This window comes from Thermobia domestica, chromosome 4 (assembly GCF_964235325.1).
Source record: "Thermobia domestica chromosome 4, izTheDome1.hap1.1, whole genome shotgun sequence".
Classification (NCBI taxonomy): Eukaryota; Metazoa; Arthropoda; class Insecta; order Zygentoma; family Lepismatidae; genus Thermobia; species Thermobia domestica.
Window position 1 is genome coordinate 29,971,210 of NC_137457.1, and position 62,663 is coordinate 30,033,872.

Consider the following 62,663-nt stretch of genomic DNA (forward strand, 5'->3'; position numbering starts at 1 on the left):
CAGAAACAAAAGCAAGTCTTTGGTGTAGCAATTCTGGGTCAATATTGACATCTTGACCTACTTTAACATTCTTCGATCCCATGGTAACAGCCTGTAATAGTTCCAAATGTTCTGACCCTCGGTGGATTGGACAATTAGATTTTTTTTTTTTTTTTTTTGCTTTGGCAACGTTGACATTACTATAAGCAACCACTCCTGATGCCAAATTACGCAAAGGTTCATCAGGAATGAATGGGCTTCGATCTAATAGAAATGTCAAGATTTTCTTGGTATCTAAGCAGTCTCTTGTCTGTCTGATGAATGAAGCTTCTCTGTGTTGTTCACTGGTATTATACAAGACAGTAGTGAACTCTTACATGGCATTGTTGACCTTTGTACAAGGAATCATGGATTGAACCCATACTTGTCGCTGTGCTTCTGTCATTCCTCTTCCTCTAATTCCCGCTGCTGTAGATTTGATGCTTCTCATCAGTGCCTGTTCAATGATAAGATCACTAGGAAGATCTGCCGAATACTCGTTACTACGACGAGCAGCATGTAAACTTATTGGAACTTGCCGTACACGTTCGGGTGAGACTTCTTAATTTCTTGCACTTTTTTGAAGGTGTACATACACTGTGCTTGTGTACAAATTTTGCGCCCTACTGCAGCAAAGTATGGTAGCATGTCCTTTAGAGTTAACTAATGTAGAGTCCAGTCGCCGGTACGCTTTGCCCGAAGGAAATTCTTTAAAATGTCGACCATTTTCATGTACTGTACCCATAATCTATCGGTTCTGCTTTCCGCCTTGTACTTGTCCTTGATACTTTCTAGTTCACTATTTATATCTAGTAATAAGGTACGTGACCCATCTTCCGTCACAACCGTCAAGCTCAAACTTTGACTCACGACTGACGTAAAATTAAACTTGATCAAACGGTCACGCATGCACTGTGTGCAAGACTTTTGAAATGACCCTCGTATTCATAAATTTTCTGAAATTTACTTGCAAGATTATAGCCTGATTGTTCTCTTAATTCCATCTAGAAGTAATCATAAGAGAGATCCACGAAGACTGTGATTCAACATTTAAGGCATATATATTATTGGAGTATATTGTGTAGGAACTAGGGATGGGCAAAGCCGATTTTTATAAGAACCGGACACCGGTTTCTAGAAAAACCGAAACCCAAAAAACCGGCATTTCGGTTTCCTCCAAAACCGGTTCGGTTTTTCACCGAAACTGGTTTCGGTGAAAACCTTTGGAAAACACACAAAACTATTTCTGTGGAAACGGATTCGGTTTCCGGAGAATGAAACACTATTCTGGTCAGAAATAGAACAAATTTTGGGAAAAAACGGAACCGGTTTTGGAGAAAACCGATAACCGGTTTCGATCAAAAACCGAACCGGTTTTGGAGATAACCGAAACCGGTTTCGGTGAAAAACCGAACCGTTTTTTTAGAAAAGCGAACCGTTTTTTGAAAATTTTCAATGGCCGGTTTCGTTTTTTCTAAAAACCGAAAAACCGATTTTTTTGCCCACCACTAGTAAGAACTTAAATGTGTGATGACTTGCGTATCTTTAAATGTTGATAAATGCTCTTCGTTATGTTTGTTCAGTTACTATATTTATTTATAGCTTTTATATTATGAATCATGCAACACTGGAATTGTGCTTTAGATCTAAGATTTGGATGGACTACTGTTCTCCACGAGGCTCGAGAAACTCTTCCTCTCGTCTCTCGTCTCGAAGAATTTTTATGTCTCGTTTCGAGTTTGAAATAAAATTCTCGCTTGATTTTCGATATGACAACCGAGAAATCTCTCGTTTTGTGATGTCCAGTACTATTTTTGAAGCAATTGTATTATATCACATCTTATGTCTGTTGTTCACGACTTTCCGTTAAAGCAGGTAAAATTACGAAGTATTGTAAAACGGGCGAATATGGACATATTTAAGAAGAAAAAAAACTATCATAGCTTTGAAGTTTGTTAGTGGAAGGTAACGAAATAAAAGTGAACAGATACAGTAAACCTTCTACAAATATTTCCTGCTAAAAATGTTCACAATTTTACTTTTGTATATCTGAAAAAAAGAAAGAAAGCATTTCGGCCGTGTTTAGTAAGATTTGTGTTTACTGTGGCAGTATTGCCATCGTGATGGCAATTATACTGGATGCGTGGAAATCAAGAATAGGGAGTTGTGAAGGATGCGACTTTGATAGTAGATGTAGTGAGTAGTCATGCTAGCAAAGCGACTTTTTGGGAAAATAATTAATATGTCTAGCGGCTGTGCTGACTCTATTTTATATTGTTAATGTACAGAATGAGTCAAAAGTCCCTTACCTTACCTAAAGGAGGGGTAGTCGTAAAGTTATAATTATTATAAAGAAAATCAAGCTTGAACCATGAAACTTGGTGATGGTGTTAGTCCTTCAATATGACACATCTCTCCCAACGATAGATGACTTGGCAGGGATCTTAGTTGTAGAAGTTTTCATGTCCAGGAAACGTTTCACATCGAAAATCAACCCGTCGTTATTCCAGAAATGCCTGCCACCATGGGCGGCGATTAGGGGGGGGCAAGAGGGAGCAGTTCCCCCCCACTTTTTTTGAAGTTACCACTTAACTCTTTTAAATTATATCATCTATTTTTCGGTGATAGGCTAGGATCTTCATTATTCGATTTTAAAAAGTGCCAAAAAGCTTTTTACTTTTTTTTTGTCAAGTCTGGAGGCATTGTAGAACACGTTACATATGCTTTCACGCCTTTCAGCGTCGAGACGTAGAGTGTGATGACGTCATAACTAAAAATATTTTTTTGTTATGACTTTTTTATTACTCTTTGCAGGGCTTACTTTTGCACCTAGAAGATTGAAATTTTGCACACACATTCAGTGCACCCATTAATATTTTTCAGATTCTTTTCAGATTTCTGCGACAAAACAGGGGGGTTCAGGTACCGTTTGAAAGGCTGTTCTGTTCTTAAAAGAATGATGTACGAACCATGATCCTAATATAGATAGGAATGTCTCAGGGAATTTTTACCTGAGATCCTTTTTTATACGGGAATCTGGAGTATTGTAGAGACATTATTTTTGGTGGGCTTACTTTTGCACCTAGAAGATTGAAATTTTGCACACACATTTAGTACACCCCTTAGTATTTTTCGGATTTCTTTCAAATCTTTGCGTTAAAACATGGAGGGGCAAAAAAGTACAGAGAAGGAATATTTTTTAAACAAATAATCCATTTTTTCATGATTTTCCCACCTCAGGTACAAGATGGAGACATGTGAGTGGTACCGTTTGAAAGTATGTTCTATTCTGAAGGGAATGATGTATGAACAATGATCCTAGGATAAATAGGGATGTCTCGGGTAAATTTTATATTACATCTGGGTCATTTGGGGCATTGTGGGAATGTTCTTAGCTCATTGGTAAACATTTTCCCGCACTTAGATTTCAAGATAGAAGCTTGAATTTTTTTATACACATTTAGTATATCCCTTCGTATTTTTCAGTTTATTTTGAGATCTGTGCGTTAACATCCAGAGGGGGTCCCAAAGGGGATCAAAGTTTGAAAAAAAATCAGAAAAAATCCAAATTTTCCTCAAAGTTTCCCGCCTTAGGGACATAGTAGGAAAATGTAAATGAGACCGTTTGAAAGGTTGTTCTATTCTGAAGATAATGAGATTCTAACCATGATCCTAGGATAAATAGAGATGATGCTGTAGCTGATTGACTGAAATTCAATAATTTACCTTTAAAAAGCCATAATTTAAAATGGTTAAAGTATATAGTTTCATTTGGAAATGTAAAGTTTTTGCATAGGGGTCTATATTATTGGTTCATAGAAAAAAATGGTACCACATAATATTTGTCGTTGCGTAAGTGGGTATTGACAGCTACAGGAATTGCGTTTTAATTGTAATTCCAAGGAATTAATATTACAATTGCGTCGTAACATATGCTTGTAGTATTTACTGTCTTTCATTTTCTAAGTGTAATAACATACATTAATGGCAAGTGTGGAATTAAAAATGTAAGTTGTTTATTAATATCACAGTTTCAATATAACTTCTACAAAACAAGCCTCATTATTCATTAGTATGATTAATAATATCCTTTCTATTTATTTGTTTTGCAAATATGTTATTAAATAATCTGATCACACAATTTTTCAGACAGAATTTTAAGATGTTCATGAGCAAGTAATCAAGGATTAGTACCTAATGTGCGTTGCTCTTGTCAATTTACTTAATTAAATATGAAACACGATATACGGTATTTTAACTGAAAAAGATAGTATCCTATTAGTTATACAACCTTTCGTCAAACAAAGTGTTAGAAACAACCAGGAAAACTAACATTGATATACAAATATTCAGATTATATCTTGCCCCCCCACTTTTAACGTCCAATCGCCGCCACTCAATGTTTTCTTCATCTACGGAAAGAGGAAAAAGTCGTTGAATGCCATGTCTGGAGAATACGGGGTGAGGCAAAAATTTGATAGCCCAAAGAAGCAGCATGTGTCCTGTGCAGATTGAGCTGGGGCGTTGTCGCAAAGCAAAAAGACCCTTTGGACAGCTTCCCTAGACGCTTCGTCTTGGTAGCTTCCTGTAACCTCCTCAGATTTCGGCAGTATGTTCCTGTGATGGTTTGCCCCTTACGAGCGTAATCTGTTAGCACCACACCATGGCGGTCCCACAAAACACAGCTTCACCTTGCTCAACGATGGTTGCGTCTTTGTCTTTTTCGGAGGTGGTGAATGCACATGTTTCCATTGCTTGCTTTGCTTCTTTGTCCCGTGGTCATAATCGTACACCCACCAGTTGTCCATGGTGTTTTAAGCGTTTATAGAAGTTATCTGGATTGGCCTGATATAGTTGCAACACTCCCACTGTTCCAATCCAGCGTGCTGCTTTCTTTGTTATGTACAAAATGTTGTGTAGGATGTTGCAAGCTGATCCATGACTGATTTTGATTTTTTCCACTATTGCCTCGATGTGATACGCCGTTCTGTAAGCACCAAGGCCTCCACTTCTCTTGTGATTCCAGGTGCTTCACAGAGAGCTGTTCTACCACTTGGTTCTTCGTCATTCAGACTTGTGTCACCACATTGGAAGCGTATGAGTCACCTAACTACTGTGTCACAAGATAATGCATTGTTGCCATACACTTTCAGCAATTTAACATGAATTGTTGCGGTGTTCTTTCCTTTCAAATGCAGAAAACGATTTACGGCATGATACTCTACTTTATACCTCAATGGGCAGCGTCATTTAGTTTTGGTTCCTCTAGTGGCTTGCGACGGTAGTGTGACGCGAGAGTTTCAATGTGTACCGTAACTGCAAAGAAAAAAAAAAAGTTAAGTAACTTTAGTTTTTCGAGGTGATAATTAAAACTTTATGACTACTCCCCTAAATCGAAAGAAGATGAGCTAGTCACCAGTGGTTATGGTTCAAACATCTAAAGTTTGGGAAAGAAACAATTTAATGTAGTTTGGATAGTTCATACGCACTTCACCAATTCATAACTTTTTACTGACTGAAGTTAGGTTAATTGACCGTTCACCATTGCAAGTTTGCTAAGAATACTAGCTTTGTTTTGTATATCGCATGACCCCCTTCTAATTAAAATTTGTATGTTGAATTCAAGGTGGCGGCTACTGACGTAATGGCCGACATCTCCAGCCACATCTAATTGTTTTCCTTTAGTCTCGCATGTTTCTACTAAGAAAAATAACGGCCAGCTTTTTGTCATTTTATACGGAATGATAAAGATCTTTTGACTGACACCCTGTAGAGAGACATATCACCCTTTCACCCTACAGAGAGAATTATCAACTTATCATAGAATTAGGGATGCGCACGAGACGAGTCGAGACAGGATTTTCCTGACAAAATTCGAGTCGAGACACGGCACTTCCAATAGAAAAATATACAGTTTTCGAGTCGAGACATCAATTTACAGCACATTTTCGAGATGAGACAGCCACAAATCTTCTCTGGTGCGCATCCCTACATAGAATACATGATGCAGGATTTGGAAAAGGAATATCTTAGCGAAATACAGCAACGCAAGCCAAGCTCTTGTCCTCTTTTCGCCCTCAAATATTTATTCCAAAGGAAAAACTTCCAGATTTTCCCCCTTTTGTTCGCTATATGAATACAATGTGTTAAATTATTGTTTTTTTTTTAACATTCCTCTTTTGTACAACGTAGGTATTAGAATATTATATGTGCTAAAGCAGGGATGCAAATAAGAAAAAAAATTTACTAGCCCAAGAAAAAACTACTAGCCCACATCCCATAATAGAAATCGTGCGCAATAGTTCACCATGTGTTAATGAGGCTGTACCAATTGATGCTCCATTGTCTTAAATTTTAATTTACGATGGTTGCTAGAAAAGTTTCTGCAACTAACAGTAACGCTAGATCCCGCTATAATAAAATTCGAAAGAATAGACGCTTCCGTTTTAAAATTGTCTTTGATTCTTTGTTTGTCTATTTGTTTATTTTTCACAGCAATTTGTGTGAGAAATGGAGAAGGTTTCTCGTCAGCACTAGTGAACAATTACTTTCTATGATTTCAAATGTAGTTTAATACTGACAAGGTACATTCGCGAAGTGTTCCCTCGGGATTCGTGTAAAACTGATTTAAATACAAAGCTCTCCAAGGTTTAATGTATATTGTACTAATTTTAGCGGCCCATGTGGGTAATTTGCATATTTATGGCCCTTCATATATCCGAAATCCAATCATACACTACAATAACCCTCGGACACAAATTATTTTCAGTTTCTTTACATGCAAATGGACATAAATGTGGGCATATGCAAAACAAATTGGATCAAGTACTTCTTCTCTGACACATGTTACCCACTCCGTCCGCCATTTTGGATCCGTCATATTGGATTCAACTTTCGGTTTTTCAAATGGGAATACATCAAATTCATGTACAATTTTCTCGGCAATTCACTGGTGTAGTTAATTTTATCGTAGCTTGTACCGTTTGGAAGGAATTGTATGTTAAATTCCTCCAGGCACTTCGCAAATAGACATCACAAAGTAATATCAGTTATGCTTACGTTTTTGATGTTGACAAAACAAAACAGTTTCTAACTGGAAAAGTACTGTAGGTATAAACAAACTCTACAACATTGGTGTCATAATCCTATTACATTTCTGTGAGTGATTGTTATTACTTCCATTTTACACTATAACAAGGAAATATTGTATTACGGTCAAAATGCTTAATGTAAATCTAGAAACAACCAAATTTGGGTGAAGACCTGCCATTTCCGTATTTACGTCTGTGTGTCTGTATGTATCTACGTTCAAAGAATGTTTCGTCAACGATAAATCACATAAGAGATTACATATACACACGTGGCCCTGCACAACTTTCTATTTGGTTGAATATTCGTGAAGCGCCTGACATTTAACATGCAATACTTTGCAAACGGTACAAACTACGGTAAAACCCACTACACCAATGAAATTCCGAGAAAGTTTTATATGAATTTGATGTATCACATGCAGTGTTCCTTTCAGAAACAAGGTTCCGGGGGGCAGGGACATACGCAGGAATTTATTTCGGGAGGGGCCTAAAGCGTTTTGGGGGTTCCAAATACAATTTGAGGCTAAATTATATGAAAATTTCTAAAATTGCCCCTAAAAGTAGACTACATTTACAAAAAAGTCGGGGTTTCGGGGGAAGGGTCCGGACCCTCAGGACCCATCCCCTGCGTACGCCCCTGCCGGAGACACTGCTGGTACTATTCCATTTATTATTATATTAAAGACATTATATTTTGGTCTCCTCCGGGAGGTCACTGTCAGAGCTCCGGGGGGCGGGCAGTGCCACCCCAAAAAACATGTCTGAAAGAAACACTGATCACATGCACCTATTCACATTTGAAAAACCGAAAGTTGAATCCAATAGGGCGGATCCAAGATGACGGCCGGTGTGGGTAACACGTGTAGGAGAAGCAGTGCTTGATCCAATTTGTTTTGCATATGCCCACATTTATGTTCAGTTACATCTAAAGAAACTAAAAGTAATTTTGTGACCGAGAGTTATTGCAGTGTATGATTGAATTCCGGATATATGAAGGGTCATAAATATGCACATTACCCGCATGAGCCGCTAAAATTAGTACAATACACATTAAGCCGTGGAGAACTTTGCATTTAAATCAGTTTTACACGAACCCCGAGGGGACACTTCGCGAATGTATATACCTTGTGAGACAATGTATCGAGCAACTTTTAGGAGATGAAGAACTATCCAATAAAACTGTGAAGAAATTAGTTTTCCCAATTCCAGCGTGGCCGCATAGTATTTCTCAGTGATGAATTTCGTGAAGGTCGTCCATTCATGTCTGTCGTTGCCAGCATGTTGATGCTGTGTGTGGAATGATCGAGAGAGACAGGCATGTAATATACCTGAAATTCAAGCATCCTTGAACACTGGCATGAAAGCAATACATTCGATTTTGTATAGTGACCTGAAGGTACGGAAACTTTCAAGTCGTTAGATCCCACTCAACCTTACCACAGTCAAAAACAGACTCGTGTCATATTAGAGTAAAGAAATGCTCAAAAAAAAAAATCAACTGAGATAAGACAAATTTGTTGTACTACATCATTACAGGGAAGGAAACTTGTATCTGTTTATACCAACTCCTAACTAAACACCAATTCACTGTTTGTGTGTTTCAAAGTGAGTCGAAACCAACGAAAGTTGCTTGTTCCAGGAGTGCTGATAAGCAAATGATGGCTTGCTTCTTTGGTTATACCGGACAGGGCAATCATAACTTTTAGAAGATCGAAAGACTGTAAATCCCGAAAGATGTACAACTATCTGTTTACCAGAGGTCATCAATAAATTGTGTGAAGCAAGCCAACATCATTCTTTGACTGTTAATTTTTTGTCCACTCACTGTCTATATTCACTGTTTTATCACCTAATGACTTGTTTTTGTTCCCACACATGAAAAATAAGATGAGTGGTGAAAGATTTGTGTCTCCTAAAGCAGCTGTTGATGCATTACGAACAATGGTTTCATAGATAACAGCCTCAGAATGAAAAAAAAAAAAAAAAAGTTTACAAAATTGGTTTGAGAGTATTGCATAATTGTAGCGATCATAAAGGTAAATACTTTGAAAAATAGTGAAGTCTTTGCCAGAATTTCATGTTTTACAACACAGACAACATTTGGGAGGAGATTTCTGACACCAAGATAAGACAAAAAGTATAGACCAACCTGGGTGCACAAATGCTTCCTTTCGGAGTTATAGGCTGCTGAAAACAGGAAAAAAATGAACTTTAAAGCTCTATAGCCCCAATACTACGGGACCTACCTTAAGTCAGGTCAAGACTTCACTTAGGAACTAATATGTGCTCTATCCAAAAATGCATGTTTCAGAACCCTAAGGTCCTCACGCAACAATTCTTATAAAGTGAGTTTGGCCACGGGCATGTAATTTGAAGTACTCACCAACAACCTCAAAAAAAAAAAAAAAAAAAAAAAAAAAAATGTTGCGAAAGTACCGCAGGATTGTGAAACTTGGATATTTGGATAGAGCACATACTAGTTTCTAAGTGAAGTCTTGACCTGACTACGGTAGGTCGCATAGTATTGGAACTATGGATCCTTAAAGTTCATTTTTTTTTTCATGTTTTCGGCAGCCTATAACTCCGAAAGGAAGCATTTGTGCACCCAGGTTGGTCTATACTTTTTGTCGTATCTTGGTGTCAGGAATCACCTCCCAAACGTTGTCGGTGTTGTTTTGAAACACCCGGTGTTATACTGTATATTGATTGATTGATTGCAGAAACTTTTTCCAACAGTCCTCGTATTAAGGATTTTTTTTTTACCAGAACTTATAATGCATTTACTCTGTTCGTATGTTCAGATGACAAAATATGTTAATAACTACTTGATGGATCAACATCAATTTTATCAATTTTATCAATTTTGGCAAAGAAGCAGAGGGTCATAAGTAGGGATGGCCAGAACCGGTTCCTGGTGGAACCGGTTTTCGGATCTGAGCGGATCCGGTTCTAGAATATCCGGTTCCGGAACCGGTTTTTCGGATCCAAGTCTGGAACCGGTTGCAGAACCGGTTCTGAAAACCAAATCTCCAAGAACCGGTTCTGCTGGAACCGAAACTTTGAGACCATCCCTACGCTAAACCCGAGCTGCTGGCAGGCTGTGAACAGTGTGCTAGATGAAATGGTGGAAGCGACAGGCAGGCGCCCAGACGGCGGCCGCTTCTCTCATTTGGCTAAATAAACTGGGTAACTGGCTAACTCATTGGCTAAACAGGCAAACTAGCCAACTCATTTGGCTAAACACCCACTGGGAACCAATTTTTTTTCTGGGGGCACAAGCGGGTCTGGGCGGGGAGGGCACAAGCGCATGCTCCTCTTTGCACTGTTTTGAAGGTGAACTTTGTGCCTCCTTTACTGGTCTTTGGGGGCTTTCGGGTCCAGGTCTGGAACCGGTTTCTAAGATCCGTTTCTGGAACCGGGTTATCGGATCCATGTCTGGAACCGGTTCCTAAGATCCGATTCTGGAACCGGGTTTTCGGATCCATGTCTGGAACCGGTTCCTAAGATCTGATTCTGGAACCTGTTTTCGGATCCAGGTCTGGAACCGGTTCCTAAGATCCGGTTCTGGAACCGGGTTTTCGGATTTAGGTCTGGAACAGGTTCCTAAGATCCGATTCTGGAACCGGGTTTTCGGATCCAGGTCCGGAATCGGTTCCAGAACCGGTTCTGAAAACCGGATCTCCGAGAACAGGTTCCTCTTGGAACCGGTTCCGCCGGAACCGGAACTTTGTGGCCATCCGTAGTCAAAAGTTAGGAATCGAATTTGTTGAACGAGGTGATCAGCCCACCGGAAATGGTAGGGATTAAACATTTCCGGTTTTAACGTTGATTTCTATAGAGTAGAGACGGTAATAGATATCGAGAGAAGCTGTCTTTCTGCAATCAATTAAGCGTTCCTGAAATATATTCCATCTCCACTCTGATCTCTCTACTAAAACCAGAAGTGGTAGAAATCCACTACAACTTCCGGTTTCAATATTGATCTATATAGTTCAGAAACGACAACAGATAGCGAGAAGCATTTCTTTTTAAGGTTGGTTTAAAGGGACAAGTTTTGCCGATAGATGGCACTACAGTCTTCGTATCTCTGCCATGTATTTTTTATCCTTCACGAAAATTCACGATTTCTCCTATAAATTTGAACCTAGAAACTTAACATTTTTAGAAGAGGAACTTCATAATCTATCGAAGGCAATAATCCGTGCCGATATTTTATTTAGAATTTTCTTCATTGTTGAAATGGATATTCAAACCTTTAATAATCGAACTGTTTCAACAATGAAGAAAATTCTAAATAAAAAATCGACACGGATTGTTCCCTTTAATAGGTTACGAAGTTCCTTCTCTAAAAATTTGAAGTCTCTAGGTTGAAATTTGTAAAAGAAATTGTAAATTTTCGTGAAAGGTAAAAAAAAATACATGGGAGAGATACGAAGACTGTAGTGACATCTATCGGTAAAACTTGTCCCTTTACACTAACCTTAAACCGATGTAGTGTTTTAAGAATATGTACCATCTTTTCCCTTAACCCTGTGTACAATTCGGAAGTCAACTTCCGGTATCAACATTGATTGCTATCGAGTTCAAACTGTAATAGATAGCGAGAACGTATTTTCTGCAATCAATTAAGCGTCCCATCTCCATTCTGGTCTCTCTACTAAAACCGGTAGAGTATAAATTTAATACCATTTTCGCTTTCAATATTAATTGAAAAAAATATATCACCGTACAGACCAAATTCCTTAACGTGGCATTGCTATTTGCTTTAACAAAAGAGACACTGACCAAAGCTTAAAACCCACTTTATTTTAAATTATAATTTGTAACTGTTTCGGATATTTAGCATATCCTTCTTCAGACACTATCGAAAATAAATGAAAATACAGGCATATATATAAATATTGTTATGACAAAGTTTAAATTCTTTAACCGTCATATATATAGTCATTGTTATGAAAAATGTCTCTTTTGTTAAAACAATCAATCCAAAGCCATGAATAGTCGTGCTATTTGCTGTATTAATAATCGATAACTTCGTAAGAAAATCGATCCATATACTTTATGAAGAGTTGAGTTGAGTTGATTTTGAGTTTAACGTCCCGTTCAAGCAGCGAGGCTATTTGAGGCGTGGACCTACTGATTAACGTGGAATCCGAACCACATGAGCTCCCGCCGGGAATCGAACCCGAGTCTCCCACGCCAAAGTCGCGTACAAATTTATGAAGCGTTGGTATAGCTGCGTTAACATAACTGTCGCTTGTATTGGCCCATTGTGTCAATTTACATTTGTTTTATTTGCTGATCAAAACAATACTTTTAGACAAAAAAAATCGTTTAATAGTTTGGCCAAATATCTATCTTGGTTTCATCATATTTTGTGGAATCTATAGACGATGACAGATTAAATATACAAGATTAATCAGGTATTTCACTAAACATATCTTAGTTCATACCGCGGGCTTCAGAAGATTCGCGCTCTACAAGTTAGGAAACCACTGTTAATGTAAGATATCATCTTAAAGCAAATATGTTTTAATAACACTTATCTCTTATAAAAAGTAGATTAGACCAAGTTCTTTGTTTGTTTAGATTTATGGAGAAGATTCTATAATATTTCCTGAATGTTCGTGAATATTTTTTTAAATGTAAGAACTAACTCTTGCAGAGTATATAGTATAAATATTTCAATGCTAACTTTCCAGAATGTTTCCAGTATTTCTTTAACTGCTCTTTTGTGCTCATTCCATAAAGGCTATCATCTGTAACGGAATGACTTTTTAAAATCCTCTGCTTGGCTTGAGCAGTATTCTTATAATTTTTTGTAGATGCTACATTTTTATTCTTTCTTTTGCGAAACAAAGGAAATGAATGAAACTTCCAGTTGTGAAATAAAATATTAATTGAAAAAAAAATGTGTCAAGTCATCTTATTCAGTTAAAGAAAGGAAAGTAAATGTTGGTTTAGGTTTCGGTATATATACACAAAGTGTTTCGTAAATAGCTAAACTAGTTCAAGTAATATGTATTACCTTTCTTGCAACTAACATGCAAATAAACAGTGAGCTACAACATTGAAGTTTTACTGCCCAACTGTCAAGATTGACTACCGGATTTTGCGGTACACATTTCACAGTGTGTTGAATTCAAACTTATTTTACATGAGTTTCTTCTTTCTTACTTAATTTTTCTACCAGAAAAAGTACACGATAGATAAAACCTGTCGCGGACCTAGACCGGGGCCAGGGGACCTAGCTCCCCAGTTTTTTGTGACAAAAATAATTTATTATTTACATATTTTTGGAAGTTTATAGTATATAAACTTCTCGTGATGTAGACTTTTTTTTCCTATACCTATCATAGTCTGGAGTCTGCCTGATCCCTCCCCCCAGTTTTTACCTTCCAGATTCGCCACTGGATAAAACTTATGTGAGTTTGATGAAACTTAGCATTGTAATAGACTTTGACGAGCTTAATATGCATATGAAGTACTATTATGTACACTGTGCAGGCCTTTTGTTCTCTAGTTATGAGCCATCCAATTTCTGGTTTGGATTTTCAGTTTTGCAAAAAAAAAAAAAAAAAAAAAATCTCTGCGCAATCAATGTATCTTATCCGATCTTAACAGAACTTGACCTGATCGTAAATGTTGACGAGGTTAGAACGCAAATGTATAATTAGGATTTGCAAGCCTTTGGTTTGCACCGTCGAAATTGAGATTTGGAATTATTATTATTATTATTATTATTATTATTATTATTATTATTATTATTATTATTATTATTATTATTATTATATTATTATTATTATTATTATTATTATTATTATTATTATTATTATTATTATTGACGTCCCCATTAAACTTAACTAAAAAGATCTTTAAGTTTTACGTCCCACAGTTATGCCGGTTAGGCTAAAGGAGACGGTCATGATGAGAAATGAATGAAATGGTGGAATGAAGAAAGTGAAAGGAAACGGGAGAACCCGAAGAAAACCCAGACACACACGATGTTTGTCTGCAACAAAGGACACTTGAGATCCAAACCAAGGACCCCCCACGCATTACTACTGAGCCACCGCGGCCCATCAGAGAACCAAAATCAGAAACTTAAATAAATTGCCATGATTCATTTTGTTTCTGAAATGAGAAACTGGGATAAAGTTTCATATTTTTTTATTATATAGTGACAAATCACATACCAATTTTATGTTAACTAATACTGTATTTGTATTAAATATCTTCTTGTCGACCTTCAAATGAATTCAGAGCAAATGCTGCAATATTAATGTGAACGAAACGCATACTTTAGCTACACGTATAGTCCTGGAATGTTTGCATAACATCATGACGTGTGTCTCGCCTCCACTAACATATGTTTACTTTCTCCTTTGCTATCACCTGACCTTCTTATTTATATTTTGACATAGTTTGTATTATAGATGTAATAAGTCCATAAACATGCCTTGTTTTTCACGACCATGATCTTCACATACATGTACGGTACTTATTAAAGATTTAGGCGAAACTACACTTTAATATATACGTATATATAGTATATAGTGAAACATATAAAGGAAATTTTAAAGTCTATTATCTCAATTCTCGCATTGAAGATTAGTTTCCCTTTCAGCACCGACGCTATATAAGACGCGGATCTACAACTCAATGTGGGATCCGAACCACATGAGCTGTATTCGGGAAAACTTTTAACATCGTTTAGAAGCTGGGTTAAGAGTCTCCATCCCGGCGAAATTAAAATACCGCTAATTTTACAGTAATTATGTGGTATCTTCAAATAGATAAAAGATAATTGAAATATGGAACAAGAGCGCCCTAGACAATATTATTTTGCGTGAGGTACCGTTATCACAAAGCACCTAGTGGCTTTCCGTTTTCAGCTGTTTAGAAACCCGAAAATAAATGCCGATTTTCAAAATTGCTCGAAATCGAAAGCAGATAAGTGAGTCGTAATAACGGTTTCTCATGTAAAATAATATTGTCTAGGGCGCTCTTGTTCCACATTTCGATTATCTTTTATCTATTTTAAGATATCACATAATTACTGTAAAATTAGCGGTATTTTAATTTCGCCGGGATGAAGACTCTTAACCTCATGTTCAAGCTCAAAAGTTCAAGATAAGTTACGCTAAGGACAATGTGATTTTCGTTCTACTATATTTTACTAGAGTACCTATATACTGTTAAAAACTTGTATTAATATTGCAATGTCCAATTATGCTATGCATAAATAAGGGGAAACCTTATAGAAATCGAATCATTCAGTTTTACATCTGACGATTATGACCATTAGGCTAAAGGAGACGGATAATTAAGACAAGTGAATGATAACGGAAAAAACGGTGGAATGAGAATGAGGAAGGAAACGAGAATACCAGAGAAAACCCATAGACGCGATGTTGTCCACCACAAAAGGTAAGCACTCTACAGTGATGACGCTAGAGAGGGAGGCGAGGGGCGGGCAACTCCCAATGGATTCGTCCACCCCAGACCAGTCCTTAGCCAGGATTATTTCATTGGGGTCACACCTTATTTTGGGGGCCTATTAAAAATATATATATGCAAGAAGCAATAGATTTTGTTTCTTGCCAGGGCCGTCATTTAGGGGGCATGGAGGGGCATTTGCCCCCTCCTGAGTTTGAGATGTATATAGATTTTATCAATAGAATAGTAGTAAATCAGTGAAAAACGCGAAATTTTACTTATATCAAAGGGTATTGCCTCCCCCCAAGCAAAATCTGAAATGACGCTCCTGTTTCTTGCGTAGCAATTTACAAATCCACTTTAAATTTGTAACACAATTTATAATTTTGAAAGCATTTTTGGAAACGAAGAAAGTTATTATCTATGTATTTTACTGTATTTCTCGGACATGAAGTAACAAATATAAACAATTTTTCTAGGTAAAGGACGCATATATTGTCATTCTGTAGATTGTCTAAGACTGTAGCTGATTTAGAATGTACTCATTTGGCTGGTTTAGAATGTTTCTTCTTCTGTTTTTTCTTTTTGCTGAATCTATAACATGGTCAAGAAACGAAGAGTTGGCATTACGTAGCCCACAAAGTGAACCTTCATTGTATGAAAAAAAAAAAAAAAAAAAAAGTTCAATCCGCACAAGGGTTAGTTTCCTATTTAGTATTGTAGCTAAATGATGCTACAGGGATTAAGTTTATCCTTCCATTTTTCTAAAAGTTGTAAAGTGAGTACTACTTTTATTTCCTCCTTTCAATGAAAAACAAGACAAAGTAGCAAAATAATATTTCTTGATCAACGCTATGAAATAATTACTGTATGAAGATGTGTTATTTATGAATTACTTAGCAGAGCTTCAAGCAACAGAGAATAGAAAAGAAAGTACTGTTAAGGTATCCTGTTTTTGCTAGCTGTCTACTTTTCAAAAAGTAAGCTGAGAACTTTTATTAGTCCGGCAGATAAACATCATTTTTCTTTCCTGAGGTGGGATTTTTTTGTCTGTAGTTTATTTTATCATTTCACTTTAAAGTTAGGGTTATAAGGTGACAGAAAATGTCGGGTGACATCATGTCACTGTTGGGCATTTGTTAAAAAAGCAGGGTATCAAACTTTCAAAAACAATCACTGTGAATCAAATGTTAAAAATTGTAAAGAATACTTTGTAAATATGAAAGCCATAGTTCTAATCCTCCTTTTACGTCATAGATAGTCATAGGATACCATAGAGAAAGGTGTATACTACATATCAGTCTATAACTTATGTATGAGAACAGCGTGTCCAACTTACAAGCAAAAAATTCATGTATCTGAGTCCCGTTAGGAACATATTATGTAATAGTATATATTCCTTATTTGAATAAAGGTATGGTATTAAACATTAGAGAAGTACGGTGACGTCATATAATTTTATCGTATCTTAAAACAGGAGCCTATCTAACTCACAAGAGAAAAAATAACTTAACACCAACGCAGTAGTAGGGGTCCGCGTATGCGCGAATGACTCATCCTCACTCTCTTTTATGACCAGGATATTTGAACTTCGTTCCCTTTTACGGCTAAGATGAGTGCTTTGGTACCTCGATTCTGATTGGCTGAGAGAGGTCACGTGACGTTAGGCCCCGCCCACGCGGGAAATTCAAATTTTCAGGTCACGTGGTATGACGTCATGAGTCACCCCGACCTCACCAGGGGTTTTTGAAATTTGTTCCCTTTTACGGGTAAGATGTGTGTTTCTGATTGGTTGATAGCTGTCACGTGATTTTAGACCCTGCGATATTTGAAATTCGTTCCCTTTTACGGGTAAGATGAATCCTGTACCTTGAATTTGATTGGTTGATAGCGGTCACATGATCTTAGACCCTGGGTTTTGAAATTTGGGTATCCTCTTTGATGAGTACTTTGGTACTACGATACATGATCTTAGACCCGCTACACGCTGAACAGGTCACATGGTATGACGTCATGTTTTACCCTTGCGGGGAAATCCATTACTAATTCGTTTCCTTTTACGGGTAAGATGAGTGCTTTGGTACCTTGATTCTGATTGGATGATAGAGATCACGTGATTTTAGGTCCTAGGATTTTTGAAATTAGGGTGTCCTTTCTGATGTATACTTTGGTATCTCGATTCTGATTGGTTGATAGAGGTCACATGATTTTAGACCCATCACACGGTGAACAGATTACATGGGAAAACCCCTCACTCATTTGTTTCATTTTATGGATAAGATGAATGTTTTGGTACCTCAATTTTGATTGGAGGATAGAAGTCACATAATCTTACCCTCACCCCAATGCTAGACATTCAGAGTGGTATGACAGTGATCACCCTCGACCTGGATTTTTTTTTTAATGGTTATCCTTTTTGGTACCTTAAAGTTCCCGTGGAGGGTTCAACCCATCCTTAAATAACCCTTTTATGGTATGATATTGTACTGAAGTTTACATTAAATATTATCGTTCTCTCTTTGACAGATAAGATGATTACCAGCTTTTTTTTACCTTGATGGAGATCCTGTCCTTGAATTAGTAGCCTATGTCTCTGGAAGTAACAATGGTGAAAGAGAGGTGTCGCTTGTAGATTTCTTATAACACATTGTTGTGAGTTTAAGCGATTTTTTAAACGCTCAGTAAGCGCTTCATTAATGGAAACAGTGTTGCCAGATTTTTTTCTACCTAAACTGCTCCGATTCTTTTCGAAACGGTTCCGCAGAGTACAAGAAATTTTAAACTAAAAATTTTTTCGAACTAAAAAAATTTTTGTAACTAAAAAAAATTTTAAACAAAAATTTTCAAACAAAAAATTTTCGAACTAAAAAATTTGAAACAAAAATTTCAAAAAAATTCGAACTAAAAATTTTAAACTAAAAACTTTCGAACTAAATTTTCAAATCAAAAAATTTTCGAACTAAAAGGAATTTAAAAATTTTCGAACCCAAAAAAAATCGAACTAAAAAAATTAAAAATTTTTCGAAAAATATTTTAAACTGAAAACTTTCGAACTAAATTTTCAAATCAAAATTTTTCGAACTAAAAATTTTAAAAAAATTTCGAACCAATTTTAAAAACAAGTTTCGAACTAAAGATGTAAACCACATCTAAAAATTTTCAAATCCAAATTTTTTCGAACTAAATTAAAAATCAAATTTTGGACACTAAAAAAATTCTTTAATTATTTTTTCGAACAAAATCATGTAAACCAAATCTTGGATATATTTTTCACCTTAAATTTTCAAGATTACCATGATTTGAAAACAAGTGTTCAGGGTTTCAAGAAATAATAAAACATATTTTTTTTTCAACTTGTTGTATTTTAACGAAAAGTATGTGGTCTTCCTATACATGTTTATTAACATAATAAATACAGGATCGAGTTAATGAATATGTTGGACGCGTCATCATCTTCGAATGTTGTAGACGTATCCTGTAAAGAAAAAGAAGAAACGACGGATTACTTTATGAATTCTCTTTTTTTCCTGAAACAATAAAAATGAGTCAATATTGATAAGAGAGAAATAAAACTTACTCGTAAATGATGGATCTGTTTAGGCTCATCTTCCTCCTCGGGTACAGGATGACTGCATTTTTTTTTCACTGATGGATGTTTATGAACTTTTTCTGGGTACTGCATTTTTCTTGGTGTTGCACCTTTATGGTCAAGGTTCCTCCTTCGGTACGAGATGACTGCATTTCTTCCACTGATGGTTGTGTTGATGTTTATGAACTCTTGTGGGTACTTCAGTTTCTTCTTCTTGGTGTTGCTGCTTTGTGGTTAAGGAGGGAAAAAGAAAAGGAAAAGGAAAAAAGAAATGGCGGCCTTATTGGGTATTTACAGTTTTTTCTTCTTCATCTTCTTTTTCCAGTTCCATCTTCTGTTTTTTAACGTACCCGTACGGAACCGTATCATAAGAATTGAATTCTTTAAATCGACGTTTTGTGTACTGGATACTGTACATTTTTTCTTCTTTGCGTGTGACGATGGTATGGTCTTTGGTTCTGCATATCTTATGGGGGATAGTGATGGTGACTTGTCCACGGCATTGATTTGTAATCATTTCTTTTAGCGTGTTGAAATTTAATTGTTGTCCTGCATTGTAATTTAATGTAAATCCTCTAATTTTACATATGTAACTGGTGACGTTGGTATCCGGATTGTATATTTCTAGGCTGTAATTTTTTGGTCCTCCACTGACAAATGTCTTGATGTATGCTCGTGGTCCGTAAGACTCCATCTCATTCGATAAGCATCCCAAGTACGTTGAAGGTTCAATGGTTGGCTCCCCGGGCTTCTCCGTAAATATTACAGAATCCGTGTCGAAATATAAAACACGTTCCTGCAACATTTCCAGGTACTTGTACAGTTCCAGACGTGCCTGACATGTTGTAAATGCACCTAACACGACATTGGTGTTTCGGTTTTGAACAGGCACATGTTCATTGTACTCCCAGAACGCATACAACATCGTATCATTGATGGGTACAATTTGATGGAGTTTAATGTCGGGGGAAGTGAGTTTTTCATAAAATTCTTCCGGCCGATCAATAATTGTGGTCTGGCTAAAGTTTGATCTTTGCGAAAGTTTTCCCCAAAGAGCATTAAGACAAAGCTTAGATAAGCTTCTTCGTGTAGGATTATTTTCAATTTTGGACCGATCCAATGCAATACCTTCACGCTCCAGGACGGTTTGTATGAATTTTGATTTGTCTTCTTCGGTCACACAGGAACTAGGCCAGCCAGACGCTTCCATTTTCGATTTTAAAAATGTATTGATATATTCCGTGAACAAGCCACCTGTTTTCGTGATGGGATCATATTGTTCAATGTCATAATCCCAAATTTCAAAAATTTCCACTGGTTGATATCCTAATTCTATTGCTTTCTGGATTTCATATGATACCCATGTTCCAGTGAGGCACCGCTCCTGGTCGTTGTGTGTACACGTTGCTGTAGGGTCTGGGTTCATTTCTTCGGCACACGCAGCACACAGTGGAAACAGTAGTTTCTTGTTACATCGGTAAGGCAGGAGACCATGATAAAGATGGCGACTTGGTAATATCGTCATTTTGATTAGACCATTGACTTTATTTATTGGTGGTATATTTTCATCACCCTGTAGATAAATTCGTGGATGGCCTACAGGGTATTTAGCACACTTATTTACATAAGGATAAAGTGAGACAATATCGAAATATTTTATTACTTCCCCCGCTTTTTCGTCGACTTGGTGGTACAATTTCACGCAATTGGTCCTTCCTCCAAAAAAACTATCTCTTGGATTTAATGGTCTGCGGTTCATGTACGGGTGATTCTTCAGATACGTCGCCATTGCAGGATTTTGTTTTAAGAACTGATTAAATTCGCACTCCCACATTTCATGTACAATGTACCCCAATTCACGCAGTCTTGCATTTTTGCGTTGCGTTCGTTCATAACGGAATTCCATGGTGTCTTCTGGATTGCTGTAGATGGGCTGATTACGGCCTGTAGTAAAACATACTTTACACCCGTGGTAAAAACAGCCGGCATGCTCGTAGATGTGCTCCTCTAACGTCTCAGGATCTTGGTAGTAACCATCAACATGGAATCCCGCAATAAACACTTCTTTTTGTCGGGCCGCATGTAAGATTTGTTTTTCTTCGGTTTTTTCAATGTAGGCCAGCCATTGCATTGCAGCGATCGATTGGGTACTTCTCCATCGATAGCCATGTGCCGGTAGAATTCCAATGGTGTTGGGTTTAAGGAAATTCCGGCGGAATACTAAATTGGAAGCACTGGCAATCGTGATCGTCTCCAAGAAGGGATTCACTTTGGTTTCTGTTTCAAATGACGTCATAAACGAAACGCATGCTTGTCGCAGTACATTGACATCTTGAATACAATACTTGAGAATTTCTTTCTGAAAATCAAACGTGTCATTACGATGATCGTTGTACCACTGCATGAACTTGTTTCTGTCTTCGACGGCCATTTCATCTGCACCATAATACTTCGTTTCTGGAAGTGGTCCAACATACGATTGATTCTCCTTGGTGTTGAAGAAATGCGGGAAGTAGCCTTTGGTTGCGGGTAAATTGAACGCTTTTGACAATTTACTTAATGCCATAGGTAGGAAGTTCAATGAGTCAATGAACGTCAGATTATTCAACGTTAAACTCAGTATCTTGGTCCCATTTAATATGACGTCAGGTCTCCATTGGCATTGTTCTACCATAGCCTTTAAAATAAAATGTCCATCGTATCCCTTAGCGTTGTGCGCGACACAGAAAATCCTATTTATATTGGGACGACGTTCCCGCAAGTACTGAAGAAAATTATAAACTGGATCCTCTCCTTGGAAAATATGCTGGCGCTGACCACACGTACTGCAAGACTGCTGGATATTAGCGTTTTCAACACATGCATAACATACTTGTTGTGCAACCAATAAATTTGGAATGTGTACATACGTATTATCGCCAATATTCGTGTCCTGCATAGATTCTATATCATAGAATATCAACAAGGCTTTCTTTGCGTGCATGAGTGAAGGAACACCAGGTTTCAAGCATTGTCGATCAGGAAGCATAAAACATTGATGGGATCCTGGAACAATCTTCTTACAAACATTGCAAAAGATCTCATTACAATCATGATGTCGTTGTCCACTTCGTACAAAGGAATATACTCTGTAACATCTAGTACATTGCTTCACCATTTTGCATATAGGTTCCCCTTGATGATATACAATATTACGATGATTATTAAAACATTCTTCGCCGTAAAATTGCCGATTGCAGTCGTTACACAGCACTAGCGTTTGAGTCTTGTCGCATAGAGGTCTCTGTAGACATTTGGAGCACGTTACAGGACAATTTTTCACATGTCTGTTACGTTCACTGTATTTTTTATGGCACGCTTCACAGTAGAACTTGGTTGCAAAACAAGCAGTTAAAGATTGGATGATGTCAAAATGGCCAGCCAAACAAATCAAATTTATGGGAGTGCGATTTTCATCGTTCGGTCCCTCGTACATGATGTCATGGCCTGTGAAACTAGTATAAACAGTAATTTTATATTCTTTGAGGTATGACTGGAATTGCCGAATTTCATTTACACTGGCACCATGATCCAAATTGACTCCTGCATTTGCACATAACGCATCCACTTCATCGTCCACAATACATTTCGATTGGCGTTGATATTGCCAATAACGTTGCATATCTACATTCTTGTATGCCTTCAGACCAATAGCAATAACAAGGGCGTACGCCAGGCACCTTGAATCTTGATTTTTTACACGTACAATCCCTTTTTTGCAACGTAACAATTCTTCATTTTGAAGTACTCCTTGCCGCAAACCGCCGCCGTAGCCACGTGGAATATCCACACGATGGAAATGAACGGTGAATGGCTCGTGCAGAAGAAATGCATTGTTACTTTGTAACACTCTTTCAAAGGAGGCCCACATCGTTTCCAGTGTTAAGTTTCGTGCTTGGCGAAAACTCACCCAAAACGGTTTATTCGTGTTCCGTGGTGATATTACCGATAAACCAACCATCGCCTCATCGGCGACATTGGCTAACAAATGGTCCAGCATTGCTTGGAAACTGTTGTGTACATACTGTATGATATCGGTTCCTACGGGTGGTGCGTTGAATTGAACTTCGAGCATTCTACCTTCAATGTTAAATCGTCTATAATGACGAGTGATTTCATTGCGAACAATAAAACCCGATTCGGCCATTGTTAGAAAAGGAGATAACAAACAAACAGGTACGGTAAAACAAATATGTAATGTGGGGAAAAAAGGAATTGAGCAGCGTGAATTTACTACAAAAGAAAAGAAGAAAGAAAAATCTTAATCACTTGATAACATTCATGATAAATTCTTAACTAAGCAATTCATGTAAAGGTCCTGAGTTTGATTCCCTGGCGGTGACGTTCAGAATCTCATTATGAAAGCACGTGTACTAGAAATCAAAGTTTTTTTTAAATAATTATGTTACTGAAATGAGTGTTTTATTGTCGTCAAACTCGAGAGCATTGCATCAGCATATAACTGACCTACGATTCTATAGTGATAAAAAGAATGCATGAAATGAATAAATGTTTCATCAGTGCTGAGATGTGACAAAGTACGCGTCAGCATTTTTTTTTCCACTCACAACGACCTTTAAATGATGCGTTTGCAAGTTGAAGAGATTCATCAAACATTAGCGTAACACATCGTAATTGTCGAAACAAAATCTGTATAGCGTATTTTTTTTTTATTGTGACTAAGCGGTTAGCGTACATGGTTCGGACGTGGAAGGTCCTGGTTCAAGCCTCGGTGGGTTTGCTTTTCCACGTCGGGGCATGTCAAGCCTATTCTGTAATTTAATATTCTCACGCGTTATCATACATTCTTTTCAAAACTAAGCTAAATGGTTGACGTGCACCTCATAATACATAAACGTACATAAATCGTCTATAATGACGAGTGATTTCATTGCGAACAGTAAAACCGATTGGACCATGATTAAAAAATGAAAACAAACAAACAGGTACGGTAAAACAAATATGTAATGGGAAAAAAGGAATTGAGCAGCGTGAATTTGAGTTGATTTTTTTTGATTTTTTAGTTTAGCGTCCCTTTCAGCAGCGAGGCTATATGAGACGTGGACCTACTGATTAACGTGGAATCCGAACCACATGAGCTCCCCGCCGGGAATCGAACCCTGGTCTCCCACGCCAAAGGCGCGTATGCTAACCGCTTAGTTCGGGAAATCATAACATTCATGATAAATAATTAACTAAGCAATTCATGTAAAGGTCCTGAGTTTGATTCCTGGCGGTGACGTTCAGAATCTCATTATGAAAGCACATGTACTAGAAATCAAAGTTTTTTTAAATAATTATGTTACTGAAATGAGTGTTTTATTGTCGTCAAACTCGAGAGCATTACATCAGCATGTAACTGACCTACGATTCTATAGTGATAAAAAGAATGCATGAAATGAATAAATGTTTCAACAGTACTGAGATGTTAGAAAGTACGCGTCAGCATTTTTTTTCTACTCACAACGACCTTTAAATGATGCGTTTGCAAGTTGAAGAGATTCACCGAACATTAACGTTACACATACGTAATTGTCAAAACAAAATCTGTATAGCGTAAATCTTTTTAATCACATATTCATACACTCGTGGCTAAGCGGTTAGCGTACATGCTTCGGATATGGAAGTCCCTGGTTCAAGCCTCGGTGGGTTTGCTTTCCCACATCGGATCGCTGTCAAGCCTTTTCTGAAATTTAATATTCTCATGCGTTATCATACATTCTTTTCAAAACTAAGCTAAATGATTGACGTACACACCTCTGGCCCATGTTCAATCTCGGGCGGTTGCTCGAATATCACGTTAAGCTGAAGGGGGGGGGGGACGCTAATGGTTTCAAAGGGTATCGAACCATATTATTCTCAGACATAGTTTCTGAAATTTTGTAATGTATTCTTTTCAAAACTAAGCGTACACATTTTTCTGGCCATGGTTCAATTCCCGACGGGTGCTCGCTGAAGGGACGCTAAACCATATCATTTATCGTGCTTACTTCTAATGTGTGGGGGTTCCTGATTCGTACTCCCACTTTCCCATTCCACTAATTTCTTCATAGTCTAAATATTTCGTACTAAAAGTAAAACAGTGTATTCGTGATCCGCCCACAAATATGAAATAAAAATGATTTTGGAATCTTGGGTGACTCACTGAACTTACCTCAAATTCAATGAACAAAAAGTCGGTGTAGTAAAGCTTCTTAAATGAAGACACTTTTCAAGAACAGATCTTCTTCACACGATAGTTGAGAGCGATGTAGGATTTGAAAAATGAAATTTAGATTTTTATTTAGGTCGTTGTGAAAACGACGTCACCGTCAGCGAATCAGAAACGGGGAAATTTATAAAATGACATCACAACGAACCAATCAAACGCTCGCTGCTCTTGTCATGAATCACGAACCAAAACGATGTGTAACAATCGATCGTGACGTCATTCAAGTTTCTCAATAGTTACAACATCTAGTATCACAGTTCTGATCCCAAAATGCTTTCTGTCAGGATCATGTCACTACTTGTCGTAACTGTGACGACATTTCATTTTCCTCATATTCCATACGAGAATGTCAATGTTTGCTTTTTTCCATGAATCATGCTGACACGTTCGTAGTAAAACTAAAGTAATGCGATCCGCTGACGTTTGCATTTTTTCAATCATATGTGCTTCTATGTCGTCACACAAAGAAGTCTATCAGCATTTTATTTTAATCCACGTTACACTGTCAGATTTATTTTCTTAAAGTATATGTGTATCCTTTTCAAGAACCATGGTTCGAAACCCACCAAGCATAATTAAATCCGAATTCATTCATAGCTAAGCGGTTAGGATACACGTCTTTGATTTGAAAGACCTGAGTTCGATTCCTGGAGAAACATTTCTTAGGATTTTTCAAAAACTTGGTTTAAATTTCTAGTTCGAAAATTTTAAAAGTTTAGTTCGATAAAAAGTTTGATTTGAGAAGTGTTACACTGTCAGATTTATTTTCTTAAAGTATATGTGTATCCTTTTCAAGGACCATGGTTCGAAACCCACCAAGATCGATTAAAACCAAATTCATTTAAGCGGTTAGCATACACATCTTTGGTTTGAAAGACCTGAGTTCGATTCCTGGAGAAACATTTCTTAGGATTTTTCTAAAACTCGGTTTCAATTTCTAGTTCGAAAATTTAAAAGTTAGTTCGATAAAAAGTTTGATTTGAAAATTTTTAGATGTGATTTACATCTTTAGTTCGAAACTTTTGTTTTTAAAAATGTTTTAGTTCGACAAAATTTTGTTTCAATTTTTTAGTTCGAAATTTTTTTTGGGTTCGAAAATTTTTTTGTTTGAAACTTTTTTGTTTCAAAATTTTTTAGTTCGAAAATTTTTGTTTAAAATTTTTAGTTTCAAATTTTTTAGTTCGAAAATTTTTTGTTTTAAAATTTTTTAGTTACAAATTTTTTTTAGTTCGAAAAATTTTTAGTTTAAAATTTCTTGCACTCTGCGGAACCGTTTCGAAAAGAATCGGAGCAGTTTAGGTAGAAAAAAATCTGGCAACACTGTTTCCATTAATGAAGCGCTTACTGAGCGTTTAAAAAATCGCTTAAACTCACAACAATGTGTTATAAGAAATCTACAAGCGACACCCCTCTTTCACCATTGTTACTTCCAGAGACATAGGCTACTAATTCAAGGACAGGATCTCCATCAAGGTAAAAAAAAGCTGGTAATCATCTTATCTGTCAAAGAGAGAACGATAATATTTAATGTAAACTTCAGTACAATATCATACCATAAAAGGGTTATTTAAGGATGGGTTGAACCCTCCACGGGAACTTTAAGGTACCAAAAAGGATAACCATTAAAAAAAAAATCCAGGTCGAGGGTGATCACTGTCATACCACTCTGAATGTCTAGCATTGGGGTGAGGGTAAGATTATGTGACTTCTATCCTCCAATCAAAATTGAGGTACCAAAACATTCATCTTATCCATAAAATGAAACAAATGAGTGAGGGGTTTTCCCATGTAATCTGTTCACCGTGTGATGGGTCTAAAATCATGTGACCTCTATCAACCAATCAGAATCGAGATACCAAAGTATACATCAGAAAGGACACCCTAATTTCAAAAATCCTAGGACCTAAAATCACGTGATCTCTATCATCCAATCAGAATCAAGGTACCAAAGCACTCATCTTACCCGTAAAAGGAAACGAATTAGTAATGGATTTCCCCGCAAGGGTAAAACATGACGTCATACCATGTGACCTGTTCAGCGTGTAGCGGGTCTAAGATCATGTATCGTAGTACCAAAGTACTCATCAAAGAGGATACCCAAATTTCAAAACCCAGGGTCTAAGATCATGTGACCGCTATCAACCAATCAAATTCAAGGTACAGGATTCATCTTACCCGTAAAAGGGAACGAATTTCAAATATCGCAGGGTCTAAAATCACGTGACAGCTATCAACCAATCAGAAACACACATCTTACCCGTAAAAGGGAACAAATTTCAAAAACCCCTGGTGAGGTCGGGGTGACTCATGACGTCATACCACGTGACCTGAAAATTTGAATTTCCCGCGTGGGCGGGGCCTAACGTCACGTGACCTCTCTCAGCCAATCAGAATCGAGGTACCAAAGCACTCATCTTAGCCGTAAAAGGGAACGAAGTTCAAATATCCTGGTCATAAAAGAGAGTGAGGATGAGTCATTCGCGCATACGCGGACCCCTACTACTAACGCCATTACAAATATTACATTATAATAACTGTGTTATTTCCACTAGTCATTTCAAACACACTGATGTTAAACCAGAGAAAAAAGTGGATGATAACGTATCATTCACTGTGATAACACGGTATAAAACGTACAAGTGGAAAAAAATCAAACTGCCAATTGAGAAAGCTTGATATAATTTATTTTCTCTTTGACTTTTAAGTCAGATGTTAAGTGTTAGAAACTAAACGACAAATTGTTGTCAATGCACAGTATTTGTGAAAAAATATCAAATCTACCAGTACATGTTGTGTCCCCGGGTATAGATCCGCCACTGTCCTTGGTAAACGGTTCAAATAACAAGGTTTGCCACTTGAGCCAGAAGTTATAGTATATCAACTTTTTCCAGTTTCAGTATTGAATGTGTATAGTTTACTGTGGTTTCACAACCTGAAACGCAAGTCACTTGATTTTTAATTTGACCACTCTTATTATTAAGGAGTTTCTGTCATTATTGCAGTAGCGGTGCTGGACTCGTAACAGTAGGGGGACACGAGAGGAGGCAAGAAAACTTTTGGGGAGGCGAGGCAATCACACTTATTTTGCTTTGGATATTATTATTATTATTATTATTATTATTATTATTATTATTATTATTATTATTATTATTATTATTATTATTATTATTATTATTATTATTATTATTATTCACCGGTTGCACATAGAAAAATGAGAGGGCGAAAATATGTCGAGAAAAAAATATTGGTGTGTCGGTCGCCTTTCCTCGCCCCCTGTAATGCCGCCACTGCATTATTGACTTACATCATTGGAGAAGGGACGGATTGACTAATTTTCTGCTTTCAGAAAATCAAGTGTTTAATCGAAAAAAAAAAAAAAATCAGACATACACGTCACATTAAAGTGTGATGCTATTTGCTCAATGTATTTCATGTCCTTTTGTTTATACGAAGATCAGTAAGGATTTTTTTTTTTAATTGTAGCACTAGCATCACTTACCCACTTCGAAGGGTCAAAATAATAATAATAATAATAATAATAATAATAATAATAATAATAATAATAATAATAATAATAATAATAATAATATGTTCCGTTAGTCAGTCACTTTTTAATATTACTAAAGCGCTTTCTGATAGACTATGGTTTTTTGTCTTAAAAGTTAAATATAACTATTGTGGGCTGAATTTGGATTTAAATGACATCGGAAGTGTCGCTATTCACTTCAGGGACCCCGAAAACTACGAATTCGACACTAATATCGGTCATTTTCGATCATTAATAGGGCCTACATACATACATATATATATATATATATATATATATATATATATATATATATATATATATATATATATATATATATATATATATATATATCCCCTTCTCCTCCGCCTCACATAAGTTGCACCGTCAAAGTGAAAAGATAAAAATCATACCAGACCCTGAATCTATTCTATGTTGAAAATTTGATCATGATCGGTCGGGTGGTTCAAGAAATATTAAGTCACAAATAAAGTCTAACAGACTAGCCTTATAGTCTAACAGATAGTCTAACAGATACTAGTCTAACAGATAGTCTAATAGACTAGCGTTTGGCTAGCTGGGGGCTCTGCCCCCAAGACCCCCAAGTTTGCTCGGCCTACGGCCTCGCATTTCTTATCTATCGGTCTTTCCATCAACATTGAATTTCGTGAACTTGCTCCTCATATTTCCTGAATTCTAGACGGGGGCTTCGCCCCTACACACTGTCTTTGCTCGGCCTATAGCCTCCCACCTCTTGAACTCACAATTCTATCGTTTCTTTTCCTATCTTCAACTACCTAAAATATATTCTGTATACCATGATAACGCCCATTTAAATAGCATGGGGATTTTTCATCTCCCTTTAAACCCCTAAAAAATTAAAAATATTCACTTTTGACAATTTTCTTGTGGCTTAGCCCTGGAAGGCTACAATCATGCCAAATTTCATCATTGTAATTCTGCCGGAAGTACCTAAACATTTTGGGGTGTAGAAGACGTCCCATATAAATAACATGGAAAAGATTTTTCAGTTTCCCATAAAACCACTCTACGATTGGAAATTTTTATTTCCGATGATTCACTTAGGTAACACTAACAAAAATGTACAAGCATACCGAATTTCAAGTTTTTATTCCAATTCTAAGTACCTAAAACATGAGATTATTTGTTCAAAAAAGGCCCATTTAAATAACATGGGGAAATTCTAGATCTCCTCTTTAGACCTCCTAAAAATTAGAAATATTGACTTTTGGTAATTTTCCTGTCGGTTGGTTCCGGAAAGCTACAATCATGCCAAATTTAATCATTGTAGCCAGTGGCGTATTTACGATTTTCTTTCGGGGGGAGGGTTTGCTAACTTTCGGGGAGGGCTTTGCCTGAAAATGTGAAAATTCTGCAAGATATTTCATATACTTTACTATAGTAAGTAAGATTTCGGGGGGGGGGGCTTAAGCCCGGAAACACCCCCCTAAATACGCCACTGATTGTAGCTCTTCAGGAAGTGCTCAATAATTTATGTCAGCTCATGTAGTTTTGTATATAGTTAAGTTTTTTTAACTTAGAATGATAGTCCCCCCCCAAGTTAATTAACCTTCCTCGCCTGGCAATAGGCTAGTCGTGGTATTTTTAAGCATAGTGGGTAGGTGTACCAGTAATGATTGATTTTGACTTTCCGAAATTATATTTATTATTATTATTATTATTATTATTATTATTATTATTATTATTATTATTATTATTATTATTATTATTATTATTATTATTATTATTATTATTATTATTATTGAGGTTGCTTTTCAGATTAAAATGTTACATTTATAAATTAGTCTCACGTGGAGCAGAACAAAATCACAAGAATGAAATCACTTAATTTTTCTGATAAGTGTATAAATCATTTCGTTAGTTTTAGATAGGCTGATAAGCTTTGCCTGTCTGTCACATTGAAACACGCAAGATAGGCTAAATACTTTTGTTCTCATCAAAATTCCACGTATTTTCTCATTATTGCATTGTCTCTAAGACACTAACTGCACCGACAATTGATTATGAAGCTATACATATTACTTATGCGTTGTCCTGTGCAGTGGCTAGTGGTTACCAAGAAAGTAAATTATCACCAATCACTGAAATGGAACAATAATGTCTGTAATTTATCTTTCTTTTGTGACCTCCTTTCCTCTGTTTGGCGGAGGCGCATTGACAATGTTGCAAGCTCCTATTACGTATAGATAACGTACTTACCACAATATAATTACCAAATTAAAAGAAAGAAAGAAAAAAACTGTGCATAACTGAATGTGAAAGGAGTGTTGAAAGCAATGAATATCTAATGTAATTTATTAACTTTAGATCATGCTTTAGAATGTATAATTGCAGTTTAAATGTTAAAATACCGTACTTGTAAAGGGAATGTTGATCTACAATACTTCCGAACGAATATTTTAAGGATGGAAAATTAACAAACAACTTTTGAGTATTTAATTGAAAGACCTCACTGGAAAAAATCAGTCATAAAATAATTTCTTACAGAAAAATAATACTTTGCTAGTAGAAGGGTTAAAGTGATTATTGAAAGGAAATATTATTCCATGTATTTCAAAATGAGCTTATTAAAGTATTATATACAAGGTTCAAAATATATGTAAATCGGAGAAAGCTTTTAACTTATTCCAAGGAAACGATATGAACCTAATTTCCATTTAGTTCCATAATTATTGAATGGTAATTTTGTAATTTTCATAATATATATATATATATATATATATATATATATATATATATATATATATATATATATATATATATATATATATATATATATATATATATATATATATGTGTGTGTGTGTGTGTGTGTGTGTGTGTTTACTTGGAATTTACAGTTTCTTTTCGGCAAGAAGAGTTGAAAAAATGAATTTACAATTTAACCTGTGATTTGAGACGATTGAGATAATATAGACCTAGAGATGCCCTGATGCGAGATCTTTGATGGTATTAAACTCGCATATACCAATCGATCCGCCATATTGGACGAGGATAAAGAGGTGCTTTTCACGTAAGGCTGCGTAGTAATTTATGTCTGTTATATTGTTGACTGTGTGTGCTCCTAGGAAAAATTGTACGATGAAAAGAATCAACATTCTTCGAAATTTCATAATATGCCAAACGTAAGTCATTATCTTTCTTCTTTTAGCCTGTAACAGTCAATAATATAATGTGTACTTGTAATAATATTGGGTGAATAGACATATACATGTATTTACACTGTCAAAAGGCTCGTAAAGACTACCTAAAGAATTGTCAAAGTTTGCTTATGTATTGAACTATATGTTTATGAATTGTTGGACAGTTTGCCAAAATTATGTAACGTACAAGTATTCTGTGACACCTTGGCAAGGCAACTGTTTGGTTGTGGAGGGAGTAAACCTACTTTGCCTACATTAAAAATTCGTAATGATGGCAAATTCCTGTATAAAATAATCCTCACTCACTGTTAAAAGGAACAATAGGCGTATCTCTCATACAAGTCGCACGTTATTTATCGATATTCTGTACAGAAAAAAAGTATATTTGTAAATGGGTTCACGTTCACTTTAGCAGACGATTCTTCCAAATTGAAAATTTATTCTTCGTATATAGTATATAATTATTTTTATTTTGATAGAATTCGTTAGTTAAAAATCACAGGCGTTACGATTTACCTTTAAAAATAATAATTTTCGATTTAGTGTCGTAAAGCGTAGAGCGGATAACGTAAAGGGTTGAAGCATTTGGTATTCTTCAAAATCAAGGTACAAGAACCAAAATCAATTGCAAAGTTTCGCAGGGTTATTGTGAAGTTTACGCACTTCTCACATACAGCGTTGCCTATGATTTCGTATTACAAATTAGAGAGCTCCCAACTGGAGGGTCCCCACTATTATTTATATGCATGGTCCCAGGCACGTAGCCAAGGGGTGGGTCCGGGGGGTCCGGACCCCCCCTTCCTTGGAGACCAGAAATAAAAAATAAGGAAGGGCAAAACAAAAAGAAACAAGAAATAGGAAGAATTAGCGTTAAAAATAAAGATAAGAATAAAGCTAAAAATAAAAATAAATTTTTACCATCGCTTTCCTGTAGTATCAAACATGTTATTTCAGAAACGGTTTTCTACTGCTCCTTTAACTTGTCATTTGGAACAGACAGTAGTTGACAGAATAATGAAAACAAAAATGTTATGTCGAAAGCAAGTCCTGTTAACATTTGATTCAACAGAGAAAGAAACGCCGATATTATAAAATATTTTACAAGACATTATTGGATACGTACTTTTCTTAAATAGTTGTCATAATGAAAGGAAAATTGTTATTTTTGGATGAACAGAAGAAGGAACGTAGATATTGTAATTTTTTAAAAATATTTTTATAAATATTCTTTTATTCGTGATTTCTTCATAGTTTGTTACTAAAATACTTACTAACATGCATGGGCCGAGGGGGGCCCGACCCCCCAAAAGTCATGTGGGTCCCCTTGTTGTATTTATGAATATACAATATATTGGCATAATTTGAATACAATTTGTCTTAAAATCCTCATATATGCCTTCTGCATCTGAATGGACCCCCCCAAATTTACAGAGAAATCGTCGCCCTTGCTAACATGTCCTAATTTTAAAGTCTTAACAAGCCAATATATGTTGCTAGTAAAATAGTTTAAATTGATCAAGCCCCTGGTGTGATAACCACAATATTTCATATCGAACTCTCCCCCCCCCCTCATCACGAAATCCTGACTAAACGAACCAATATATGTTACCAGTAAAATAGTTTAGAATAATCGAACTCTGGTGTGATAACCACAGTATTTCATGTCTCTGACCCCCCCTATTACGAAATCCTGGCTATGTGCCTGATGGTCCCTACCATTATTTATAAGCTGACTGAAATTTGTGGAATACATCATCTTGGGAGAGGATATCTCGAATCGAATTCTACAATCGAGACTATGCTCGAATCATCACTACGACATAAGGAAGGACATCTCTAGGTCTTTATATTATCTCAATGTTTGAAACAGAAGCAGGTTTTGTACTTGCGGTATTCAGTGCAAGTCATTGAGTATCTTTGATTTTGATTATGGGCACTTACCCAAACTTTTTTCTTTTCCTATTTTTAAGGTTTACATCTATTTTTTTTTAATTAAGAAATTTTATTTACCAAAATTCTTTTGTATATTTACTCAGTCTCTCTGTATGTCCTCAAGAGCTTGAAGGATCACCACCAATTATGTCCAAGAACTAAGGCAGACATATATGGCCATTTCATCATCTGTTTCATCATTGGACAATATTTTAGTTAAACAAAAATTAGAGTCTAAGATTTAAACATTGTTTTGAACTATAGCTTATGATCTTAGTGGGATCTTACTGGTATATACTTCAGTGTCAATTTCATGTCAGTAGATGACGTGGTTATCATTCAGCATCATATATTTTTAGTTCTACCAAAATAGGTTTTCTTGATTTTTTTTTCGAAAACTACGCATGATGACTTACAATCACTCACATCACTTTGTTCAGTTAATCTGGTTTATCAGTTGGTATATACGTCTTATCTTTGATATGTGCTAATGAGTGTGGAATTTATACCTTTTGATTTTTCTGTTTTCTTTCCGTTATATTGTATTTTGTTTCTTCACCCACATTCTCAAGGTTAACAACTTGTTATCTTCGCATGAAAAAATCCTATTTGTGCCATGCTTCTAGTTATAATATCATTATAATGATGTCAGCAGAAGTTTTCAAATCTTTCGCTGCTTCAAATTAGTTTTCAATTGCCTCTTATGGCTTAAGTGTTGATGTTAATCGCCTCTTCTTATCAGCAGAGATTTTGAATAATCACACTGTTCGCAGAACTCAAGAACATTCATTGCTGATGCACAGAACTACTATTTAACTAAATATTAGAAAGCGTTTTAAGCTGTACACCTATAATAGCATGGCAATCTACTTAATGTATTCGTCACGCAGGATGTTTCCAAAGTCCCCTGACAGGGTATCTCTGTTATTATCAAAGTTACAACAAAACGTAAGAGAGAAAATCGTCTCCAAATATATTTTCCATCTAAAGTGAAGGAATTTATTAATCGGACGAGCCGTTTGGGCTGTACACTCTTTATGCACCCAATGTGAAATGAAAGTGCAACGTTGCCATTTACCTGGACCCAAAACATAAATAAATGAAGTTACTGTTTAAAATGGGGGCTGGTTATCGCACAGCGTAAAAGACAGTAACTTCATTCACTTATGTTGTGGGTCCAGATAAATGGCAACGTTGCATTTTCATTTCACATTGGGGGCATAAAGAGTGTACAGCCCAAACGGCTCGTCCGATTTTAAAAAATCTTTCACTTTAGATTGAAAATATATTTGGAGACGATTTTCCCTCTTACGTTTTGTTGTAACTCTGATAATAACAGAGTTACCCTATGTCAGGGGACTTTTGAGACATCCTGTATACATCCAGGAGCGTTTACAGGCAGGTTTTAGAGCGCAGGTTCCGCCCAAGATACGTAAGGCGCATAATTTTTAATTCAAGATAAGAAAGTCGATCTTGACCTATACCATAATGATTCTGATGAAAACTCTAAATTGAATAAAATTTTGCGTACAAAGCTAGTTATCTTGGTTTTGTCAAAACCAAAACCAATCTCTTCTAATATTTGTAAATTTATTTTCGGAATGATTTTTTTTCTTTCTTTCTCTTGTTGAATTGTATTTCACAAGGACATCATTCTACTTTTAGAGCTGAATAACTAGCAATGAACGAGCCACAGAAATGGTTTTGCAATATTGTACTGAAACCGCAGTACCTCTGCGTGAACTTGATTCCATGGTCGAAAGTAGTCTGTTTACTTTTTTCTCGTATTATCTGGTATTACCACCTTCGTTCTTACAGATCGAAGGATAGCTGGGTGTGGCAATATTGCTGTACTTGGACGTGAGTTGCATCTTAAACAAACGGCGAAACAATAACTTTTTTAAAATTCTTGTTATCTGTTGAAGCTTTTATCTAGAGTAATACACTACGCCAGCGTTTCCCAACCTTTTTCAACTTGCGGCACACTTCTGGGTAACTCGAATTCTCGCGGCACACATATTATTATTATTATTATTATTATTATTATTATTATTATTATTATTATTATTATTATTATTATTATTATTATTATTATTATTATTATTATTTGAAAATACTGTAGTATTTTTTTCTGATTACTGACATCCTTCTCACAGAGAAGAAAGCTCGACCACTGTTTTTTTCCCCGTGGTAAATCATTATGCTTATTTTTCATTTTAATTTAAAAATAGAAAATAATTGCAATAAGGCTCAAGTTGTTAAAAATACACTTTCTTTTTCGAAAACTGTATCCAACCTTTCACTAAGGAGGAGGATCACTAAACAACGAACGAACAAACAAATCTTTTTTACTTTTAAAACACAAATGTAGGTAATTCGAATGCATGTTTACTTTGCCGGAAAGATTGAATAATATTTTAAGATTTCAAGTTACGAAATAGTCTGCAACAATAAAGAAGCAATAATGGTCATAACAACGATAACAAATACTTTTTTTTTTTCAAAATTAGAAATGTGAAGTTCTACAGAAAATTAAAAATGTTCTATAGAAAATTAACACAGTATGAAACTTCAAATTTTAGATTCATAGTAGTGATGTGAAATACAAATATATCTTTTTCTCTGTCTTGCAATTTGATTGCTATAAAATTAATAATTTTGTTTCGATTTCCTCGCGGCACACCAGCGACCCATTCGCGGCACACCGGTTGGGAAACGCTGAACTACGCAATATGTTATATATATATATATATATATATATATATATATATATATATATATATATATATATATATATATATATATATATATATATATATATATATATATATGTGTGTGTGTGTGTGTGTGTTTCAAATCTCAGTACTCTTTAACTCATTGTATGTTTGTTCCCAGCTTGTCATAAAGCATATTTGAAGGAATGCCTACCATTAAAATTGAATCTCAGTTCTTACCAAACCATGAATATCGTCTTTACAAGTACTCTTGGGGTCTCATTCCCTAGCTACCAGCACAAAGTTTGCGTACCGCAACACAATGCAAAATATGCATAAAAACTAAGCATCGTTCCTGGTGCATGGGGTCCTGGATTCGATTTTAAGGGAGACAGCCTTGAACAATTTGAAAGTATTACGTTGGTTTGAATTTCCCTTAAACTATAGGTTCACGTCTTATATAACCTCTGGTCTGAAAGGGGACTTAAACTCCAATCCAACCTCTAAATGACCAATAAAAACAAACAAATAGCCCTCCTTTCATAAATGCACGTCATTTTAGAGATACAATATCCTAGTAGCACCGATGATACACCTGTTATAAGTTACTGTAATTCGTAATTTTTTAAAAGTTATGTGACATTTTTTTTAAAGTTATGTTCCTATTACCTTTCCACAACGTACGTTTTAGATTTTACTAGTACATTGCCCGTTCTTCGTACGGGGATATCTAATATGTTTCCTTTTGGTTATAAAGGGCAATGGTGGCTGAATTTGGATTTAAACAGCATCAGAAGTTTCATTGTTCCTCTCAGTGACCCCGAAAACTACATAATCGACGCTAATATCGATGATTTTCGATATTTTTTAATATATATTTACTCTCTCCTCTTCCCAAATTGTGGGGCTGAATTCCCATTTAAACGGGATCGGAAATGTCACTCTTATTCTCAGCGAGCTCGAAAACTGTAGATTCGGGAATAATATCCGTCATTTTCAATCATTTTTATAAATTTCCTCCTACCACCTAAGTTATGGGGCTGAATTTGGATTTAAACAGAATCGGAAGTGTCACTGTTCATCTCGGTAACCCCGAAAACTGTGAAAACATTAATATCGGTTATTTTTGATAATTTTTCAATATCTCCGCTTCTCTAAATTGCACCATTAAAATGACATGACTAAAAGCATCCCGGGCACGAAACTCATCTATATTGAAAATTTGATCAAGATCAGTCCCGTAATTCAAGAGATATTAAGTTTTGTGTATTTTTATATTTTCCTCCTTCCCCTCCCCTAAGTTCTACCGTCAAAGTGAAAAGATAGAAAACATAGGAAACACGAATCTCGTCTATGTTGAAAATTTGATCAACATCGGTCGGGTGATTCAAGAGTTATTGAGTTACAAACATAGTCACTTTCAATTTTATATATTACAAGATTCCTCTTTGATTTATTTCCTTAGTTCTCATATTTGATTGTAGTTCTCATACTTGATTTACACTTTTCTTAAATGAAATACTGTAATTTATTAATGGACCCTGACTTTTTGTTTCTACCTGTTGTCTTTCTGGCTCTGATTGTAAAAGCCCACTCTTATGTCATATATTCACAAATCTGAAATGACTATATAAACTACGTTGATTCGACTTACTTTTCAAATTTATTTTTTGCAATTACCATCCCAACACGGTTACAATTTATTACCGGATTCAAAATAATTGTATATTAAAAAAAAAACTTTCTTAGCTAGCATTCAGGATTTAGAAACAATAACCTTCCCAATTTAATCTTGTTCAAGAATTTCGAAAGGTATAATGCTAAACCACAACCAGTGCCGGCCCTAGGCAGTTTGTCGTCCCGTGCAATTGCATCGTTTGCTAACCCTTTCTCCACAAACAACAAACCCTAAAAGTCACGTTTTCAAGTATGGTACCGCATCATGAACAACGAAGGAGAGAGAAAAGGCACTCGCACTCAGAAAGGCCTAAACACTAAAAATACAGTCTTGTGTCTGTTTTTCCTTTAAGTAATAATCTAATATGTTACTGAAAGACAAACACACCTGCGGAGTAAACGTGGTAATCCTTTTTATAGAATTCAATATCGAGATTCAGTTTCAATATATCAGTTTGCAATTTCAGTGAAATCAGCTCTTTTATCTTTATTTCTTGATTTTCCTTCTACATTTGTTATTTTTTTTTTTTAATCTTGTTTCCACCTTCAAAGATAAGGAACTTTCTTTGTGACAAAGATAAGATTAGTTTTTATGTCAAAACTGTGGTAACTAACTAAATGGAAGAGGTATTCGCTGCTGTTTGGGAATTGAGTTCTTGTATTTAACAACAATCAAGCAATTGATGCTGAGATTTGTTTGATCATTTGCTTTAGTACTGTCCATATGACCATAAACTATTGCGACCTAAAGATGTAGTATTCAAATAGGTCAGCTTATTAAAGATAACTACCATCATCATGAAATCTGTTACAAACAAAAAAATATATATATATATATTTTAAATAACGTAGTTATGACAAATTTTGCCGCCTCTCGAAACATGGTGCCCCTTGCAAATGCACGTATTGCACTTATGGTAGAGCCGGCCCTGTTTTCAAGTTTAATCTTCTTAAAGAATTTCGAAAGATGCAATGATAAACCATAACTTATCCTTTTACTGAAAATGAGTGATAATATTCCATTACCTCCTATACTATGTACTTTTGAAACTCTTTATGTAGCATTTAGAAAACTGGAACACATTTTTCTTTCTTGTTTGTGAAAATTTAGCTGAGAACACTAAAACAAGACCTATGAATTTATTGGTTAAAGAACAACAAAATTAATTCCGCATTCATGAAATTCGATTCAGTTGGTTACAGTAAATAGTTGATGTTTTGGCTGTTATAGTCTGTGGCTTGTGTTCAGTGAAGTGAAACTGTGCATTCCAAAAGGTAATCTACTGCGTAACATACTTTCGATAATTTTTCCCACTCTCTCTTTTTATCGCGTTTTCACTAAAGACATACGTACGTTACAATAAAATAAATGAGGAAGGAAGGAAGGAAAAAGATTTTAAAAACAAAAGAAAAGGAAGAAGAAATCAAGAATGGTACGGCTTGAGGCAAACTGGTTCGAAATCCTTGAAGTCAAGGTTATGAGATGGAAATAAGAAAACAACTCATATGATGTTTACAAGAAACGTAATTTTATTAAATTGTCATGTCTAGTTTAGCGGTACTTCTTAGTAACTAAATTAAATGCACTTAGCTATAACCAGGATTGCCAAATAAAAATAGTCACAATAAATGACGGGTTGACGAGTTTCAACAAGTATTACGGGAAATGTTTTGATAAACATGATCTAATGGTAAAAAAAAGAGCCAAGCATCAAATAAAAAGAGTAATCATTTAGAAGGAAAGAAATACTGAAATATGAACTAAAGCAAAGAGTTATTGTGAGAAAAATTAGGTAAATCTTACTTTTAAAATATTGCATTTAGGTTACTTAAACTTTCTTTAAAAAATCGTACTTCACGAGAGCACGTCAGGCGGGCGAATCGACGATTCGTGACAGACGAGGGGCGCGGGCGCCGGACACGCAGATGACTCATGAAAAATTGCGGGCTTTAAAGTCCTTGTGTGAGGTAAATTTGTCATTTGGGCAAAATACGGGACTTTTGCGTCCCGTATCGAAGCTCCCCGGGACACGGGACAAAATCATAAAAGAAGGGATTGATTGTCCCTTAAAATCCGGGACATTTGGGAACCCTGCTTATAACTTCAAGTATTTTTTTTTTTTTTTTACATTCTTCAGTCACTAAAAGGTAGCAAAGGATTGCAATGCAAGAGAGACATTTTTTAACACACACACACACACACACAAAAAAAAAAAAAAACTACTATTAGTGAATAACAATAGCAGTATTGAATTCCACATTAGCAAATTAGTCCTTCATTTTTTAAAAAGCAACTCTTTATATTAAGTTTAACCTAATGTTTAACATTTATTTCGTGTATATTCCCCCTAATACTTGTTCTAAAAGACAATTAGTGGTTCTTTTTGATATAATTTACAACGATGAAAGTATGTCATTGGTAGGATTACGTGTATTAATGTTGGGAGCATATAGCAGTATTAGGAGTATGTGAGTTACAGGTAGGATTCCGGAATTTTCTGAGTCACAGATAGGATTCTTCTCAATTCCGGAATTGCCTAAATTCCGGATTTTTTTCCGGAGAAAATAAGAATAAAACAAAAAGTTCTAGTCTAAGTAGTTCTAAGTCTTAAGTAGAAAATTTTTTTCTACATTTGTTTTTCGTCTGTCTTGTTTTCACTCTCACTGCTTTGCTGTAGTAGGTATTTCACCTGCATGTTTCTTTTCCTTGAGAATTTATTTCACTTCACTTTTGTTTTACGCTTGAGTCGTTTACGTTTTTCAGCTGTGTTACAAAAACATTCGATCTCCACTTGTGAGATTTTATTTTTTTTTTCTAGTTCTAGTTTCAGCTATTTTATTTTTGGTTTCACCTGTGCACCAGTTTTCCTTGCTTTTTTCTCACACACTATAGGCCTTATACAGAGTCGTACTGACGCGTGATTAGTGACATTACTAAAGAGTTCAACTAACATACGAGGGCAAGTCAAAAATTATCTACACTTTTGTCATAACTTTTCTTACATTGCGCACTTTGTCTTCTGTCCTCACATATTTTATTGTTATATTGTTGTGGTAATGCTGTGAAAGTGTGTTCTTAATTCCGCCATTTTTCTTCCTTCTGTTGCAGATATATCATGGCTGCTCCATTAGAAGTTTCCACCAAAGAGGAACAACGAACAGTGATCCGATTCCTCTGGTCGGAGAGTGTCAAAGGGTCAGACATTCATCGCAGACTATCATCGCAATATGGGAGAAGTGCTCCATCACGTAAAACTGTATTTTTCTGGCTCGAGAAGTTTAAATGTGGTTGAACAAGTGTAATGCATGAAGAGGGAGCAGGACGGCCATCAACCTCCACTACAGATGACCAGTGCTTTTTCCGGACCTGCTTTGGGGGCACTGCATCCCCCCGGAGCTTTGAAAGTGCCCCCGGAGCTCTGAAAGTGCCCCCGGTGCAGACCAAAATAATACGTCTATAATATAATAATAAATAGAGTAGTATCAGCAGTACCCCCCGGAATACTAAGTATCCCCCCTCCAGAACATTGTTCCTGAAAGAAACACTGCAGATGACAACATTCAGCAAGCTCGAGAGATGTCTGGCGAATAGGCGAATCACTATCGATGTGGTTGCATCTGCTTGGAGCATCTTCTTTGCGTGGTCACCGATTTGCCTCAGATTTAGACGTGCAAAATGCGGTGCAAAAGTGGCTTCACGACCAACCGAAAACCTTCTATTTGGAAGGAATGCGTAAGCTCGTTGACCGTTGGGCCAAGTGCATTGATAAGGAGGGAAATTACGTTAAAAAAATGATGTGCATAGTATAACTCTAGCTTCATGTAAATAAACTGTAGAATGAAAAGTGTAGATAATTTTGTTGCCCTCGTATGTTTCCTGCAGTAATCAGGCCTTTAGTATGTCGCTAATCATACCTCAAAACGACTCTGCATAAGGCTCTCCGTGTTGAGAACTCTGCTCATCGCCCGGTTCAATTCGATGCTGCAGAATTTGTTATGGGAACGATGTGCACTTGCTCGCGACACGACTCTTTCATTTCTTATTTATAAGAATTCTTTGATTGTCCTGAATCATCAACTTAGTAGGTGTCTGTATTGTTTCCTTTGTTCTTCTTTCTTTGTCCGTAGCTCATTCACTCAGCCCTTCATTTGCACTTCGCATGATTTTCTTTGTTTTCTTAAGTGCGATTTAAATCTATCAGTAGAACATACCCACGATTATGCCTTTTATTCTCAGAGAAACAGATGATTAACCCTTTTAGGATTTCCACTCTTTGAGGTAAATTTTAGACTCACTCAAATAGCTACTGCTTCCTTACTATTCATCGTAGGATCATGGCTCATACGTCGTTTTTTTTTTTTTTTCTTTTTTCAGATATATCATAGTTTCCAACGGCACCACTCGCGTGTCCGTATTATACACAAGAAACGGAAAAATAAAAAAATAAAAATAAAAATAAAAAATCAAACTTTTTGTGTCCCTCTTGCCCGGTCCTTGGTTCATGTAGGGATCTTATTATATTTTTTTGAAAAGAAAAAATACGTTGATTTGTAAATAACATGTGTGCAAAATTTCATTCTTGTATCTTGAAAACTGAGGTCGGAAAAAATTTTTGAAAGTCTGAAGGTGACCTTTTCTATATACATAGGCTCTATATATATATATATATAAAAACTTTAAAATGTACTGCGTCATTCCTATTTGACCGAGTCTCATGGTTCAAACGCCATTTTCTTCAGTATAAAGAGCCGCTTCCAACGGTACCACTCACATGTCCGTATCATACACCTGAACCGGAAAATTAGTGAAGAACCCGGAAGATTTTTGAAAATCCCACCAAAACACTTTGCCCCTCTGGCCCAGGCCTGGGTTTATGTAGGGATCTGAATTTTTTTTTTCTAAAAATACGTTGTTATGGACATAATACGTGTGCAAAATCTCAATCTTGTATCTTGAAAATAAAGAGCAGAAAAATAAAGAACATATATATATATATATATATATATATGTTACTGCTTCATTACTATTTGGCCTAGAGTCGTTGTTTAAAGTTATTTTCTTCAGTATAACGAGTCCTTGTCAACGGTACCACTCACATGTCCATATTGTATACCTGAACTGGAATTTGAAAGAATCACCTACTCGGAACACTTGCGCTCCTCGAACCCGGGCCCGGTTTCACGTAGGGATCTCAGAAAAATTTGGGAAATACTCGAAGATACACACAATCCGTATACAAAGTTCCATGAAAACTAAAGGCGTGAAAAATGTTTTGAAATTTGCCTTATGAAAAAATAAGTCACTTCCCTCCGCCCCCACTTAGCGCCGCCAAGTTGACCATGTGGTTCCAAAACCCATCTGAGGTATTCTTCGGTCCATCCTTGACTTGACTAATAAAAGAAACCCGGCTTAACCATCTGTAAAGATGGGTTGCCACGTTAGAACAACTTGTAGCTGTCATAAAAAAAAAAAAAAAAAAAAAAAAAAGAAAAAAGAAAAGAAATCTTGAAATCCTACCATTTTCACCATGTACACATAGTCTTGAAAGGGTCATAAAACTTTTTTTTCTTTTCATCTCGCAAGGAGTCGAACAGTGTGCAACTTTCTGGGAGTCTTACTTGCTACCTGCTATCGCCCTCCCGCTGACATAAAGGAAAAACCAGTTTCGCCGCTTCCGAAACAAGGGATTCTTTGGACAGGGAGAGGGAGTGCGCCAAAATACACGTTTTTAATGAGGAGGTTAATTGTTTGTCCACTAGACTGCAGTGCTGCATGGGTGGTGATACCTTTCTTGCTTACAAGAAGTTGTAAAATCTAAACAGTAGATAGAAAGATCGGGTAGCAAGGGCTTTTTTTTATGACAGCTACAAGATTCATGTAAAATGGAAACGTGGTCTTATAGAACCTCGGTCAAAGATGATACTACACCATGGTAACAAAAGTTACCAAAAATCCTAAAAGGGTTAAAGCATGTGAATGATGATGGAAGAATTGGGGGAATGCGATTGTTGGAGGAAATTAGAGTGCCCGGAAGAAAGCTACGGACACAATGTTATCCACTACTAACTTACTTGACCGCAGATGGAACCACATACAAGAGGTAAACCATCTTTTATCGAACCACAACGCCGATAGAGTGCGATTTTTAGGTGCTGGCTTGCTTTTTGTACTAAATTAGTTCATTTAAATTGTCAGATAGTGCCATGTTTTCTATTATTTGCTTCGTCGTCTTGTTCTTTAGTGTTTCTCAGTTTTCTTCCATTTGCGGTATAATACTACACTTGAGAACTACGTGTTCGGAAGTTACGTTTGTCTTCACCACATTCACAATTTGAATTGGTTGTTGAACCAAGTTTAGTCTATGTAAATTTGCTTTGTGTGTATTGTGCGCACTTAGAAAATGTATGAGTTCTTGAGAAGGTATTATGTGATTTAATTCAAGCCGTTGTTTGATGTCTGGGAATATTTCAAATTACACTGTGTATGTTAAACTGACGGAATATTAGTATACTTACTTAATATCAGATATTCGCAACTCTCTCAAAATGAGTGAAGCTCACTATCACCTACTACTGAATTAGGACCGCACTCTTCTGTCGGAGTTCCATTGGGAGTGGAAACGTCGTGGAAGAAACTGCGTTTATTAAGAAGGAGAAATCATTTAATATCAATTTTGGAGTTTTCTTGAGCATTTTAATAATTTACTTTTTCTTCCTTAAGTCTTCGCGCGAAATTTTGCGGAGGAAAAGCAGGCCCGTAGGGGCACACACACACACACACACACACACACACACACACACACACATATATATATATATATATATATATATATATATATATATATATATATATATATATATATATATATATATATATATATATAATGTCTGTCTCTGTGTGTGATGATGAATAATTTCTTATGCTCTTAAAACTAAAACTACAGCGTGAAGGAATTACTATTAAAATTTTCCTCTATAGCGTTAGTACAATAATTGTACCTGAAAGCTAGAATACTATGTGTTTCCTTTTTATTTATTTGTTATGGCAACAAAATATTTCTTCCGTTTTCTCATCTTCAAGGAAATAAAAAAATATTTTAAAAAAAGTAGTTGGCCGAACGAACCAATCATTAAAATTTCCAAAGAATTAGTACAGGAAATACGTTTTTAAATTTTTGATGGACTGAAAAAATATTTGTGAAACTCGAAAACATCTAGAGAGTAATGAGATTTAATACTATCTTCAAAGAGATTCTACAGAGAAGGGTCTCAAAATCTTAAATCAATATTTTGAAATACATGTGGCCTAAACAAATATATGAATATTGGAAAAATGAAATTAACATCTTACCTGTATTATTATTTACATGTCCTTAGATACGAAACTTTATATTTCTTCAAATATTACGGGCTTTATTTTACACTTGTACTTTTAAACATTTTTTGATCAGTTTTTTATGGTGATGTTCGAAAGAAATAATGATATGTTTATGGGTTTTTGCTATCTACAAATTTATAAATTTTATAAGATTAAGAAACATAAACACAACACGCATATATACACTCCTCATGTTGGCACACTATAGTAGAAACAAGTTGTATATACATTTGAACAATCAGTAACAACACAATCACAGTATAAGTCTCCTTGTTTTGGATGCTGCCAATCTTAGAACAATTGTGTCCAGATCGAGATTTTTGGTGATGTCATTGTTGTAACTCAACAAAACAAGATCGGCACGGTGCAGTTAATGTACAACTCCTTTTGAAAAAATGCCCTAACAAAGAAGGAATTCCTCTCACCTGAAGTAGTCCTACATAACGGTTGACAGGCTTCAGGGCAGAAATTTAGTAAAGAAAATATTCAAATTTACAAACGTAGGTATAATTTCTAATTGCTTTCTTTTTAGTAACTGAAAAAATACATTTTGCATAACAGCTGTGAGTTCCATTTTATCACAACATGTTTCAATTTTTAGACGTCGCGGACCCCGTAGCCAGGTCACGCGGACCCCCGGGGTCCGCGGACTCCAGTTTAAAAACCACTGCTCTAGACTCTTTGGAACATACTATCAACAATCATTTAGGACGATTGCTACTAAAGTCATGTTTAAGTAAAAATAATATGTTATGTTTTGGTACTCGAGCATTCAAATAAGAAATAACTCCAAAAAAGTTCCCTGTTCTAGCGGTTACCTTCTTTCTCGAAACGAAATTGACAAGAGAAGTAACAATTCATTAAATTTTCTTTGTATAGTACAATTCATATCAAAGTATACATGAAATTCTTCTTTACATTGTACAAATAAGAATTCGAGATCAGTTGCTTTCGTAGGTACTAAAAAAATTTAAGTTAAGAACTAATGATTTAAACAGCTATTTACTTATTTCTATTGAAGATATCTCTTCTTCAAAATGAAACTACATTAACAAATTGTTACTTTTGTGGGCTACCCCGTAGCCTCATGGGTACAGCGCTCGCCTTTGGCGCGTCTGGTTTCGGGTTCAAACCGTACTGGGAGTCCTCGGATTCAAACCGATAGTGATTTGGATGCTACTTTGAGCTATAGGTCTCGTGTCTGCATAGCCTCCCTGCTGAAGAGGGACGCTAAACTCCCCAGCGCACCCTGTTTTAAGTCAAAAGGTCAAATTTCAAATTGATAAAGCATTATACATATTATCATCCAATAAGGTTCAATTTTTAATTGAAAATTCTGTTTTTCCTATAAGTGCAACTACTACCTCCGTTTAGTTCGCTACATTTTTTTGTTTACATACCAGAAGATTGCAAGGTATTCTTTTACAAAATAGTAACTTTGGATGATTAGGCTTACGTTTGATGATCTGCATGAACATTTGATTCTGGCACCAAAGATTGGCAACAATTAAACTTATTAAATTATTTTAATAAAGTATCTAATAATTCATCCCCGAGAAAGATTAAGTGAATCGAACTTATTTTTAGTTTAAAGATATATTAAAAGTATTACCTATCTATTCCAAATTATTTAACAAATAGTCAAGTTGCTGATACACTACAATTCTCATTCTTCAAGTCAACTTTGGTGCATCTTCAGAAACCAGCATCGATCAACTTTCAATTACAATCATGTTCAACTCATAACACAACAAGAGTAAACACAATTCAGAAAAGGAATCTTTTCTTACTCCGTTATCACGTGACATAAAACGTAGTCAAAATTCCCCCCCCTCTCTCTCTCCATGTCCAATATACACAAAACAAACCCATACACCTATGTGATGATTAGAGCGAAGCAGTTGCAACCCCCTGTTAAGGGATGCTGTCTTTTCAATCTCATGCATATTGACCGAAAGCCAATGACTCACAGCAAAAGGATGTTTTCAGTTGCAAATTCCAAGAAGGACAGGAAGAAGTAAACTCTTCGTTTGCAGATTAAGGTGAAACTATGTTGTTTCTGAACACAAATGCATGTTTGCCGATAAAATAACCATAAATTATTTTTCTCCTGCAGCGAGGGTCGTTTGCACATGAAGCATTAAAAAAAAAAAAAAAAAAAAAGTATCACGCTCAAAGAAATACTGTATTAGCAATTCAAAGAAGCGTAGCGCATAAATAGGTCAATACTTTAAACGAGGATAATAAAAGTAAATTTTAATTTAGCTCTCTAAAGTACATTTGGAAATACAATTTCTTCCAACATTTCAGTCAGTGTTCGAATTAAACTTTCAAACGAGAGGGGGATGCTTATGTATTTTTGCTGTAAATGTAGAAGGCGAAAATTTATCCCAGAAATGGATGTTATGTTACTTCTGTGATACGAGCCGGACATACATTTTTACCGAAGGGGAATTTCCCCGGCTTCCCCCGTTAATTCGAACTATGACTTTAGTAGGGGGCTGCAAAAAATTTAGGGGGGCTGGGCCCGCCCTAGCCCCCCCTTGACTACGGGCCTGAGGAAAAGGTCTGTCCTCTGGAAAGACAAGAATTGGGTTCTTTATCACGGCAACGCACTGGCGCATTGTGTATTCAGGAATTTCTGGCCAAATTCAATATTCCTGTGCTTCCGCAACCTCCTATTTACCTGATATATGCCCCTGCCGACTTCTGTTTCCTAAATTAAACTTGTCGCTGTAAAGGAAGAGACGACTCAATTGAAGACATCCAAATACGGAGAGAATTCTTCTCACCTTTACGAAAGATAATTTTCAGGAATGCTTCTAGAAGTGGAAACACCGTTGGAATCAGTGTGTTCAGGCGGCAGGGGACTACTTTGAAGAAGATGTATCACAACACCCTGTAAGTACTGATATTTATAAATTACAAGCCCAGGCTTGAAACCACACATCCTTTAAATGCTAATGATATTGTACATTTTATGGAAAAAGTAACAAAATTATAATGGACATTTTGGAAAACTTCGTCTGAAGAAAACTCATCCCCGAGAGGAAACTATTCCTTGTGTATTTTATCACAAGAAATTATACATGTTATATTGTAGGGTTTTTAAATGGAACATTTAGCTCTTCATGATTTACTTAAACAACTTTTCAGAAAACTGTGAAAGAATAAACTACCCTTTATGGATTTTTCATGGTAAATTACTTATGACACAATATAGAACTAAAATTGAGTTGATTTTGAGCTTAACGTCCCGTTCAGCAGCGAGACTACATAAGACATGGACCTACTGATTAACGTGGAATCCGAACAACATGAGCTTCAGCGTGGAAACATAGAATTAGAATTCTTAATGAAATAATGTACGTAACTTATGAAATATGAACAAATCCACCTAGATCATATCTTATTTGAGAAAATTGTAAAAAAAAAAAAAAAAAAAAAATGGATGTACTGTACCTGCACCGGGAAGTTTGCGCCCTGCAAGATGAAAGTCGAGCTCATGCACCTGCCGAAGGGGCGGACATTACAGAGTAAACAATCTTCCCCACAGCTGTGGCACCTGTGATTTATTCTCATTGGCTGATTATGATTGCTTGGTTCTAATTAAGGGGAGAATAAACTTCAATTATAAAGCAAATGAACACAATGGATCAACGCAACCAGTAGCTTAGCCAGGATGTGTGTTTGCGGGGGGGAGGGGGAGGGGCAAGTGCTGTTATAGGTACATATAGAAAAATTACAAACAAAAAAAAATATATATAAACATAAAAATATATAAAAAATTACAAACATCAAAGTACTAAAGTACATTGTCGGACCTCTTTGGGGGTGCCCGGCCCCTCCGGGCCCCCTTTCCCTACGCCACTGAACGCAACAGTGTGTTTGAAGTGTAATTGCAGCAAGTAAACATATTGTACATAGGTGATTTTTCTTGATAATATTACTGAAATGATTTTACATTCACTTTACATTTACTTTTCTATATTCTGTGTCCTGAAAAGACAAACAGCTCCCAAGGATTCTGGACAGAGATATCTAGGAAAAGCCAAACAGTCTTGTGTAGATTAAATCATATTCACGTAATTAGTTTAAATAATTAATACTTTCCTGACCAGAGTACATACTTATTTATTAAAATAAGCTATAACAGTTTCAATAACTTAAAGTTATCTTCATCTTACAAGTGTTAGATAAGTGTGAAGTTTCTTGTTAGATAAGTGTGAAGATAACGTTATGTTACTGAAACTGTTACGACTTATTTTAATTTTAATAAATATGTGTACACTCTGGTCAGAAAAGTATTAATTATTTAAGTAATAGTTCAAGAGTCAAGATGGGTGAAGTTATAGTTAGTTTAATTAATTATATTAATATAGGCCCTATATTAATTTATATTTATATTACCGTAAATACGCACGTAATTTTCGCCCTCGCATAATTTTCGCATCCCAATTTTGAAGGGCATTTCCTGTATATTTTATTTTCCTCGCGTAATTTGCGCACGCGAGGATTTCACAGTGATTTGTAAGAAACCACACGACTTCTTAATCAATTTTTTAATGTTATTTTTCTACAAATTTAGAATTAGTTGTTTGTTGTCAATTCTTGCTACAAAGAAAATGTGTACCGGTATTTTCGTGTTATTTTGACTGGGAAAAAAATTAGATGATGTTCACTGATGTGGCTAATTTTTCTCCCGCATAATTTACCTTTGTTTCAAAACAACTTTTTTCCTCTAAAAAAAGTGCGAAAATTACGCGAGTAAATACGGTAATTTATATTTATATTAATTTATATTTATATTAATTTATATTTATATTAATATATATACACATCAGTCTTCTTCTTATTCACCTCAACCATAGGTTGGTGGGCAACATAGACATTTTAGAACTTTTCTCTCCCTTGGGAGAGCTGTTTTATAATTTGATAAGATCTCTTCTTCGTAACTGCATCTAAATATTCTACCCTTGGTCTTCCTCTTCCTGGCTTTCCTTCTGTCTTTCCCTCTATCGGTACGGTGATCCAATCGGAGTGCCGAATGAGATGCCCAAGTATGCTGTTTCTTCTTTTTCCTATTATCTTCTTGATCTTTCGTCCTTCATTAGCTTCCTTTATTACGTCTTCGTTCCTTTTCCTTTGGGTCCATGATATGCACAGCATTCTGCGCTAACACCATATTTCAAATGCTTCCAGCTTGGATATTTCAGATTTTCTCAATGTCCATATCTCTGATCCGTAAAGCGCCATACTCCGTACCAAGGTCTTAATAAATCGTTTTCGAACGTCCAACGACACATTTCTTGATGTTAGCAGTTCTCTTTTCCTACTGAATGCTTGTTTGGCCTGCGCTATTCTAGAACTTACGTCTTTTTCACTTCTTCCGCCCGAGGATATTAGACTTCCTAAATAGGGAAATTCGATTTTCTCTCCATCTAGCCACACATTTGCCCCTTCCTGCCCTGCTCTTGTGCACTTTATCACTTTGGTATTATTATTTATCTTCCTTTTGCATGTTTTCTCCAGTTGGTCGTTCAAGTTTGAAAGTGCTTTCTGCAATTCATTTTCGTTCTCCGCTATCAGTACCATGTCATCAGCGAACCTTATTGTGCTGACCGATATTAGTGTCAAATCCATAGTTTTCGCGGTCGCTGAGATCAATGGTGACACTTCCATTAGCGATGACTTGCAAATTTAGTTACAATTGTATGCAGGCCGGGTGTCAGCGAGGGGGTGAGGGATGAAGATACCGAGACATGGAAAAATAGCCCAAAATGACCGTTATTAGTATTAAATCTATAGTTTTCGCGGTCGCTGAGGTCATTGGTGATACTCCCACAGGCGTTGATTTCCAAATACAGCCCCCGTGCGAAGCATGGGTATATTCAACTAGTATTTTAATGTAATGAAAGAATTGTATTCGTATGGATTGCCCTTTAGTGAACTCAAATTATATATATTTGTTCCGTTCGGGATATTATAATGGATGAAGTAACAAGGACAAGCCCTGTGCGGTGTATAAAAGATTTCAGTATCATATGAAGAAGCAGAGTACTGAGATAAAAACTTGGCTGTGTGTGAAAGAGAAGAAAGATAAGTGCAGGGGACAGTTAGTAACAGAGGGAGAAGTAATAATTAAGTGAACGGAACACAAATGTCAACCAGACGTCGCTAAAACAGAAGTTCGAGTTCAACGGATAGCAGTAAAGAAGGGCAGAGAAAGTGACACGAGCCCCTATCGCAGACATGCCGCGAAGAAATGGGTACTCGGTTTGATCGCTGATTGGATTTCGTGACGGAAGTTCCTGAGTACAATAGTTTCAAGAGAAACATGAATTACATATGTGAGGCGACAAGAGCGAGATCTTCGATAACCGGATTCAAGACGAAACATCGAGTTAACGAGGGAAACCTGAGGATGGACGATAACTCAAGCTTTCTTTTGCTGGATGAGGGATACGAACAGGGAATTCTTGTTTTCTCAAGCGGGAAAGATCAGGAAATATTGCAGCATGGTAAAAACAAACAAACAAACAAACTTCTTTTTGGATGGGACTTTCAAATTGTGCTGCAAGCAGTTCGCCCAACTGAATACGATTCACGCAGATATTGACAATATGGAGAATAAAACAATATCATCTCAGTAGCTTTTGCCTTTCTGTCGAACAAACAAACAAACAAACAAACAAACAAAACTTACGACTTCATTTTTAAGAAATTAAAGAGTGTTTACCGAGTTGTGCTCCACGAAAGATCATGGTTGACTTTGAAGAAGCTTGTGTTTCTGCGCTTCTTTGAAACTTTCCAGATTGTACGATTAAGGATTGTGATTTTCATTTCAACCAATGCTTGTGGCGCAAAGTGCAAGAACTAGGTTTGGCATCTGTGTACAAAGAAAATGAAGATGTAAGGGTACATATCCGCATGTGCAGCGCTTTGGTTCTTACTGATCCTTCTCATTCAGTCACTGTGTGACGTGACTTACAAGTAGACCTCACCACTTCGCCGTTGCGTTAGCAAAAGGAAACAACTACTGTCTTAATGTAGGGTTGAATCAGTGGCGGCTAATGTTAGTGTTGCAGCGTTGCGCAACGACCAAAGTATTTCAAGAAAAAAAATATTATTATCAATAGTAGCAAAGGATAGAAAAAATACTTTCTAATACTCCCATATATACTTTAAATAACATATTTTTTTTTTTACTTTTGTAACTGTCCGTTTCGTTAATCCGTTTTAAAAAGCGAGAAATAATCAGTCACAGAGTCCCTAATTTATATTGTGTTGCTGCGAGCATACAACGACCAGATTCCTTCAGCGCGGCAATTGGAGCAAATGTTAAGTCTCCTTTCCCCTATCTCAGAAGTTAAAGGGACTGGTCGTTGCAGTGCTTCTGCAACACAGCACGGTTTCCAGTGAACGAGAATGTTTTTTCGCGCTAAATAAGATTACATTACGGGACCATACTGAAGCAAATCAATATAATGACAATTAAAAAAAATGATTGCAGAATTACAAAATAAGAAAGAAAATATCTAGTAGAGGAGAAAACAAATGAAAGTAGACCCGCATTTACAAGTTAATTCTTAGCTTATATAGATAATGAAGGCTTCTTCTACAGTAATTTGTGAATCAAGTATTAATAAGTCAGTAATAGAATCGCTCCCCCCTCTGGGGATAGTATCTTAGTATATACATATTTCTTTTATAAAATAAGTATATTTTATACTGTTGATGAAATTGTATGATGGAGAACGCCATATTGAATTTGGGACTAGTTAGCAATGCTCAGAGGCGTAGCCACGAGGGGGGGGGGGCACCGGGTCCGGACCTCCCAAAAATTTCGAAACTTGACTAACATTTGTAGACTTTCTTAACGAACTATACTTGTTTAACAGACAAATGATTGATGTAGACTAAAACTAAACTAACTCTATGGCCTATGGAACCCGGAGGTTCAATGCTGCGTTCACAAAAGCTCTCCACTGACTTCTATCCTTAGCCAATTGGATCCAGTTTCTACTTTGTATTCCTATCTCTGCGAGATCTATCTTAATATTGTCCTCCCATCTGCGCCTAAGTCTTCCTAATGGTCGTTTTCCAATTGGTCTTCCAGTCAAAACTTTGAAAGCGTTTCTACTTTCTTCCATTCTAGCTACATGACCTGCCCACCTAAGCCTCCTAGACTTGACGACCCTAACAATGTTGGGTAAACCGTATAAGCTAAATATTTTATTTTACGCTTCATCATGTACTCTTTCTTTTCTTATAAAAATAATCGTTCTATCATTTTTTCTAAAAATATAGGTGACAGTAATTAAGAATTACTTTTCGTCTTTTCGGGTGCAGTATAAAACAGGTTCTTATTATGTAGACGTATTGGTCCTCCCTCAAATACTTTGGACCCCTCCCACTTAACATTTCTGGGTGTAGAACTGGCAGTGCTGTTTGTTTTGATGTTCTTTGATTTTTGGCTTCTGTTACATGCTGATCATTCATCTGGCGGGTTTCGAGGTTTCCTTTCCAGAGCATATCACATTGGTAAGCATTTTTTCGCCTCATGTGGAAGTATATTGTGTTCATTGTGCATTGCGTAACAACCAAGACGGATGATTTGGAATGTAGATTTTTCTTTTACGCACATGTGTGTGTGTGTGTGTGTGTGTGTTGATATATGAATGTGTGACATTCGGAATTCATATACCAGTACCTCTTTTGTATCAGCTGTTTTGGTTTCTAATTATTAGGTTTAATTTTATTGTGTGTGCTTTAATTCTGTAAATAGCCTTAGTCTTGGGGCCATACATAGAACCTGTTGGAAAAGTTGCGTATACGGCATTTTTCTTTTGGAATAGTTTGTATGGTAGTAGTGGACTATTTATGGGTTGGTCACGTGATCGGGATAGTGCGCAATTGCTCCCAATATGGCCACCAATATGGCCGACCAGCCAAAGTGCAACGTTTGTGAAAAAAGCACATATCTCCTAAACTAATAGTTCAATCTTCATTATTTAAAAACCAAATGACGTAGAAGGTAACAGACTATAATAAATTATCTAAAGTGTTTGACTAATCATTGAAATAACACCTATAAAAATGATTGTATATTAAAATTTGCATTTTTTATGATGGGTATAACTCATATTTTTAAACATGACAAGTAAATAACCGGAATGATCGAATAACACATTTTTTAACTTAACAGAGTATTAAAATATCTTTCATTTGACACATAAATCATTAAGATCGGTTAAGAAACAAAGAAGATACAACGAATTACTTAGGAGCATACCTGGGATCTGTTGGAGAAAGTTGCGTATACGGCATTTCTCTTTTCGGATAATTTATGTGGTGTTGATGGACTAATTATGGGTTGGTCACGTGATCGAGATAACGAACGCGTTCCTATTAGTTTTGGTTCAAATTTTAACCTTTAGCGGACAGTAGTATATATAGATTTTATTTAGAGTTACGTCACTTGCTTGCATATGTATTATTGAATTACAGTGAATTGGTTGTTTATAATACCTTCTTCTGTTTTGTATCATTTCAGATATTTTTTTCTACATCATTTGAAATGGAGGGAACAATTTTAGTGCGATCGAAATCGAAAACAGAAAACAATGCGAATCCAGTATGTATTTTGTGCAAGATCCAGACTCGAGGGAAAAGAGTTTATGGGACCGACAGTGGTAGAGAAAACATTTCATATTCTTCGCAGAAGCTCCAGGATGGTCTGTTAGATAAAGTGGAGCTCAGTGAAATTTACTATCGCATTGAGTGTTATAGACCCTACGTGTTAAAAGCGAACCGGATAGAAGAACGAATAGGATCTGTGGAAAATGTTTGTGTTAATGGTGACAGTGGTAACTACGATAAAGATCGAGTTTTGCGCAATCGGAAGAATACTTCCATAAGGGAACGGTGTGTTGTGTGTGATCAGATATCAAGCAAAACTGACAAAAATTTGTACAGGATTTGTGAAAGAAGACAGAGCTGCTCAATTTCTCTCAGCATCTCAATACTTTCAAGATGATGTGTTCTCAAGGACAAGCACTTTAACAGAGGAAGATAGCGTCTTTGCCAGTGATATCATGTACCATCGCCAATGCTTGAACACGTATTTGTTAAAATACACAAGGGCTACCAACAACCAGGAAAAAGAAGTGAGTCCTGTTGTTTCAGAAGCATTTAAGAAACTTCTTGAGACGATTTCAGAACATCATTACAGGTCGTCGTTTCACTGAAGAAGAAAAGAAATTTAAGCTAGAATGTGCTGATATAGGAGAGAAGCAATACCAGGAATTTAGGAAAGATGTTTTCGTTGAGAAAACAAAGAAACTGCTTTCACCCTTACACTGGATGAAGAACAATGTGTTTCATTCAGATCCAAAGAAGTCAGTTGATGTTCAGACGGAAACCATTGACGCCTTGCGGCTTGTAGATATAGCACGTGAAAGAGGCTATTCAGTCGATCGTCTGCTATGTTGGGAACTCACATCAAGTTCTTTTTACTTGATGAGAGATGGATTCCTCCGTAAATCTTAAAAGTCAGAAATGGTTTGTGAGCTTGAGAAAGATTTACCTGATGGAATGGTACTGAAGCAACTTCCTGGGTCCACTCTTCCAACCACCACCATGATTGACTTCATGCTTCATGCTAGGACGGTAGCAGCAGCCGGTGGAAAGTCATTGCAAACCTTTGGAGATCTAGCAAAGAGCGTGTTTCAAAGAATACTTCAATTATCAAAAGGATCTGTGAGGGTAGATATTGTTATGGATGTTTACTTGGAAGGAAATATAAAGTCGTCAGAGAGAAGAAGAAGAATGGCTTGTGATCCTATTGAAATTACTATATCTAACATGGAAACACCTCTACCAAAAGACATGAATTCGTTTTGGGCGTCTACACACAACAAGTACAATTTTCAACAGTTCTTTGCTCAATACATTATGGAACATGGTTCCCAGCACAATATTTCCATCTACATAGGCGGTCTTGGAATCAACGGGGAAAAGAGTGTACGCATTTCAAATGGCGAGTCTACTGAAATAGAGGATTTAACATCACCTCTTGAAGAAGCAGATGAAAGACTTGTTTTAAATGTGAATCACGCCATCGGGACATCAGAAATGATACGCGTTGTACTTGTTTCATCCGATGCTGATTCATTTGTATGTGCAACGCACTTTTATGCTTTGGAATTTAAGAAGAGAGGACTTCTTGAAATGTGGGTTCTGTGTGGCATAGGGTCAACAACCAGATATTTACCAGTTCGCACACTTATTGACTACATTCCAAAACCTTTTATCAACGTTTTGCCAGCTGTCCATGCGCTGTCTGGATGCGATACCACAAGCAAATTTTCGACAAAACACGTTGCTGTTAAACGCGCGAAGGAGTCACCCCAACTTTTGGAACATTTTGGGAAGAATGAGTTAAACAATGTAATGGTTCAACAAGCTGTCATACCTTGCAAGCACCATAAAAGCAAACTATACCACACTGGATGAACTCAGAGTTACGGAATATCCCAGAATGAAACGTATTGATTTTACAAAGCTCCCACCAAGACCAACATCATCATCAACACACTTACACATAAAAAGAGCGTATCTTCAAAGTCATCGTTGGTACAATATACTTCAGAATTACACACCACTTAATCCAGCGGACTATGGTTTCGTAGAAGAAGACAGTGATTGGTTACCATCTGTAGTAGAAGAACGATTTCCGCCGGATTTGCCTGTACCGTGCACATGCAAGAAATGTGCCAAAAGCAGTGTCTGCAAGTGTCGTTTAGCAGTGATTTCGTGCTCGAAATTCTGTGAATGCGGTCTGAATGGTTGTAATAATCCACATAACTAACATGCAAGCTGTAGTACCAAATAACGAAGTTCATATAATAACACTGTATTGTGTCATTCTTTTGTAACATCGAAAATAATGTTTATTTTTTTGTTGTTTTTGTTGACTATGTTACTATATCATTATTTGTACTATGTACACTACGTATTATTTCTGAAACTATAACAATTGTTACTACTTACTTAATTAAAAATTATAAGTATTCAGAGAAAAGATTGTCATTAAAAGCTTGAACTTATCAAATTCTTCTAACTTCTAAGATTGCAACTTTTAGTTTTAAATATTTTCCAACATCTTGGAAAAATCTGTTCATATCAAATCTTTTGATCAAACTGGAAATAATTCCATGCAGCAGTAACGACAATGGTGCTCTATAAGTGTGTATTCCAATATACATAATGACGTCATCAACCCCTCCTCTGTGGGCGCAAAAACCTACGGAGTCTATTTATTCTTTAATACAAAACGTGCACTATCCCGACCATGTGGACAATCCATAATTAGTACATCAATACCACATAAATTTTCCGAAAAAAGAAATGCCGTATACGCAACTTTCTCCAACAGATCCCAGGTATGCTCCTAAGTAATTCGTTGTATCTTCTTTGTTTCTTAACCGATCTTAATGATTTATGTCAAATGAAAGATATTTTAATACCCTTTTAAGTTAAAAAATGTGTTCCTCGATCATTCCAGTTATTTACTTGTCATGTTTAAAAATATGAGTTATGGCTATCATAAAAATGCAAATTTTAATATACAATTATTTTTATAGGTGTTTATTTGAATGATTAGTCAAACACTTTAGATAATTTATTATAGTCTGTTACCTTCTACGTTATTTGGTTTTTAAATCATGAAGATTGGACTATTAGTTTAGGAGATGTGTTTTTTTCACAAACGTTGCACTTTGGCTGGTCGGCCATATTGGCGGCCATATTGGGAGCAATTGCGCACTATCCCGATCACGTGACCAACCCATAAATAGTCCACTACTACAATACAAGCTATTCCAAAAGAGAAATGCCGTATACGCAACTTTTCCAACAGACATGGTCTGGCCCCAAGACTACCTATAAATTCTGAATGAATTGTATATCATGACTTCTGTAAATAACTTACAAAAAACACTGACCAACTTTCAACTGAGGAAAAATTTGCAATTAAGGCTTAGACCAGCGTTTCCCAACCGGTGATCCACGGCACACTGGTGTGGCGCGAATGGACCGCTGGTGTGCAGCGAGGAAATCGAAACAAAATTATTAATTTTATAGCAACCAAATTTCAAGACACAGGGGAAAATGTATATTTTTGTCGTACTATGAATTTCTACCATGGAAAAAATTACTGCAATTGTAATATATTATTCTACATCTATTACTATGTAGGAAACAGCATTTCGGCTCGTACACATTTTCACTGTTAGCTGCTATGATACGCTTCAATTGAGAGTCATACTAATACCGAGAAATGGAATCACTTGTACGGTACACGTCAAGTGAACATTCGTAGAACACTCATTCGCGCGTGAATGACAACAGCACTTTGTTCAACAGCCGTATGTACCGGTTTCGGTTAAAACAGTAAAGTTAAAAGTATAAGACATTTGTTTGTTCGTTCGTTATTTAGTGATTTTCGTTCTTAGTGAAAGGTTAGATAATGTTTTGGAAAAAGAAAGCGTATTTTTAAAAATCTGAGTCTTATATTTCATTGCAATTGTTTTCTATTTTAAAATTAGAATTAAAAAAAATAAGCATAATGATTTAGCATGGGGAAAACTAGTGATCGAGCTTTCATCTCTGTGAGGGGATCAGTAATCACAGAAAAAAAAATACCATGAAATTTTATATTTGCAAATAATAATATCTATGAGTGTGCCGCGAGAATTCAAGTTACACCCGTAGTGTGCCACAAGTTGAGAAAGGTTGGGAAACGCTGGCTTAGACAAAACAAGCAAAGGGCAATTCAGGAGAGTGTTCGAAAAAAAAAAATCAGTTTAAATTTACAGGATATCTTATGGCAGTAGTGTTGTTTGCACCAGATACATTTCCTCAATTTATTTTAAATTTTCCTAGACAAACTGTGAATAAAGAGTGTTCAATGTAATTTTTTTTTTTTTTTTTTTTTTACAATACTAATCTCTGCTACGAACTCTCTTCGGTCAACGCTGAAGAGGATTTCGGATCACTGTCAGAGACTGAGTTTGCTAGAATGAATTGTTCGCAATAATCTAGAAAAAATATTTAGTGAATCTACAAAGCTTCTGAAATTAATATTAACTGTACTGTACCTGTGGCGTCAGTAAAAGAGAATAGTTTTTTTTTTAAACATCAAAAAGAATTGACACTTTCAAGAAATTGAATGTCCCAAGAAGGGTTATCACCATTGGTTATGCTTTCCATCGAAAAACACCTGAAAATAAGAATACCAGAGTTCAACCAGCATGTATTAGACAGATTTGCTCCAATCAATGAGAGAAGAATGGACTTATTAATTAATCAAGGTGATTAATCGGATTAAATGTTCTGCATTTTTTATTTTTTAAAAACAGAATTTTATTTAATTTAATATGCCACATAGCATTTGCATCTAAAGTTATGCTGATTAGTCAATGAGTCAACTTTATATCTTCTGTCTCTTATCGTTCGTACTGCAACACCCGAAATCACAATCCACCGGCCGCCACTGGGTTGAATATAAGACACTGACGGAAATTTTAGCTGCTAATGAGCACTAGAAATATGGGAAAACGAAATAGAAACATGAATGTGGGAAAGCCATCTACAATATAATTTGATAGTTGCAAGACCGATATTTTTTCGAAATAGATGGAGAAACAATAGTTATGACTTCAACTATGTAAATCAAGTTAGGAGGGATGTTTTTATGGCATTCCGGATCATGACCGCCATCTTGAAATCCGCCATATTGGATTGACGTCAATTTTTTCACATGCACTGAGAAAAATGCGTTATCCGGACAGCGGTATGTTGTACAAATATATGGAATCCTTACGTTTAGTACGGAAATCTGTATGGAGCATACGTTATCCATATACTACATAACTACTGCCTTTTTCTCACTTAGATATTACATCATGTCGCTGCAGGATGTCTGACATCGAACAAACTTCCGTATATTACATATGTATACGTATATTATATACGTCAGCTATATATTTCATACATACATCTGTATGTGAGATTCTGACCGCCCATGGACAGTTCTTTCTTTCATCATGAGTGACGTCATTGAACAAAGAACAACTGTCGTTTTCTTGCGAGTCGGTTTATGCATATCGTGTCACGGCGTGGAGGTCGTAACACCCCTCATTTTATATCTTCTACCTTATACTTTTAATACTTTACTACGTAACACGATCTTATTAATTTATTATACGCTTCATATATTTACTAACTATCCAACGATATTTGTTGCCTCGGGCATTAAATTGTATGAAGAAGAACAAGAAGAAGAAGAAGAGTCATTTACTGAACGAGATTTGTTTACAGGTAAAAAGAACAAAGGAAGGAAACAAGAGCCTGAGTAAGTACAATAGTTAAGTATAACATTAATTAAATATTACTTTAATTACCGATTACTTTAGTATAACTCGCTTTAAGCTTAATAAATTACTAACATGTTAACGTGACTTCTGGTTGCAAATCTTCCTATTGTAACCCGTTAGTTAAGAAGAAAGGAATGGGCGAATCTGAATTTTGAGAATTCTTTGAACATTGGCGCGTATAAACTTTTTCTACATTTCAAGGTGCACAAAGTAAATGTTGTGTTTATTTATTTCTTTTTAGACGGTCCCTTCCTCGGAAATTTACTATAACATAACACAGTAAATCTCATAACTTCATAACATGTTTGCTTAGAAACCGCTTTCAGCGCGAATAGCGTCTTCGTGTAGTCTAAAAGACTGTTAGCCATTTTTGCTAGAATATTTTCACAAAAGCTTTTTTTTAACGTCCTGCGATTATCCACCAAGGTGATGATGAGATAGGTGATATTGGTTGCAAAAAGAAAGTGGGATGGAACGGGAGAATCTTAAAGAGTAATCACGCACACAGTGTTTGCCCACCATAAGCTCACTTGACAGTAGCTGGAATCGACCCATGGACCCAACGCGTCAGAGGTGAGAACTCTACCGAGTCCAAGATTTGTTTCGTGAAACACTGTGAAGAGAGGGAATCAATTTGTGAAAACAGGCGAGTAGCACAGAGAGTTAAAGCACCAAATGTGATGGGGCGGAAATTATTATCAGTCAACTTTACTTAGTTTTACTATGCATGCAAATTTGCTAGCTTATCTGACCTACTTTTAAGCGCGTAACATTCCAGTTTTGGACGTTTCAAATCTGAAAATATTATGTTGATAGGTTTTCGTCATAAATACTTTTAATATAGAAAAGTAATTCACGTGAAATATATTTACGACGTTAGAAGGTCCGTGGCATTATTCACAACTCATGGTTTATAAAAGGTATAAATAATACAATGTATATATGTACTGTATGCTGTACACTTATAACATGAATAAAGGTTTGCAATTTTATTAATAGAGGCCATGATGGGTTAGTGGTAGGGCGTTTACCTCTGGTGCATGGGGTCTTTGGTTCGATCCCAACTCGCGCCAAGTGAGCTTTGTGGTGGACAAATGTGTTCATGTTTTTTCTCGGGGTTCTCCCGTTTCCACCCACTTTCTTCATTCCACCATTTCACTCATCTCTCATCATCACTGTCTCCTTTAGCCTAGCCAGCATAACCGTGGGATGTAAAACTTAGAGATTTCATTTAATTTCATTTTTGGAGTAGTAACTTCGACTTTATTCAGCGGGGGGGGGCTCAGTGGTAGAGTGTTCACCTCCGGTGCTTGGGGACCCTGGTTCGATCTCAGCTCGCGCCGTGTGGACTTTGTGGTGGACAAACACCGTGCTCTTGGGTTTTCTCGTTGTTCTCCCGTTTCCTCCCACTTTCTTCATTTCAC

General features: G+C 36.1%; 1 protein-coding gene across 1 annotated transcript; it reads right to left on the reverse strand.

The window, feature by feature from the left end:
• Nucleotides 1-5,251: 5,251 nt before the first annotated feature.
• Nucleotides 5,252-25,403, reverse strand: LOC145682717 (uncharacterized). The gene is made up of 4 exons (XM_081754103.1): nt 25,331-25,403; nt 22,445-23,409; nt 8,935-9,070; nt 5,252-5,334 (listed from the first exon to the last, which is right to left on the reverse strand). Exons 2-4 carry the CDS (start codon nt 23,321-23,323, stop codon nt 5,252-5,254), a joined length of 1,098 nt encoding a protein of 365 aa, XP_081610229.1. The 5' UTR covers nt 23,324-23,409; nt 25,331-25,403.
• Between the last annotated feature and the right edge of the window lie 37,260 nt (nt 25,404-62,663).

What these genes read in the sequence shown, in the direction of transcription:
- LOC145682717 (XM_081754103.1), bottom strand. Translation starts at nt 23,323, where the DNA reads ATGGCCGAATCGGGTTTTATTGTTCGCAATGAAATCACTCGTCATTAT. An exon ending in GACATGTGAAAAATTGTCCT is followed by an intron (nt 9,071 to 22,444) that starts GTAACGTGCTCC and finishes TTTCATTCTGAG; the next exon opens with GCTGTTATCTATGAAACCAT. An exon ending in TAAAACAGTGAATATAGACA is followed by an intron (nt 5,335 to 8,934) that starts GTGAGTGGACAA and finishes TTTTCTTTGCAG; the next exon opens with TTACGGTACACATTGAAACT.